Source organism: Acromyrmex echinatior, unplaced genomic scaffold, assembly GCF_024713525.1.
Source record: "Acromyrmex echinatior isolate Ae372 unplaced genomic scaffold, ASM2471352v2 Scaffold34, whole genome shotgun sequence".
NCBI classification, from domain to species: Eukaryota; Metazoa; Arthropoda; class Insecta; order Hymenoptera; family Formicidae; genus Acromyrmex; species Acromyrmex echinatior.
The window spans coordinates 42887-114975 of NW_028259067.1; the positions used below are offsets into that span (position 1 = coordinate 42887).

Sequence of the window (72089 nt, forward strand, 5' to 3'; positions counted from 1 at the left end):
ATCAAATCGCAATTAATCGCATTAACAAAAATATATAAATCATCAAATTCATCACCGGCTCTGTGAGGATGCCAGCAAACTGAACGATGGTTTCTACAGGTAAGGCGTCCGAAAAGAAGACCTCAGTTTTTGAGCGTTTACACGTAATTACCAATGCGTCCAGTGGAGAATCGCTATTCTTGCATTTTACACGTAAAATTGCAACCATTTTCAACGTGAAATGTAACGTCAAGTCACAATAATCCACATTAATCTATGCACAATGCAATTTAAAATAAAAACTAAATGTTCGTGATCTTCTCGGACTTGGGATTGCTTATGCTTTGCTTTAACCTAACCTTCGTTATAGTTTGAACACAATAGGCAATAGGCAATAGGCACAGGGAACAGGGAATAACGAGTTGTCCAATCAGAGCTCTGGGATGTTGAACTTAAGCTTTAAACGCAAGATACACTGGAATATACACTTTCTGATAGGTTGAAATCGTGTTATTCCTATTGCTATCGCTATTCTTTCGCATTGTGTTTAAGGCTTTACGCGTCAGAGCTCTGATTGACTGAACGGCTTGTTATTCCCTGTTACCTATGTCTATTGTGTTTAAGCCTTAAGCCTTGTCGCGTTTTGCTCGAATCCCCCAAAATTACACTTAAAAGGAAATAAATATACGTATGGATGTAGGAACAAAAGAAAGTGAAAATATTGAGTGCAAAAAATACAAATAGAAAAAAACTTGAAACATGCCATGCCAGCTTTTTTCGTGTTACTGTCGAAATCACCTAAAATCACTAGATTTATAAAATATCACAATTGATTTTTCAGAAATGTTGCGTCAAAATGATTGTAATGCACATGATACACTATTTCAAGCAAGATGTAGTTGGAGGTTTATCTTTTAAACTATACTTATATGTTCCTTTATGCACTTTCATGCACTAAACTTCCACAACAAAACTTCTACAACAAATAAACCCGTATTAAACTAAAGAATGCATAAATTATTTGTACATATTATTTGTTTATAAATAAACTAATTACAATTAAAAAAACATCGATTTACATACTTGACGGTTTCATTTTCTCAAATAAAAATATGTATATACGAATACATAAATTTGAAACGGCTGCGTTTCGCGTCAAAATAGATGAGATTTTGCGATATTTTATAAATTTAGTTAGACATTAAAATTGCCCGCACACTACTGCTAGTACATCCATTTTTGGTTTGAGAACTACTTATCTACATACATTTTCTGATCTGTCGATAAAATCATATCATCGAGTGATTCGTGTCTGTAATACATCCATAGAATAGAAGCATACCGACTATTCTTCATACGATTTCTGTGAGAGAAGATTCTCTCACAGAGAATAAATTTTTCTCGTTAACTATATCCGCAGAATGTCTTGTTGATCAAATATGTCTTTCTGTTAATTATTGCATAGATGCATTCTATTTACATGACTTTTAGTGACACGATTTTATCAGTTTCAACTTGAGTTGAAACTGATAAAATATTTTATATATTGAAATTATGTGCACAATAAATAATCTTTGTAAAGTGGAGATAAGTAGAGAGGCTTGTTAAGAGACAAATTGACATTGCGTTCTATTTATAAATTTATAAAAAAAGGAAACAATGGAAAAGTTACTGCAAAATATTTCTTTTATAACATAGATACTTCTTCCTAAGTTTCATTTAAATCAAATAAATATTACAATATATAAAGAACAAAATTCAAGAGCAAGCAAGAAAATTTTTAAGCATTTCGTAATTTCGTATTAATGTTCTTCATCATAAGAAAGAAATCTAATAAGCGATGTATTATTAGTTAAAAGAAAAGTTTGTTAGTAAACAATACGTTATTTTGAGTGACAATGGTAATTTGTTATAATAAGATGATCATGTGTGCAGGGATGAGATACGTTTTCTCATATCAAAAGAAAAGATTAGGATAACTTGCTGTACCACATGTAAACATTTTTCTCATATCAAAAGAAAAGATTAGGATAACTTGCTGTACCACATGTAAACATTCAGTTACAAATTAACTCTGACAAAACGCTTTATATTTAATATTTCTATATAAATACACTAAATAAATTTAAATCTATCTTTATAATATCACTTAGTCAAGACTTAAAACATCAAATAATAAATCCAGGTTATTGTCACCTAGTACGTTTTGCAACATATTGCAAACGATTACTTGTGAAGGAATTTGCCTAGTGAAGAGAATCCGAACCAAGGATTGAAACTTTTGTGAGTGATATAGATTAGTATCACATCATGATTAAAGTATATACTTACCAACTTTCTGTGTTAACTCATATTAGCATGTTTTAACATTAATTTTATCGCTTTCTTATCTTTATTAAATGTTTTCTTATTATAGTAATAATGCAAGCTAGTAAGAGAATTGTGTGTGTGTGTGTGTGTGTGTGTGTATGTGTGTGTGTGTGTGTGTGTGTCTGTTTTAATGACGCTAAAACTTTAATATTATATGAAAAATGAAGAGTAGAACTCCAAAATGCATTTTGTCAAAATTTCATTTTTTTAGTTATCACATAGTGTTCAGTGTCAAAAGACTCATAATAGCTGCTCTAAAATGTTCAAAAAGCGTTTTTTTCATCGTTAATTTATATGCTGAAAAAATATAGACATTTAAAAGTGCAAATTATGATTTTTAATTTATAGAGATGAACAAAATGCATTTGTCTAACATTTTTTCCATAAAGTGTGTATTTTTCTTGTGTGTGTAGTTTCTTTCTTTCTTATTTTTTGAAAACAAAACGCAATTTGAAAGTCTGCTCCTCAAATATAGATATAATGATTATTTGTTCAAAATTTGTTCGAAATTGTTAAATAAATAGATGTAAATTTTGTATAATTGACTTACCTTTTATAATTACTTTTACAAATATATATATATATACATATATATATATATGTGTATATATATATATATATGTATATATATATATATATGTATACATATATATATACTATATATACATATATATATATATATGTATTAGGTGTTGGAATTAATTCGTAGCGTTTTACAAGTGATGGGAAGTACTTTTATTAATGTATTTTTTAATGCTCATGTGAAATAAATAACATTCTTTCATTAAAAACGCTACGAATTAATTCCAACACCTAATATATATATACAATATACTCTTTTCTATAATAAAATATATGTATCAGGTGTATGCATAAGTTTTTTCCGGTTTAACTAAGAGATGGCGCCAGCGAAAAGTACGCAGCGTATTAATTTGACACATACGCCATTTTGTTCGTCTGACATTTAACTACAAACACACACAAGTTAAGTCCGCCAAAAACTAGCGTCTTTGTTTTATCATTTAGTGATCATATCGAGTTTTGTGCGTGAAAAAGAACATTTGCGGCACGCATTGCTTTTTTTATTTAATCAAAAGAAAAAGGCTGTTGAAAGTCATCGTTTGCTGGTAGAAACATATGGTGAACACGCTCCATCGATTAGAACATGTGAGACATGGTTTCGACAATTTAAAAATGGTGATTTCAATGTGAAAGACAGTGAGCGCTCTGGTAGACCACAAAAATGCGAAGACGAGCAATTGCAGGAGTTATTGGATGAAGACCCAACTCAAACTCAACGGCAATTAGTAGAAGCATTACATGTATCACAAGAAACAATCAGCAGACGTTTACGAGCAATGGGAAAGATCAATAAACTCGGTAAATGAGATCGATAAACTCCCACACAATTTGAATGAACGTCAAATGGAAAATCGCAAAGTCACTTGTGAAATGCTGCTTCAACGCTACGAAAGGAAATCATTTTTGCATCGAATTGTGACGGGTGATGAAAAATGGATTTATTTTGAAAACCCGAAGCGGAAAAAATCGTGGCTTTCACCTGGCGAACCGGTCCATCAACACCAAGGCCAAATCGCTTCGGCAAGAAGACCATGCTCTGTGTCTGGTGGGACCAGAGCGGTATTGTGTATTATGAATTCTTGAAGCTCGGCGAAACCGTTAATACACAACGCTATCGCCAACAAATGATTAATTTAAACCACGCATTAATTGAAAGACGACCGGAATGGGCCAGAAGACATGGCAAAGTGATTTTGTTACACGACAATGCGCCGTCTCACACAGCAAAACCAGTGAAAGACACCTTGAAATCGCTTGGATGGGACATCCTTCCGCACCCGCCGTACTCCCCAGACCTGGCGCCATCTGATTATCACCTCTTCGCATCATGGGGCACGCGCTCGCAGAGCAGCACTTCAGCAATTTCGAGGAAGTTGGAAAATGACTCGACGAATGGTTTGCCGCAAAAGACAAGCAGTTTTTCTGGCATGGTATTCATAAATTACCTGAAAGATGGGCGAAATGTGTAGAAGCCGATATTTTGAATAAAAAAAAATTAATTTCCCTTGAAAATTACGTGTTTTTTTTAACCAAAAAACCGGAAAAAACTTATGCATACACTTGGTATATATAAGATCGATTTAATAAATTTTGATTTTCGACTTAGATAATTTTCAAAATGCTTTATATTCTTTTAACAATGTTATCGCAAACACATGAATTTAATTAAAAATATGTGAATACAAAGATTCGTGGTAAGTCAAATAGGTATGTACAATATATATAGCGGAATTAATGATAAAATTTTTGAAAGAAACTGACAAATAGAAAATTGTTAAATTTTAAACATAAAAATAAATACAAATAAATTATCAAATATAAAAATAATTCTTTAAAACACCACTATTCTCGAGTTTGGATCATCTCGAGCGGTCGGTACCCGAGACACTTTTGTATCTATATATATAAAAAATTACAATAACGCATATATTTTATTATTATTAAATATAAGTATCCCTTCGTAACTCCTATTCCATAAGAAAATTATTTTATTCATTTATTTTTCATAAAAGATGATTTTTAGCAATGTGTTAAAATATATTTTCTTACACGTGAATTTTTTTTAATATTATATTAGGTGTACAAAAAAGTTCTGAGCTTTTTTTTGTAAAATTCAATCTTTATTCAAAAACAAACGAAAAAATATTAATCAGCGAAATATTCTCCGTTTGCATCAATGACCTTTTGCCATATTTCAGGGAGCTTGCGAATTCCTTGACGATAGAAACTCACCGGCTTCGAAGCGATAAAGTCATCAATGCATTTTCGTATCTCTTCTAATCTCACGAAATGTGTATCAGCCAAATGATGCTGCAGCGACCGGAATAGGTAGTAATCGGAAGGCGCCATGTCTGGGCTATACGCCGCGTGCGGAAGAAGTTCCCAGCCTAACGCAAAGATATGGTCCTGAGTCGCTTTCGCAACATGAGGTCGAGCATTGTCATGAAGCAAGATCACTTTACGACGTCCTTGGCCAGTAAATGGCCTCTTTTCTTCTAATGCATCGCTCAAATTGGTCAATTGTTGTTGGTAGCGGTCTGCCGTGACTGTTTCACCCGGTTGTAACAACTCGTAGTACAACACACCCTTCCAATCCCACCAGATACAGAGCAAAACCTTCTTGGCGTGGATATTGGGCTTTGGCGTCGAAGGTTGACCAGGATCAACCATGATTTTCTACGTTTAGGGTTATCATAAAGAATCCACTTTTCAACGCCTGTAATGATTTTGTGCAGAAAATCTTTTTTCCGGAACTTTGAAAGTAAAGTGAGTGCAGTGTTACGCCGTCGATTTTTGTTGTCTTCGGACAATTCATGCGGAACCCATCTGCCTTCCTTCTGAACCTTTCCCATCGTATGTAATCGTACGGAAATGGCTTGCTGCGTAACGCCAAGCTGTTCTGCAAGCTCCTTTTCAGTTTGCGCAGAGTTTATATCCAGCAGTGTTTGCAATTCGTCCGTTTCAATCTTTTCAGGGCGTCCAGCACGCGATTCATCTTTAAGACTGAAATCTCCTTGGCGAAACTTTTGATACCGTCTTTTACATGTAGCATTACAGCGTTCTCTCCATATGCAGCACAAATCATTGCAGTGGCTTCAGCAGCATTTTTCTTCAGATGAAACGCGAAGTGGATGGAAAATCGAATATGCTCTTTTGTTATTGCCATCGTGAACACTACTGATTTTTGAGATTATGTGCATCAAACGCCAAACCGTATGGCATTTTAGAAGGCCAAATGTTAACGCTTTAAAACCGCAAAAGAACGGGAAGATATATAAAATTTAAATTGTTATTTCGGTTGTATCAAATCTAAAGCTCAGAACTTTTTTGTACACCTAATATTAAAGATGTTATAAAAATGATAATCGTAATTAATATCTTGTCAACCACTATTATTAATAATAGGTCTAGAAGATTTGGAATTCACACCCTCCTGTAAACAGACTGTTGTAATTTGACGGATAATTTAACTTTTATTTGCGGATAGATCTTAAGAATTTTACGTGGAATCAGCATACATTAAATCCGCTTTCTATTATAAAAATTACTCTTCTTTGTATTGGATGCTAATCAGCGTATCACAAAGCAAATTTGTTAAATTTTATTATATAAATTTTAATAAATTTTATAATTGCAAGTTAACAATTAAAAGTAAATACAATTTATTTATTGTTAATATTTCATTTCATTTATCAATATTACAGTAATGATTGATTTAATAAAATTTGTGTTACCATACATATATTTTCATATAATCCCGCATTTTTAATTTTATGATTATGCAACTACGAAATATCATTTTTATTGTATTTTGAACGGCATTTATAATTGTATCTTGTTAAATATGTCAGAATTAGTCGTTAATTGTGGATAAATTTTTCGTGTTAACCACCTGTAGAATATCTTATCAATTAAACATGTCTTTTTGTTAATTATTGGGGCATTTCGTTTTATGCATAATGTATTATTTTTCCGTATTGTTCATCGAATGTAAACAAGAATAAATGATGGGTGATTTGGACGCATAATGCACTCATAATCTATAAGGTATTTACAAAGTAATATGTAGGTAATAGAAAAATTCAAATGTTATTGCTATAACTTTCAAATTTCTATGCATTTTTCTCAAAATTATATTGACGGCGAAAAGAGAAGACGTTTTTTGGTCAGTCATGATACATACCATTTTGTTTCACTTCACAAGAAACAACACGACGATATAAAACAATACAGCATATTTGTCCGATTTGTGCCGACTAACACAATAATTGCACTACTAGAGCACTGAGATTAAAATAACTAATTGTAATTATCAGTATTATATTAGCTCATACATACTTGCTAAATGAAACTGAAAAATATTAAACAAATCCTTATAATGTAATAAATAATATAATACTTATAATATAGTTCTACTTCTAGTTGTAAAATCTCGAATCTTGTCATAACAACCGGAAATTCTTTCTGATTGTTATGACGAGATTTTGACTTAAATAAAATGTATTTAATTATTATATATACGCGCAATTCTTGTTCATATCAAACCATAATTAAACAAAATTTTTGACATTACTGCGAGAATAGAAGGTCTGTTACATACCTGCGTCCTAAAAATTATTGTACTGGACAAAACTGTAGAATACATCTGAAAGAAAATACACTATCATTATACTTAATGAAAAAGTTTGTTAATGAATAGATTTGTTAACCCTTTCGCTCAGAAAGCAGTCCATCGGAATATCATCACTGATCGGGACCCCACACCAAAAGTATATACGTGGATAGTCTTGGATTATTTAAAATTACGTTTTACGCCTGAACAACGCCATCTTGATACGTTTTTTAAAAAAAAGAACTATTCCCAAAACAAAATGATTAATTTCTTCGCAAACCGTTTTTTAAATATCCCCTTCAGTGGCATTATAGACATCAATATACTACCATTACTAATTATGTTTAAAAATATATTATTTGACAAAATTACGTTTGGCTGTATATTACTGTACAAGATGATTTGGCGTAACTCTTATTATAAGGGATATTATAAAATAATTTGTTCGCGAATAGCCAGCATTCGTCTATACGGATCGTTTCGTAAATGCCAGACATAGTCGGTGTTAGGAGCGAAAAGGTTAAATTCAAAAGAATTAATTATAAAGAAAATCTAGAAAATGTTTTATTTTATATGTACGTATTTATTCTATTATACATGTATATATAAGGTGGAGCAGTAACTCTATTCACTTAGAATGTTTTCGCTGTTTTTAGAGATATGATATATTTATTGAAGTTGTATAGCATTAAGAGGGTATAATATACTACTAATGGTTTATCTATGCAGGCGCTTCGAAGATTTCAAGATCATTTTTTCTCCATTTTTTAAAATGGAATACAAAGCAACTTAATAAATATATTATATATTATTATATATTTAAAAATAGCGGAAATATTCTGAAAGGATAGATTAGATTACTGTCCTTCTCTATACACGCACGCACGCACGCACGCACGCACGCACGCACATGTATTATATATACGTTTATTACATACTTTTATTTATATATTTATATTATATTTTTATTTAAAATAGAACATATACCCAGCAGATAAAACAATATCCAAAGCAGAAATGTCCCAAGCCAAATTTTACCTCTGTCTGTTTTATTTGCAATATAAACTGCAAAACCTAATTGAAATAAATAATTTAATAAGTGTTAAATATGTACTACAATTCTTGACAGTTCGGACACTTGCATAAATTTTATCAAATAGATGAGTAAATTTTAAACATTATTTTAAAACATCAATTATGATACTCGCAGATATCAAATAGCAACTCTATTCCTTACATTTACTGACATTTTGTTATTTTTAACTTCAATATGTGTCAAAATCAACCCATTTATAAAGTTTCAAAATAAAATGTTCATATTAATGTATGTACTTTGTAAATAATAAATTAAATTTGAATCAAAATTTATTATCAAATTTAATACACTTTTAAGAGTTAAGTTATTTAACTACAACTATGTTTTAACAACCCACCGCGCGGGGTGTGTCTTTGTCGTGATGTAGGGACTCACCCTGGGCCGTCCCCGAGCCCGGGGCCGCCTTGGACACTTGGTGAAGGGAGGATCGGATGTCGATCTGGAATGACTGACCTGTGCGAGCTTCCCCCGGTAAACGGAACAGTGTACTCCTAGAAAGAGGGACTTTGTCTCCGTGGACTGGGGAGGAAGGACAGTGGAGGTTAGCTGCTATTTCCCCCTCCCCCAGTTTTACGGACATTAAGTTTGACGAAGGTCTTCAGGCACTGAAGACCCACATGACCGACTATCGGGGTAAGCTGCTGTTGGGGGACTTCAATGCCCGAAATCCAGCGTGAGATCCTGGAGCTCTAACAGGAGGGGAAACCTGCTGATGAACTGGACGGGCATACAAGATCTGTGCCTGCTCAACCGGGAGGGTGAGCCCACGTGTGTGCATTCACGTGGCAAATCCTGCGTGGACACTACATGGATGTCGCGGAGTATCGCCGGACGTGGAGTAGTGGGTGGCCGAGGGGATTGGATCCCTCTCGGACCATTGCTCGGACCATACTGATGGAGGTTAGGGGTCTCCAAAATGCAATTGGGAGGATGGATAGACGTGTTTCCCTAAGTGGAGACTCTACAAAATAAAGAACGATTTAATGGAGGCCTCCGTCAAATCATGTATGGACGTACAGGAAGCGACGACGAAGGCTCACGTGGAAGCAATGGGACTATGACAGAAATCTCAGATTTCGCGACGCAGGCAGGCTTTGCCGGTCGAAGATCTACTGCTGGAGTGATGAGATCGCGACACTGAGAGCATCTTGTAACCATATACGAAGAAGGCTGACGAGGAGAAAATGTAGCGACGTCTCCGGAGATAATCTGAGGGTTATGAAAACGAGACGCGTGATGAGGAATATATCCAGAGGAGTAAAATGTCCCTCTGGAGAAATTTCCTGGATACTCTGGAGGTGGATTCATGGGGGATGCTCTACAAAGTGATGATGGGCAGGTTGAGAGAAGGGGAACGGGCGGTTGTTGAGACCCTCCCATCGCAGATGGAAAGGGAGATAGTGGGAGTACTGTTTCCCCAGGAGGACCTCTGGGAGAGGGAACCCAGGCCCTGCGAGTAGGAAGAAAAGATGGCCGTCTCATCCTCGGACATTGCCGATGGAAGTCTTGAGTGTGATAGTCAGGATAGGGGAAGGCAAGGGGAAACTACGAAGTAGTCGGTGCCATCGTCCTCAAGGAAACTGGCGATCTTGTGCGGAATATTGTGAGACCGTAATGAGAAGAAAGGCGGAGGGGAAAAGAGAACGCCAACGTAGGGCAACTATGGCTGGAGTAGAGACCCCTCTCCTCTCCGCCCCTAACTACAAGATATACCGGTAATCCGGTAAAAGATATATTGTAAATAGGGCTAAATATCCCCGGATATGTGTGGTGTGTGTGTGTGTGTGTGTGTGTGTGTGTGTGAATATGGACGTGGCTGGAGTTAGTAGTAGTATTAAGTGTTGTAGATATATATAGGTACGTATAGATAAACATGTGGATGTTTTAACACACACATGGGAGTAGCATACTGATTTTCCTGGGAATGGAGAGCCTCGCTTCGTGGACTTGAGGGAAGTACTGATGTAATCGGCAATTCCCCTTTACATTCTGGCAGAAGGCGAGAACAGGGCAAACTTTAGCTTGATAGGCGATTGGCTCGGAGTATCCACGTCATAAGGCATGAGATCACGAGCGGACGGAGCGGGTTGAATCCAGCACATGTGGCGGTACTGGCCAGGAGTTTTCCCCTCCCTGGTTCTTATCCTCAGAAAAGGTTTTTTATTCTCTTGCATAAAAAAAAAGTTTTAACAACAAAATTATAATAAATTAACGACACATTGAATAGAAGCAAGGCCGACATAGAATTTTTTTAAAAATAACATTTTTATAATTCAAAATGGTTATAACACAACACTATAAATTTAACATATTGTATTCTTTATATGCATTTTTAGGATATTTGTAATTATCAACACCAATTACAAATTTTTTATAAATTACGAGGGCAAGTCAATAAGTATCCGTGTTTCAAGACAGGTGACATTGCTGATGCAAGTTGGCATTACAATCGTGTACTACATCTTTCAAATGACGCCATACAAAATTTCAGAGTGATTCATGCAATAATCTTGATTTGACAGCAATTCATAGTGAGCGCGTTTGATATTTTCCGATACAATGGAAAAAGAGCAATATCGATCCGTGATTCGTTTCTTATTTTTGGATGGAACAACGTGCGAAGAAATAAAAACAAAGTTGAATGCCGTCTATGGGAATCTATGAGACTCTTCACCATCTATGACAACCGTCAGATATTGGTTCGACGAATTCAAATGTGGTCGTTCGTTTGTTTTTGATGAGGAGCGCCCAGGCCGTCCGGCAGACGTTGTTACTGAGGAAATCGTTGAAAAAGTCCACGACATGATTCTCGCTGATCGCCGAACGAAAGTACATGAAGTAGCAGAGGCCATAGGCGTCGTAGGGAACGGCATTCAATATTTTGCGTGATAACTTGGGAATGAAAAAGCTATCGGCCCGATGAGTGCCGCGATCAGGACAATGTGCACCGGCTCACTCCTTCGCCACAGCCAAATTGAGCTACGAATTGCTGCCGCATCCACCGTACTCTTTGGATTTAACCCCCTGTGACTTCTTCTTGTTTCCAAACTTGAAAAAAATAGCTCGATGGAAAGAAATTCATGTGGAATGAGGAGGTCATCGCCGAAACAGAAACCTATTTTGCAGAGTTCGATAAATCGTATTTTTCTGAGGGATTAAAAAAATGACCACAGAAGCGTTGGGAAAAATGTATCCTCTTAAAAAGGGATTACGTTGAAAAAATTTTTGTGAAAAGCTTGCGTCTTCATTATTAACATGGGTACTTATTGATTTGCCCTTGTATTTTCAATTTTATATGCCAAAATGCATCGAGCTTATTGCAAAATATTTATAATATAATAGTAAAATATACATTCACACGTAAAAAAAACCTGGTCACTAAGTTTTTTTCACAAATTTTTAATATTTTTGAATAGCAACAACTCAATGAAAAATCGTCGTATCAAGATTTTTAAAAAAGTATTTTAAAATAAGTAAAAAGGAAAAAGGGCTACGAGCCTAAACATAAATTGACAAACTGTATAAATAGTTAAAAAAAATTGAAATAAAACTATATCATAAAATTAAAAACGTAAAATATAATTTGACAATCAGAAGGTGAACAAAACAAACGTTTCGATCCTTGTTGGATCATTTTCAATGTGACAAATAAATTAATGTGACAAATAAATTAACAATGGTAATTAACAATAGAGTTATAACGTAGATAAAAACATAAGAAATTAAGTAAAATTCGCATTCGGGCGAAAAATTAACTATAAAACTCGTTCCAAATTGAGAGGAAATCAAACAAATGATTATAGTTGACAAAAATGTGCTCCTCCGAATGTGTGTGTATAAGGACGAACATGTTTCTGTTAGCAAGTATAAATTATAATAATAAATTAACGATAGAAGTAAATAAAAATAATAAAAAAAGTACAAATCGAATCGCAAACAATAAAAAGAAAGATACAAAACAAGTCGTAAATAATAAGTCAAAATTAAAAGAAAGAGGCAAAAATTATCTTTGATATTAGATATTATTAAGACAAGCACATAAGAAATAAAAAGTAAATTGCCGACATTCATTGTATATGTATGATGAGTTTAAAACAAATAAATTTATAATAAATACCTTATGTGTGTGTCGAAATGATGTATTATCGATTAGGCAATGCAATTGGAATCGAAATTGATCATCTCTCTAAGAAGCTAAGATATAAAGTACGACATATAAAGACAAGAAGATTGAAATGGAAAACTAGAAAGGGAAGGGGGAAAAAATAATAAGAAGGCAAGAATAAAGTGGAAGGGAGAGAAAGTAGGGAGAGAAGAGAAGGATAGGGAAGGGAAAACAGTCAAAAAGGAGAAAGACATTGAATGATCTGTGAATAAGTATCGGGTAAAGATTCGGTATCATTTTGTCTATTAAGGCCTTGTTTCTGTCTTTTAATATGAATCATTTCAGACACCAATCTCTTATTGTAAGAAGATTCGCAGTCCAAAATTCTCACATCATTCCATTTGAAATTATGATCAAAATCGATGATCAATTATGACAGTAGGAGAACCTATATTCTTTTTGATGTCAGAGATATGTTCGTGTAGTCTCGTGCTCAATTTTCTCTTTGTCTGACCAACATAACTCGCCTCACAATCATCACATGAGATTTTGTAGACAACATTCTGATTGGATAGGAAATTAAGCTTGTCTTTTCCTCTCTTTATGAAGCTTTTTAAAGGGTTAGGAATAGAAAAGGCCAATTTACAATGAAATATACTAGAGATTGGAAGGAAACTTTCAGAAATAGATTTAACATAAGGAATCGTAAAATATTTGTCTTTATGTGAATAGTGTGTAGTATCTTTGTTATATTTATGAAACTTTAATCTGCGTTCTATTGTAGAGAAAATAAAGAGAAGAGAATAACAGTTATTTAAGAAAATATGAATAGCATCTATCAAATTTTTTTGTTGGAATTGTGGATGTGATAATAAGATAATTTTGTCAATAAAACTGGTGATGGTACCTTTTTTATGGCATAGAGGATGATTTGAATGGAAATTAAGAAACCTTCCAGAAAATGTCTTTTTATAGTAAATGTCAAATATAATTCTCTGGTTATCTATAATCAGTATTGTATCGAGAAAACTCAATCTACCATTTGTACTAACCTCCAATGTAAACTATAATCTCGTATGTAAGGAATTAAAAATGTTCAAAGTGTCATTGACAGTGTCAGATGGAAGCGCGAGCAAAATATCGTCCACATATCTAAAATACAAAGGTTGTGCTGACAATTTTTTTAGTGCTATTTCTTCTAGATCTTGCATTACAATGTCAGCGATTATTGGAGATAACAGTGAACCCATCGGAGTGCCGAACACCTGTTTGTAGGTTCTATTGTTAAAAGTAAAAAAGGTAGAGTTCAAAATGAATCTGACAGCAATAATGAACTCATTTTTTGATATGTTTGTCTTTGCCGAGATGTAAACCTATCTCCTGTCGATGCTATTTAATGCTAGCTCAACAGGAATGTTAGTAAAAAGGGATATTACATCCAACGAAGCCAAAACATAATTAGGATCAAACACAGAATCATTTAAATGCTCAACTAAATGGAAACTGTCTTTAATGTAGCTGGGAGCTTTTGGAATACTGTCACTAATTAAATTGTGTAAAAAGAGAGAAAAGTTATATAATGGACTGTTTATACAAGAAACAATCACTCTCAATGAGTAACCCTCCTTATGTATTTTAGTCAGACCGTAAGCTCTAGGTATAACACCATCAGATGTAAGCAGTCTACGGTATGTTAGCTCGTCAATAAATTGATCTCGCCTCCATCTCACCAAAAAAGCGTGTAAGTCTCGAGTTAATTTTTTACTAGGATCTTTATCAACTAAGGCGTAAGTACTCGTGTTTGAGAGAATCTCCTCCATTCTCGATACGTAGGCGTCTTTGTCCAGAGCAACAGTGACGTTACTCTTATCGGCGTTAGTAAGTAGTATATTAGGATGGTCATTAATAAATCTCTTGGTAGTGCGCAACCAGTCCAAAATTAGTTTGTCGGTGGATGTAGGAGAAGGAAAATTATTTTGGAATCTATTAAGAATTGGAAGGGAATTATGTCTGACAAAATTAATTATGTTATTGGGACGACTAGTGATATTATTTTCTATATATTTAATAAATTCGATTAAGGTACTGTCTTTATTGTATTTGTTAATAGGAAGCCCGAATTTTTCGCCAAGTTGCAAAAGGTAATGAACCTCTAAGGGAACGTCAATGTCGCTCAAATTGATAAACCATTTTTCCCGTAAAGAGTCTAAAGGAGGAACCCCATCAAAAACGTCGGGAGCAATATCAATTCTCTCGAAATTGGATTGGGTATTGTACGAGCACCTATCAACAACGAGTTGAATACTAGGAGGATAATTAGTGTCTTTGGAAACATTGTAAGAGATTGGTTTAATTTTTGAATTTGATAATTTTAATTTTTTTCTATCGTAACCAATTAATTTTTTTATTGATTCTAAACATTTGTTTAGAAAAATGGAAACTGTTAATTTGATCTAAATATTTGAAAAATTGACAAATTACGGGGAATAGTAAATTGTAAAAAATTATGTTGGAAAGTAAAAAGATATTATTTCTAGTTGAGTACAAATGGCAGTAAGCGTCCCTCAATTCCAATCGCATAATTGCTTTTATATTACTAAGTTGTATCTCTTTTCGAGTCTTTTATAAGAAGTATTGTTGTGTAACGAAATTCCATTGGATTTGGAAAACTTATATAGATGCGGCGGAATTAACTCTAATTTCAAGCATGAATTAATAAATTTAATACGAGTCCTAATATTCACACCCAATTTGACGAGATTGCATAATTGTTTTAGCAAGTTACAGATATAAAAACCAAATCGGTTTTTTATGAAAGCGAAGGTGAAAAATATTTATGTTGAGAACGCATAATTTCGCCCGCGTAAATTAAATTATAAAAATAATAAGGCTCAATAAATCAAAATAAGTAAAAAGGAAAAAGGGCTACGAGCCTAAAACATAAATTGACAAACTGTATAAATAGTTAAAAAAAATTGAAATAAAACTATATCATAAAATTAAAAACGTAAAATATAATTTGACAATCAGAAGGTGAACAAAACAAACGTTTCGATCCTTGTTGGATCATTTTCAATGTGACAAATAAATTAATGTGACAAATAAATTAACCAATGGTAATTAACAATAGAGTTATAACGTAGATAAAAACATAAGAAATTAAGTAAAATTCGCATTCGGACGCAAAATTAACTATAAAACTCGCTCCAAATTGAGAGGAAATCAAACAAATGATTATAGTTGACAAAAATGTGCTCCTCCGAATGTGTGTATATAAGGACGAACATGTTTCTGTTAGCAAGTATAAATTATTATATAATAATAAATTAACGATAGAAGTAAATAAAAATAATAAGATTAAAGCTTGAAATCTCTACTTTTCAGATCGAAATTCCATGGCGCCAAATTAAAAATTGCGCACAAATGGAGTTTACAGCTTTCGAAAAAGTGAATTTTTACCTTTAATTTGTTTTTTTATAGACCTGTGTATAATTTTTTTCACCGAGTTATTCAACATTGAAGCAAAAAGGATCGTTTTTGAATAAGTTATCACACAGTGAAAAAAAATTGTACAGAGGTCTATAAAAAAGCAAATTAAAGATTTATTCTTTCGAAAGCTGTAAACTCCATTTGTGTCCAATTTTTAATTGGCGTCGTGAAACTTGCAAATTACATAAAACATTTTTAGAGTTTATGCATCTTTATTTATGCTTGTGTAACTTTATAAAATATTAATAGTACCGTTTTGTGAAGTACCGATCTGAAAAGTAGAGATTTCAAGCTTTAAAACGCTTTTTTAAAAATCTCGATACAATGATTTTTTACTGAGTTATTGCTATTTGAAAATATTAAAAATTTATAAAAAAAACTTAATGGCCAGGTTTTTTTACGTGTGAGTGTATACAGTCGATAGTAAAATTGATAGTAAAACTAATAAAAGTATATATGATAATATAATAATAAAATACGTATGAAATAACTTTAAAAATTCGCTTTTGTTGAATATAAAATAAAAAATAATTGTTAAAACTTTTTTTAATTTATCCTTTGTGGCGTTAGAATGTGTGTGTGTGTGTGTGTGTGTGTGTGTACAAGTTTAAAATATATAAAAGAATAACACAATTATTATGTAATGTTCCAATTTTGTACATAATCATTCGATAAAATTTATATTGGTGTCCGAATTTTGAGTGCTAGTAAAATTACACATAAAACAGTTAAACAACTTCGTTGTAATTATTTACCTGTTCACATAAGTCCTCATCGAGATTATAATTGGACAATTTGTAAAGAATTGCTACTGTCTCATTTATCTGAAATTATATTAACGTAAAATGAAAATTTGTAGTAAAACTGTAAACTTTGCATTTATTTCGCCATTTCAAACAAAATTTTGACATGTGTAATTTCATTGTTGTTTGTGTTATTATTCTAATTATAAATAATTATTAATGCTTTTAATTTAACTATACCTTATAGTAAACAGTTTGACATATGTAGTTTAACATGAGAAATAAAATGCTACACAAAACGAAATCAAAATAGTTAAATAAATTCATGATAATAGAATTAAATGTCCATATATTATCACGCTGTTCAATCAATTGATACATTAATAGACAGAACAGTACAGCCTCATTAAAATACCATATCATTTGTATTAACATTTGTACTTTGAATAGTATGTTTAGTTTGCGTGATATATGGCATAATTGTAAATGGACGTGCCTGTAAATAAATTGTAATTGTTATAATTAATCAAACCGTGGGACATATACGAGAGACATATACGAGAAGTACTAAGCAAAATATATTTTTAACGTAGAATTCGATATAAGCTATAGTGTTATAACTTGCAGTTCACAATGTGTGATTATTTTATTATCATAACTGCTGCATCAAATTATTTAGAAACAATATGGAAAAATGTATTTCAGATAAAAGTAAAACGATTTCGAGGGGAACGTATTTTTTTAAATACTTTCGAACATATTTTTGTTACATTGTTTTTTTTTAGGTGAAGAAGCAACTAAAAGATGTTAGTGTACAATTTAAGAATGTATTAGATAATAGTTAAGTGTACAATTTAACAAGTATACAATTTAGGACAATTATTAATACATAAGGATGTATTAGACGCACAGTCCCTGCAAACAAAACTAAATTTGAAAGTATGTTTAATATTTCCATTTCAAATAAAATATATACATATGAAAGTTGTATACGATGTTGTATTGAATAAGATTATGTTTTTTAAATAGCACGTTTTTGTAGTTTATTTATTTTAACCGTTATTAGTTTTATTGTTAAAAATTAAAATTGTTTTAATGATAAAGGAATTTACATTTTATAGGTACTTATATATTTACATAAAATAATTTGTGCAAAGTTTCGTTGCGATTTACTAGTTACTTACTGATAGTTACTTACTAATAAAGTTATTGAATAAAAGTAACTTAGTTACAAAGATATAGAAATAAATATTTTGTTTATGTACTGGACAACCAGTCCATGCATCGTAATGTAACTCTACATAAACAATTATAAATACATAATGTACTTATATTAAAAAATTGAGTTTTTTATCATTCATTCTATACGTCTACATCCGTCATCTTTGTCGTATTATATTCAAACGTAACTTTTTTTTTGATGGAAGCATCACACAAAAAGATATTAACACGATATTAATTCTAATATTTCCTCAATTTATTACACTGTATAAATATCATTTATAAATATTAATTATTGTAATTTATTAGAATACATAATCAGCGAAATAATTGCTAATGTAATCTGTATGTTCAAATAATCTGTTCGCAAAAATGTATACGTTAGTGGAATTATTCATAACGAATATAAAATATATTTTATTAAACAAACAGAAAGACAAAGACGAGCCTAAGACAATTATCATAAAATAAAAGAATTTTTTGAACAGTTAATAAATAAAACATGTCATCAAGTTAAAATATAAACTTTAATTTGACCGGTAACAAGTAAAACAATGCGCGGCGGAGCTTCGATGTGGCTTGTCCTTAATAATTCGAAAAGAAACGTTACGAATGAATAGCGATAAAAGAACTGTATTGTTCGGGATCGGGAAGCGAACTCTCTCTTCTCACACGGAGCGTGTGCGCGATTAATGGTTTTTCTGGATTTGCGCAAAGGAGGTCGCGTGCCATTTGAGACAAACAGCGTAATCAGCACAGAATCGAGATATGCTCGATCGCTATATTTTGATCGCTTGGTGTCGACGAGCTGTTTGCTTGCTCCGAGAATATGAACAGATTCTAACGATAATTCCGGAACATATTCATTACATCAAAGTTAATTAGTAATTAATATAATACATTTCAAATAAATTAATATAAAATAATCAATTATTTAATATATAATATATTATAGGACTGTAAATGTGACAACACGAACTATAGAAATCAGTTAGCAATTTGTTAGCAATTTAACAAATTATTTATATTAGGTACAAATAAGTTTCCGCCGTTTGACAAAAGACGGTGCCACTAGCAAACTATGGTTAAAATTGTCTGATGTAAAACATTATATCCTAAGGTTGGACATCTGTCAACAACATAACCTTGAAATACTAACGATTTTGTATCAGCATCATATATTTTTTTTTGTGCGAAAATACCGAGTTTTGAGCCGAATAAGCGTCATTTGCGGGAACTTTTGATTTACTTCTTTAATTTGAAGAAATCTGCAGCTGAGGCTCATCGATTGCTTGTAGAAGCATATGGTGAGGCTGCCTTAAGTGAGAGAAGTGTCGTGAATGGTTTCAAAAATTTAAGAACGATGAATTTGACGTCGAAGACAAAGAAGGCCGAAAGTGTACGAAGACGCGGAATTGGAAGCATTATTGAATGAAGATTCGTGCCAAACGCAAAAAGTAGTGGCTAGCGATAACACTTTCAAAAACATTATGTATCGTTCTTTTACAATAAATGCTTAATTTTTTTATTAAAAACGGCGGAAACTTTATACACCTAATATAATAATATTGAATGACATATTAAAATCATTTCGAAGATGCAAATAAGCATAAAAAATTTGTTAAATTGCTAATCAATTTAACTCGTGATATTACTACGATAGCTTAGTAGAGTTAGCATTTCAAGACCGAAAAAACATTTTGACGCGTTTCTGGGGACTACATACGTAGTATATAAATTCACAAGAATCATACAAGCATTAAGATCCAGCTGTATCGTTTAAAGGCTTTGATTTCTATAGTTTGTGTTAGTCAATTATCATTTTAGATAATTTATTAATTTTTTCAATTGTCAGTAATAAGTTGGTTTTAGAATTAGTCGTGTTAATACCTTCATGTGTGATACATTCTTTCACCAAAAGTAATTCTTCTTTTAAATCACAGAAATCACGAATCATTTCCGTTACAAATTCCACAATTATCTTTCCAATAATCTCTGCTCTTTTAGAAAGCATGGATCTTTCCACTTTTTCAGGTAGTCGTATTTTATATAAAATTTGACTACAAATTTTTAATCCATCAGTTATATTTTGAGAGCGAGAAAGATATTGTTTTATTTTGCTCAGCATCAAAAATCGCAGTTTTCATTCTATTAACATTTGCGATTTTATCGAACATTTGTATTATTTTCCATGTTGATAAATTTTATTAAAATACTTCTTCAGTTGAGAAAATCACTGTGCGAGTGAGTCGAATGCTTACTGAAGTAAGCAATATTTCAATTGGCGCGCGGTCTACTACGCGCTGTGTTCAGAATCATCGTCAGAAATTCAGAATCATATATCCAAGTATAATTTTATCCTTAACATTCGGCGAAATAAAATGAAATTTATAAAGATGATATTTTCCTATACAATACGTTTCTCAAATTATTACAATATTTATTTCAAAAACGATTTTCTTCGAAATTATGGACCAATGATATAATACGGTCAGACACATACCGTTTTTTTTCTCCTTTGAGAACATAAAACGCGGATCAAAATTCCCGACACCGTTACCTGGTGTTCCATTGTAAGTACAATTTTAAGAAATCCACATTGCTTCTTTGTGCAAACTATTATTTGATCTATCGACTACTATTTCATAAATACAAATTGCACAGCTATTATATGAAGCAAACATTATTACGACGTAACAGCTGGAGTATCATATTAGACAAAGAAATGATAAAGAAAATCTCAGTTTCGAAACTTTTTGTTGTTCTCAGCATTAAGATTCTACTTCGCAGATACGTATTAATCCATATTCTTTAATCCTGGAAAAGGATTTTCGAAGGAGTAAGAGAGAAAAAAGTAATTGTTATACAAAAATTATATGTGTTTCGGTAATTCAAATAATTTTAGAATTTACTTTCTTTTTAAGGGACTCACTTTCCCTTTGTTTAAGTGCAAAATATCTTTCTACATTATGAACGCGTATTTATTGGTATACTCTGCAATATTTGTTGAATAATTTTTTGAATAATTTGAAATTATTTATTTTATTTTTTCTAATTTATCATATTCTAACTAAGCTTTTTTCTTATATTATTTTCATTTTGAAAGTAGATCATATGTGTCTTCAAGGTAGAGAATTTGTATTATAAAGCAAATAATATGTATTTTAAAGGAGAGAATTTGTGATTAAAAGCAGAGAATTTGTCTGCTTTACTCCACTTGGAAAAAAAACAAAAACTTAAACACACATACATATATATACACATATATGATAATAGCTTTTTAAAGAAGAACAAGCAATAATTAAAAAACCTGTAGAAAGTTACTTATAAGGTCATGACCTTGACAATACATCAAGGTTATCGAAATTGGCAAAAGTCGCCCATTTACTAAAGTTTTATCAAAAAAATACGTAGATACAATAAATAATTTTGTTAAACAAACAAGTATATGTTTTCTTTACACCTGATTTATCTCATTCTATTCATACAAGTATTAGGATATTACGATTATCAGAAAATTAACAGTTTATGAGATATTTAATGTGTTATGTTATTATATGTGCCAGAAAAATGTACCTATAATATATCGTAAATTATCAATTTTTTTAAATTTTTGACTTAAAACTTGTACATGTAGAATGATTATAAAGAAATCATATTACGTAAAAAATCATATAATTCTATTTTAAAAAGCGCAAATAAATGTTACATCTTTTTCATTGCGTCTAGTACCTCTATCTAGAAAAAAATAACGTGATTACAATAGGCCCCTCTCGAAACAGTTGCACTTTCATAGAAAATATTTTTTATACTTTTTAAAATATGTCGATGTGAAAGTTAGTTGAGACATTCTGTATACATATATACATTGGTGTGCACATGTGTGTATATATTAGGTGTTGGAATTAATTCGTAGCGTTTTTTAATGAAAGAATGTTATTTATTTCACATGAGCATTAAAAAATACATTAATGAAAGTACTTCCCATCACTTGTAAAACGCTACGAATTAATTCCAACACCTAATAGTAATTTTATTAAATAATTATTACATTATAATCCATATATATTGAATGTGATCCTTAGCTCCTGTTATCCGCTGATGCACAAAGATGGATCTATTTTGTCTTCTGTAATCTGCACTGTTTCCGGACAGATCAGAACAGAATACATGTAAGAGATCATTGACTCGATGAAATCTAGAGCTTATGTATCTAAAATGAGTGAAAAAGACTTAATCTTTCATTAATATTATGACATACGCATCATGTATAAGCATATTCTAATTGTGTTAATAAGTAATAAAAAGTCATAAAAAATTAATTTTTTTTTCATGTAATATTTTATATATATGGAGTAGACTTTCAAGATATGTGTTCGAGAGCGAGTTAGAGCGAGAACGACGGCGAGAAAATTTTGCGTGAGACGATGTTTTGGCTAAAGTTCGATTTACGCGAATTCTTGACCGCGAATTGAATGCGGCGATTTTTTGGCGGCGGAGAGTCTCTCAAGCGATTGCACTTGTAGCGAAGCGTTGACTCTGATCGAGAACAGCGAAGAGAACTGTTCGACTTTGCCTTTTATCCTCTTTGAAGGACAAAGGTTTTCTTTTGCAATCGCCTATGAGATTCTCGCAAAATTGAAAAATTTGAGGTAACTCCCTGTTTCGGGCAGCGATTGGCAATTTTCGAGAGCGATGGCCAAGCGGTGATTATTGCCATGCGCGCCCGCTAAATCAGGAATCCTGATTGGGGTGTACGCATGTACGCGTTTCGCATCACGCGAGCGCGCGTGCGCTGCGACCGATCTAGTTAGCTTGCCGTTACAGCGGTTGAAATTTATGTACGTACGACATGAGATTTAGCTTATGTTTTTCGACTTTATTGACGATGTGATGGCCAATTTTGTGTTTTGAAAACCTCTAAGACGCTTGGAATTCTTCTAGAAGCTTCCGATCCGCATGTCACACGTACATTAAATCTGTAAAAAACCGTCTGTTTCGGCTGTATCTCGAACAATATGTTTTCTCCAAAATTTATAATTTAGTTTCAGTTATTTTAATTTATAACTTGTTTCCAGAAAATGAAAACAAAAGCCACCAGAAAAATACGCGCCTTACAGAAAATAATTTGTTAATCAGTAAACTAAGAAATGTTAAACAAAATTGCCAAACAATCGATAAACACATTAAACAAATTTATTCTGTTAAAATGGTCTTTAGGACTAAAAAAAATCGATTCTTTTTGCTTTCTTTGAATGCTTATAGTAGTTTTAAAAATATCCCACAAAAATGTTTTTTTGGAAGAAACAAAAATTGTCCAGGATATCTGAAATAAAATGACGTCGTGTTTGGGGTCGCTTGGTCGATTCAAATAGCCCGTATTAATAAATAGCCAATTGCTAATCATAATAATAGTTAATAATATTAATGGTAATGGCATTGTTAATAATTAAAGGTCTACATTAATTTTTTCTATTTTTTTGAAGGTAAAATAAAAGGGAAAAAATTAGAAAAATTCAAATTATTTTTTTAAACTGTTACCATTTTAAAAGTATGCATATGACATTAGTTATTTTAGTTCGAACGAGAATTACAAGTCTACTCATTAAAAAAAGTTTATTTTTTGCTTTCAGATCAACGATATAACCTGTTCCTTGATCATCGTTTGATCGTATTAGCTAATTTCAGTACCATCTTATTAGTATCCTGTAAAAAGTTAACTTTATAAAAAATATTTGTTTACACATATATTATGCACTTTCTAGACCTGTATTAATTTTTATTTATACTTAAATTTCTATTCATTAAAAAAATTCTGAAAGAATGCCTTCAAAATCGACTCTCAGATTAACGTAAAGACTTTCTTAAAAAACCTTAAAGCATCTTTAGTTAAAGAACCATGTCATTTTTTTTTCTTTGAAAACCTTTTTCCAGATATCCAGAAGGATATCCGGAAATTCGTTATTCGATCGGATAATTGGATATCCAAAAAGAATTTGACGACAGATATCCAATATTCGGTAGCCCTTAATTTACTATTCGGAGTATCCCTAATATATATATATATAATAATATATAATAATATATAATAATATAAATTAATAACAATATATAATAATATAAATTAATTATGTGTTAATATCTGGACGTACAATATACGTCCGATATATTACTGGAATGTACGTCACTGGAATGTTTATCTTAACATTTATTTTTATAGGAAAAGTGTAAATTTCGAATTCCAATCACTTTTTGCAAAGACTCTATACCTAATATTTCCTTAACCGAGAGATGCGCAAAGATCGCTGAAAATCTTTAATAGTGAATTCCAAACATCATATTACGTCATTTTGTCATAATTCAATTTGAAACTTTGAAGTTACATCGTTCATGCTTATCCTATCGTAAGCGTTAATGCATCAAAAAAGAATCGCGGGAATATTTAGGAAGTTCATAAAAATTTCATAGCAGAAATGAGTTTTAAACAGTTCCAAATAATTGCATGCACACTGTGAACACAAAGATAAAACTTTTATACGGAACTTTTATAACTTTATTTTTTGAAACGCATTTACGTTTTTTGACGCGAAGTGCCTTGGATATGGAAGTCTGTTCTATTGCTGAGTCATCTTGAGCGTCTGATTCAATTGTATCGTAACTACATGTTGACATGCGGTGCAGCTTTCTCTTATAGCCAAGAACGGAAAGTTACTTTTGCCATTAGTTTTGTCGTTACTTTTTTATGACGATTTTATCGTTATTTTTTATGTTATTAGGTGTTGGAATTAATTCGTAGCGTTTTTTTAATGAAAGAATGTTATTTATTTCACATGAGCATTAAAAAATACATTAATGAAAGTACTTCCCATCACTTTCTACTACTTTTGACCATCTTTCAGGCAGTGAATGAATACCGCGTCGGAAGAACTGTTCATCTTTAGATGAAATCCAGGAATCGAACCATTTTGTACAATCTTCGTAAGATGTGAACTTCTGCTCGCACAAGCTATGAGTTAATGATCGAAACAAGTGGTAGTCGCTAGGTGCAATATCAGGCGAGAATACGGCGGGTGCGGTAGCACTTCCCATTTAAGTGTTTCCAGGTATGTTTTTACCGGTTTTGCAACGTGTGGGCGAGCATTGTCGTGCAGCAAGATGACTTTATCGTGTCTTTCGAAGTATTCCGACCGTTTTTGCTTCAATGCACGGCTCAAGCGCATCAGTTGCCGTCGGTAGAGATCTCCAGTAACGGTTTCATGCGGTTTTAGCAGTTCGTAGTATATGACACCCTTCTGATCCCACCAAATACAGAGCAGGAGCTTTGAGCCATGGATATTGGGCCACTGATGTTGATGGTTCGCCGGGCTTAACCCATGACTTTCTGCGCTTTGGATTGTCATAATGGATCCACTTTTCGTCACCGGTAACAATCCGATGCAAAAAACCTTTTCTTTTCTGCCGTTGAAGCAGCAGTTCGCACGTGAGAAAACGTCTCTCAATATCCCTTGGTTTCAATTCATATGGGACCCAATGTCCTTCCTTCTGGATCATGCCCAAACTTTTAAGACGTTTTCCTATTGTTGAGAAGTCAACTTCCAATGACGTAGATAATTCTTTAAGTGTTTGACATGAGTTTTCATTGAGCAGTGCCTGCAAATCGTTATCTTCAAATTTTTTCGGCTGACCAGGTCGCTCCTTGTCATCCAAGTCGAAATCACCAGCTTTAAAACGTGCAAACCACTTCCTACACGTTTGCTCAGCCAGAGCATGTTCACTATACACATCCACTAAAATACGATGAGCTTCAGCTGCACTTTTGTTCATATTAAAGTAATGAAGCAAAACTCCCCGCAAAAACACTTTATCTGGCACAAATTTTGACATATTCAATGAATTATACAGTATTGTTATTTATGATTTCAAGAAAGGTTATGTACGGCAAATGACGTCCTATGATAGATGTTTACAATGTATACAGAACTATAGGTAACAACGAAATAGTGTACTGCTTGTGCCATCTCTTGTAAAACGCTACGAATTAATTCCAACACCTAATACAATTTTACCGTTATTTTTGTTGTTACTTTTTTATGACGACATATGTCAAGATCAAATTCATTGAAGATAAAAATTTTGATAGTATGTTTATTCGATTATATTACTCAACATTACTTCCTTCACACACACAACGTTTTTTAAAGATACCCATCTTTTACAAATATTTAATAATGAAAAGTAGTAATTAATTATTTATGTTAAGTAATTGTTGTTTAGTATATTTTTAAGACTCAAAATAAGTATTATATAATATATACTGTGACGTGACGTTTTCCGTCCGGCACAAGGGCCACATGGCCTGACCGAACAGTGCAGTATAGCGTCCTGGGTTCTCTCACATTTTGGGAGCGGACGCACCTGCGCTTTTCCCGCGTCGTCGTTTGCGTACCTTACGCGTTCCGCGCTATCGTTTCGTTTTTCCGTTTCGATGTATTCCCGTACCGAGGGTTACAAAGGCCAGCGACTCCCGCGACCTTGGTGGAATGACGCCACCTCACCGGAGAGAAGAGGAGGAAGAATGACCAGGATTGGGGGTCGAGAGACGATCGCTGATGACGGACCCGCCGAGGGCGCACGACACCTGACCCCGGGTTGCACGCAGGTGATATCCTCCTGGCATTGTTACGCCCTTTTGATTATCGCAAAGCATTTTTTATCGCATCCTCTTCCAGGCGCAAAGCGGATCGAGAGCCGGTACGGCATGACGGGGAAGGCCACTCTACGCCCCAAAGACGGCGAGAGCCCTGGATAGGCGTCTCGAGGCCACGAGGCGGCCTGAAAAGGTGATCTCTCAAATTTCGCGCGCCAGGATATGCGAAGCGGTTTCCGTGATTAGCGGAGCCGCGGGGCTACGCGCCAATCAGGCGCGATAAGGCCCCCTCGCGGGGATAATGAGCCCTGCGTGCGCCCGGGAGGATTAGCGCCCGGCACTTGAGCTGTGGCCCGCTTGGAGACAGTACGCGAGGACGCAGGACGACAGGATTACGAGCCTTCCAAGGTCGATTAGGACGAGCATCTGCCAGAGAGTCACGGTGAGACAAGCGTCACCCCTGTAAAGTCGCCGATTTCCGCGTCCGGGAGGCGTAACTTATCGGATTTCTATCGGGAGTGTAATGGTGAGTGCACGTGGCATTACCATGCACCAGAGTTTCGCGGGATTCGCGTACGCGTGTCGCCTCCCGGAACGGCCCTTGTCGTCGGGATAACTTTAAGGCGTCCGCCAAGGCCACAGCCTCGTCACTCGTTGTCGGTTTCTTTTTATCGCGGATCATATGTTGCGTCGAAGTTCCGTGCCGTAGTATTGTCGCGTATCGTGTCATCTCGAGCGTTTGTAACGTAAGATTTGCATGTTTATTCGGTCCTCTGTGTCATAGTCATTAAAGTCAATTTATAATAGTAATTGATAATTGTGCGTATTCTGTCGTATCGAGACTGCGTAGTATTGAGTTTGCACGTATTCGAGCCTTCTCGGTATCTCAACTGAGCGGCGCGAGGTTCCGTGAGCGCGCACGAGGTCACGCCGTGTCCACGCTACAAGCTGCCAAATTCCTTAGCATTTGCGAGGCGATGAAGTATGATTCATATAATTCGCGAGAGTACAGAGTTGGCCATATTCGACGGAAAGATGTTTTTTTTTTCAATCATGGGAAACGTCGTTACTCGATCTAACTCTGTCAAAAGTTACAGTGGTTGCCAGATCTTTCCGTCGAATATGGCCAACCCTGTATTTCCGTGTGGCGTGAGCTCGTGTCGCGAGAATGTAACGAAATTGATACGCCTAGCGTAAAACCTCAGGGCTTATGTAAATCAGTTATTGCGTTCAAGTAGAGTTTATCGTCTCGATTGTATCGCCAAATGTGAATGAGAGTCGAAGACTCATTTAATATATTTGTTACTTTTGTTATTGTTAATTCATGTGTACTTTATTCTTGCCCCTATTCGCTCCTCCAAACGATCTGCTATCCTCGACCGCGAACCGCCCCCTCTGCCATTTCCGAGGCTGAGCTACCGGTTGAGAGCCTGTCGACATTCGCAGCTCATTAAAGATGGCATAAAGAAAATCGCGTAATTTCTGAAAAGAGTGGCACGCTCGCTCGTGCCTGGCGCCCAACTATTGTCTTGTGATTATGTGCCGCCCTTGAGAGCGGTCACGGGAAAGCGCATTTCGGTCACGTTTCGTTTAACGCCACCCGTCATCCGATCGCCTACGAGAACCTTAGCTGAATGTGCGACGAAGTTGCGTCACGCTCGTGAGTGCGGTTGCATGTTGTGTATAGACAATACAGACAACATACAATACAAATGTCAAGGTCATGGTCAATAATGGAGATAGCTTCCTTTTTTATATGTTACCGAAAGGTCTTTAAGTGTTTCATAATGTAAACATTTTGATGCACAATGTCAATAAAAAATAGCTTACAAAATAAATACACATGTGTACACATGTATAATACTAACCCAAAGATAGTTGCAGAAATCAGAGCATTTAATATAATTATGTATCCCGGGTAATTATCCAGAAATACTTCTAATATCAGCCAAAATATAGGTATGAAGTCGTCATGAAGTACACAAAAAAAAAAATAATAAGCACGTGCTAATCTATTAAAAACGTGTATAATCAATCCGATTATCATACGAATTATCCAGTTACGTAGTCTTTGGTATTCCTTTGGCGCTCCAAGAACTTCTAACGTGTCATTTACTATGGCAAGTTTATGTAAGCACATTTTCAAATCCTTTAAAAAAAATTATATTAATTGATTATGCGACATAGAATAAAATTATTGTAATTTTATATTTGAGTAAAAATTGTTGTTGCAATGTACAGGAAATGTGAAAGATAAAGAATTATAATAATGTTATAATAATGTAAAGCATAAAATTGATTATTAAAAAAATTAATTGTTAAAAAAAAATTTTTTTTTAAATTTAATTTAATTCATTGTAAAACTCTATGAAAAAGATTACATATTAACAAAGTAATAGACATAAAATATGATACAATATAATAGCTTGCAAATAGTTAGACGTCAGCAAAACTGCTGTTACATAGCCTGCCAACAACAAAAAACTAGGACTAAGACAACGATGCAATGAGTGATGAAGCAATAGTTAAAATTATATACATACGCACGTACACATACAGGCGTAAGCACCTACACATATACCAGTTACAGTCTCTCTTAAATATTGTGCCGCAATAAAACGAGGCAGCAGAACGAAAGCAGGGGGACAAAGAGGGAGAGGTTTTTATATATGAACAGAATTAAAATATTTGACTGAGGTGTAAAAGAAAATGGTACGTAGTGAAATGATAAGTAATCTTGGTATCTTGGTGACAAGGAAGTTAAAAGTAAATAGAATGATGTTCAGAGTTTAACTGAAAGAGGCGTTGAATAGAGGATATAGAGGAGATATAGAGGAGTATTGAACAAAAAAAAAGAAAAAAACGAAATACAATACATATGTAGAATAAAACATTGCCACATCTTAAGCCAACCAGATCTCTGGTAATACACAGATATATGGTCGTATTTACGAAAAGAAGTGGAGGCAAGAATTTTGGATACGCTGTACACGATGTAGAAGTTATTGATTAAGAACCGAAACGTACATCGCGTAATCGTAAAATAATGAAATAACGAAATTGAGAAGAGAGAAGTTTTTAAAAGCAGAAAAGGATGAAGGGCGAAGAGAATAAAGAAGATGTAGACAGGCGTAAACAGCCCGATACTTGACAGGCACGTATGACTCGAATATCCATAAAGAATCAGCATGGACATCAAGAATCTTAATAAAAGAGGAGCGTGGAATTGGAACGGAATTAAGAGAAATATCGAAGAATTGAATACGAGATAATAATGTTGAAGAACCAACGATTAGCAAGGATGATTTAGAGAGATTTAGATGCAGTGAATTATTAGTAGACCATTCGCGGCAATAAATTTTAGATTTTTATTTAAAGCAGAACAGATTGCAAAAGCATCGAATGTGTGAAAGAATTTGAAAAGAATTACGTCGTCTGCATATATGAAGGGTTCAGAGGACATTATTTAGAGAAACACTAGACAAATAACTAGACAGATAAAAATATTAAAAAGTAAAATTCCATGAATGGAATCCTGAGGTACTCCAGAAAAAACGGCACGAGAAGAAGAAAAAAGAAGAAAAGAATTATATTTGAGGACTTTTTTGCTGCGTGCGATTTGTAAGAAACGAATTAGTGATTAAGTGTGATTAAAGATTAGTGAGAGAACTGAATGAGAGAGACTGCATAGCTTGAATTTAATTAAAAGTAGGTCATAGTTAATGGTATTGAAAGCCTTTTATAAAAACGTTTTATCATTTTGTATTTGCCTGCAATTGTGAATTTAAGACTCCTTTAAATGCTCTCAATTAAATATCTTATTAAACAAAAAAAGTAATACTAAAAGATCAAGTATTATTATATTGAGACCAGAAGTACATTTTAAAATTTGTACCTTAAAACGACTGAAGCAAATGAGAATTAATGTAATGCTAAACAACAGATAGAAATCGCTCGTGAATATGATGTTTTTTTGCAAACTGCTGACGTATGATGGATAGTAGAAGAAGTATATAAGAGAGCCCCATTTGATCAAAGCATATAGGTAAGAAAGATATGTCCTAGGTTGTCCACGAAGATATTCGAACATGTACAAATTGCAGAACGATCCAATGATCAATAATGGCGCCAGCGCTCTTTCTAGCGACTTTGCCATAATTTCCGAGTCGGCTAGTATTTTAACTGAATTAGTTCTTGCTGCACAAGGCACAAACACGTTTTAATATTTTTTACAAGATTTTCAGAAATAATTTTCGCAGTTCCTCTAGGAACTTTGTGAAACTATACTATAAGATATATACACTGAGGGATAACGTATGTAAATGCCGTTTAATCGACAAGTGTTGAATAAGAATATTAGACACACAGATAATCTAGATCTAGATTAAATTAGATTGATTAGATTAGATCTAATCTAGATCTAGATTGCCTTTTTTTTTACGGAATTTTTATTTACACATACGTAGATTGAGGCCACTAGATGTGGATCACTCTTGAAAGAATAATTCATATTTCATATTTTATATTTTTATAAAGATTATGGATTTTATTTCATTTCATTACTGTTTTATGCGTTTTAATGTTGATTAAATTACGTAATAATTACATAATTATTCGCAATTAGATTCCATGTACTTATTGCGAATTAATTTACCAAATGTTTTATCTTTTTGGGATTTAATTTCATCTAAACATATCAACTTTTTTCGTTAAATCTATTGCTCCTGTAAAAGCCATAAGGCAATTCTTATAATATTACACTTTCTATGAATTTTGTACATATCCTAGTTTATGTCTCACGTTTTGTTCGTTAACGATATTAATAAAATGTGCAGCGTTATTGCTAATAAATAAAAAAAAATTGAAAAAGACAAAGCAAATGCTAAAGAATCTTGTAATATTCATTATTTGATATATAAAAAATATTATACTATAATTATTTAAATATAATGTGTGATCCCGAACTAGTGCCTGATCCGCATTTAATGCTTTTATTCTATTATTACAAGGTATGAATGATTGTAACATTTGGTCTTATACTAAGTATAAACGTGCTTAATGGATGCTTTTTATTTACCTGGCTTCTAACGATACATAGCGATTTAAATTGAAGCTGACAACTTTAATAAAATATTTAATGATTGAAGATATGTGAAATTATAATGCTCTTTGTAATGTAAAGGTAAATACAATTATTCTTATAATTTATTAATGTAAACATAAAAAGGATTGGTGTTAATTTTACTATTATTTTTTATTTTTATTTTCAAAATATTTATATATATATATATATATATATATATATGCACACAATTTTATGTACTTACATGTATATATATATATATACCTATATATATATACACACACTATTATAAATATAGTATTTATTTTCGTAAAGTAAAAGGTTTAAACTAAATATGCTGTAAATAAAATTTGATTTCGGCTAATTGTTTTGCCTTCTCTCTCTTTTTTTTAATTCACTGTAAATTTCGTGGCTTTGTCATTTGATTTGTCGTGTAACAGCTTATATGAACAACCAAATTCCTATTAACATACAATTTTAATTATCAAATTCGTATGAAAACTTTCCTCCAGGATATTACAAAATTTTCCAAAAAAAGCTTGATTATTCTTTGTATACGTAACATTGAATTTTCAGGAAAAAAATATATTAAATAAAAAACTCTCTGAATAATTTGAAGTAAATTTTCTTTAAAGAGTGAAAATTAGGTTGGTCTTGAATAAGAACATCCCAATATTCAATCTTAAAGAATGAAATTTCACTTTTTAGAATGAATTTTATTCTAAACATCTTTCAGAAATTGAACTGATCATGCTATTAATCAAAATTATAAATAATCTTTTTAGACAGTTATATAGAAAATTATCTCTTAATTTTGTCTTACAAAATCAATATTCTTCTTAACCTATTCACGCTTTAATTATTAAAACGGAAAAACTTACTACGATAGAACTGTTCCCCATCACGATGATCTGATTGCTATCTATAATCGTATTCAAACGATGTACAATCGTGATAACGGTGCATTCTTTAAAACTGCTCCTTATTGTATCCTGAAAATCATCCGTGCTAGAAATATAGTTTCAAATTGAAGGATGCAAATTTATAAACATGTTAAATTTATAAATCTCTCTCTCTCTCTCTCTCTCTCTCTCTCTTTCTCTCTCTCTCTCTCTTTCTCTTATGCGTTGCAAATTATAGATACAAAATATATACTATTTTGATGGAAATGTTTACCAATTCGATTTGAAAAGATTTGATTTTTATCAATTTTGAATTTATTATAAAATAAATAAAACGTTTATCGTACCCGACCGTAACTTGATGTACCCTTGTAACATATTGTAAAAATACTTTATGTTATTCACAATCATTCGCAAAAGTAGCAACTTAATTATAGAAAGTTTGAATTATTTATATATGGTAATTTATTGCTATACCTCATAGCAAAAATGTCACGTTCATAGTATAATAAATTCTCAATAGTCATCATAATTTGTGTGATGACTGAAAAATCATCAAAGGCTACACCACATTATTATCTTGATCTGTATGTGTCATAACACAATAAATAACTGTTAATTCATCTGTATAATGTCACACTTGTAAGCGATATTCCTACAGTACAATGATTTTACTATCATACCCGTGACAAGGTAAATATTTGCATGTCATCATGACTTTGTTGCGATTTCATTTTTTGCTATGGAGAATTTATTATAGATATGTAATTAATCAATCAAAATTTATTGTCTTCACCAAATGATATTTAAATATAATCCTAAAGAATTGTAAAGACTCATTGCGAATCAATATTGGCCATAGCTTCATCGAGAAAGAACAAGCGATTGTTTCTCAAGATGGCTCTGACTAGGCATATAAGTTGCCTCTGACTAACGTTGAAGTTATGACCGCCAGAGAAGATATCCAGTGGTCCAGTGTAACATCATTCAGCTCGACTTGCCGCAACACCTCCCACAGTTTCAAGTCATCGTACTGATTAGATGGATCTAGAGTGTAATGTAGATTCTCGGAAAAGAGCACAGGTTCCTGTGGTATAATGGAGATTTTGCAGCGCAATTCACTGAAGCCCGTGCTTGTGTTCCGACTGATCTTGAGCTTGCCTTTTAGACCTTCATTGAACAAGCGGAAAAGCGCCGAGATCAAGGAGGACTTACCGGCGCCAATTCGTCCAACCACCTCAACTTTACAGGCTCGATGGATACGTTCAGATTCTGTAAAGCCCGATTACATGATAAAATACAAATAATATGTGTAAAAATGAACAGTCGGTTTATTTTATACCTTCAAAACTGGTGGATTATCTATATGATATTTCATATTGACATCCTTTAAAGTCAATTGTCCTTGGGATGGTCATGTAGGTGGCGATGGATTGTCCGAGGCAATAGGTTCCTCCTTAGGAAGATTTGTGTACTGAAGAATCCTTTCCATTAATGACACCGACTCGCTAAATTGTTTTATGGTGTATTGTAGACAAACGATCAGGATCAATGACTGCGATATTGCTAGACCTGTTTTGCTGCCAGCTACATTGCCTGTAATATAAAGAACAAAGAGAACTTTCAATAGTCTGATGATTGAAAAAGGATCACACGCTGAAATAAGGATTAAAACATAAAGTTTATTTAATTCTACTAATTAATTTTTCTAAGTTGTAGCCTTTTGCATCTTTATGAAATCTTTAGAAAAAAAGTAAAAAATGTAAAAAATGAATGTGGTTATAATTTCAAAATATATGAGAAGAAAGAGCACAAAGAACCACAGCACAAGATGCAGTCAGTGACACTCAATCATTCTTGCATATACGAATTACAATAAAAACACTAAACGTTTCGGCCACAATCTGGCCATCTTCAGTAAAATTAATAATATTCTTAAGATGCAGAGTTACATCAAGTTGGAATCAAATTCAATCCTCGTGTGTTATAATTGTAAAGATCATGTTTGCATCAAAGCGACGCTGCTTCATGCAACAATGTTAGAACGTTAGAAGTCATGTAGTAAAAAGTGTAGAACGAGAATTTCCAGATTCTAATTTACAATAATTTATTTAATTATTAATATCTTTTAAAACGGAGAATAAAACAAAGGAAACATTACCTGTTTTACAGCAAAATAATCGATGAATTATAAGTATACTCATTTCACAAATAGAAATTTGTCGTGCCACTCTTTCTCGAAATTACGCGATATTTTCTTTATGCAATATTCTAACGAGCTGTGAATGTCGACGGGCTTTCAACTGGTAGCTCAGCCTCGGAAATGGCAGAGAGGACAGTTCGAGGATAGTGGATCGTTTGGAGAAGCGAACAGGGACGGCAAGCACACCAGAATTAACAATAACAAAATTAACAAGTATATTGAATAAGTCGAAGACTTCGACTTGCATTTACATCTGCCAACAAAATGATCGTGACGATAAGCTCTAATCGAGCGCGATAACGGATTCAGGTCCCGGAATGCTTTACGCTAGGCGTATCAATTTCGTTAGATCCTCGCGACACACAGGGATACGCTCGCGAATTATACAAACAAGACTTCGCCGCCTCAAAAATACGATGGAATTCGGCAACGATTGTAGCGTGAACACGGCGTGACATCGTGCGCGTTCGCGGGGCTTCGCGCCACTCAACTGAAGTTCAGAGAAAGACAGAATATACGCAAACTCGACGCTACACAATCTCGATACTATAGAATACGCGCAATTATTAATGGCTACAATAAATTATCATTAATCACTATCATACAGAGTGCCGATACTCTAATAGACATGCAGATCTTACGCTGCAAGTTTCCGAAACGACAGGATACGTGTCAATAGTGTAGTGCTGGACTTCGATACGGTACGATACAAAAGAAACAGGACACGCGACAAACGCTTACAAGAAATGACGAGGCTGTGGCCTTGGCGGACGCAGTAGAATTTTCCGACTATGATGGACCATCCCGGGAGGCGACTCGAGTACTCGAGTTCCCCGGAAATCAAATGTACGGTAATGCCACGTGCGCTCACTATAATATGCCCGATAGGATTACGATAATTGTGTCTCCCGGATTCGGAAACCGGCGACTTTGTAGCCCGTGATGCTTGTCTCACCGTGACCTCCCGCTGGTGCTCACCTTGGTCGTTTCCTTGCTCACTCAGTTCTTGCCTGTCCGCGTGGTCCTGAGTCCTTCCAGGTACGCTCGCTTAACTGGCCACAGCACAATTGCCCGGCGCTGATCCTCCCGGGGGCACGCAGGGCTCGTTATCCCCGCCAGGGGGCCTTATCATGCCTTATTGACACGTGGCTCCACGGCTCCGCTAATCGCGGGAACCGCGTCATGCCCATGTCGCATGTCCTGGCGCGCGAAATTCGAGAAGCCGCAGGATCTTTTCGGGCCGCCTCGTTGCTTGCTCGAGGCTCTCGCCGTTCTTGGAGCGTAGAGTGGCCACTCCCGTTCTGCCATTTCAATCCTCGTTCCGCCTTGGGCCTGGAAGATGATGCGATAGAAGGTATCTTGCGAGCAAAAGGGCGTAATAATGAATGATATCACTTGCATGTGATCTGGGGGACAGGGTATCGTGCGCCCCGTTGGCAGCGGTCGTTACTCGACTTCCATTCCTAGCCGTCCTTCTTCTTCTCTCTTCACGGTTCGGTGAGGCGGCGTCAATCTGCCAAGATCGCGGGAGTTACCAGCCTCTATAACTTTCGGTACGGAAATTCACAAAAAAAAGAAACGAAAATGGTAACGCGTGAGACACGCAAATAATGTCGCAGAAAAAGCGCAGATGCGTCCGTCTCCTAAAATGTGGAAGAACTCAGGACGCGAGACTGCACTGTTTCGTCGGTCCTTGTGACGGACGGAAAACGTCACGTCACAACTCCTCCTTCTCCGGGGAGGACCAAGGAGGTCTTGGCTACAACGAACATCGATAGTCATCAGTTTCTTCCCAATCGTTACTCAGCTGTACGTCACGGACGAGCATCCGGGCCTTTTTCTTAAATAAGATACGATACTGACGGTTTTCCTCCTCCGGGCCCTAACGCAAGGGTTCTTCTGAATCCATGGAAGGGATACGCAAAACTGTACTAACTCCAAACAATGAAGGGGCAGTCGCTGGCGGCCTCGCGAATACGTTTCGCGACCCCGAGAATATGTTCTATCGCGGCCTGCTCTCAAGCTCCTCTCTCCGCTACGCTAACATACGCCAAAATCATTCTTCGAGTCTCCCGACTCTTAGAATACGAGAACACAAAAAGAAAGTAAGAACAGGGGAGGAAAAAAATTTTTTTTATTTACAACATCCTGCTCGCTAAACGGTACGCAATTTGACTTCCAGTTGCAGCTCGCCCGATAGTCTCCCCCCCTTCCCCAAAATTTTCTAAGGGGGAAATGGCACCGCTGCATCGTGACTACACAAACGAAAGTGAACTTCGCGTCAAACGCCTCACCAACAGCCATGTCGTACTTCCAAACTGCATCACCAACGAAAATAAAACCAGGAAACCTTAGTACAAAGAGCCGAAAAACAAAAAAAACAGCAAAGAAATTCTGTGAAAATTCCGATACTGATAACTGCAAAGGTGAAGCCAGGAATTAGCAAGATTAAGGAATGAAGTATGAGATCCTTCACATGCAACTTTCCCACCCGAACGCCTTCGAGGCTCTCCAACTCATATATTACTGGAGAAAGAATTCATTAACCTTAAATGGTCCTTGAAATTTCGGCGATAACTTGGCGGCGACATTGTGAACCGCCGACGACAGCGTGTGTTGTCGTTTCAGAACGATCTTCCACTTTAAAGGTGCGACTTTATCGCGCCTACGTAAATTATAGTGTCGGGCCTGCTACTGATGGGCCTGATCGAGGTTATCGCTAACCCAACAGTGCATCGATTGCAACCTCCGCATGCGCTCCTCCCAGTCTCGCGGTCCCACACCGGTCGCCCCTCGGCCTTTTCGTCGCAACGACCGTGCCGGCTCTAATTCGCGACCTAGATTTAGAAAAGCGGATGAAGTGCCAACCGATGAGAGGTGAGCGGTATTATATGCGAAACGGAAATCCTCCAAATGAGCGTCCCATTCGTGGTGATCACAGCTAAGAAAAGCCACAATCATGGTTGAGTACACTATTTACCATTTCGATGGGATTAGCCTGCGAGTGATACGGGACGGTAGTAAAAATGATGTCGCGTTCATCGGCGAATGCTTATAACGTTCTGTTAACGAACTTTGTACCGTTATCCGTGAGCAAAAATCTAGGTGTACCCAGCGCGAGACGATGAGGTCTTCTAGAGCTTCGCTTATTAATTTTCCGTTCGCGGCTTTCAGGGTATGACACTCGATCCACTTGGTAAACAGGTCTTGGATTATGAGAATATACGCGAAACCCGATTTACTACACGGAAAAGGTCTCATAAAATTAGCGGCAGTCCACGGGGCGATTCGTCGATCTATGAGTCTCACAGGACTAGCCTGTTTTACCTTCGTACGCTGACAAATATCATACACGCGAATATACCTCGCTACATCCTTAAACATATTCGGCCAATAATACGCAACAAATGATATGATTTATCGATCCTTAAATGACTCGCTTGAGGGTCATCGTGAGACTCACTCAGAGCCTCCAACCTCCTCTCACGTTGCAACACTAACTTCCAACGATCGAGATCCTCTACCACGTCCGACGTTGTGGCTCGCGGTCTCAAATAATAAAGTTGGCCATCGACCATCTTCCAATCAGTAAACAACTTAGGTTTCTTCGAAACTTCGCGAAAACGTTCACCAAAAGTCTCCCGTATCCATAATCTCGCCATCCGCGACAGTCACTAACAAAACATTAACATTCTCGTCATCTCTGGTGTCACTCTCAAATGCATGCGATAAGACATCCGGTACGTGGTGCAAAGCACCTTTGCGATGTACTATCTCGTAATCATACTCTAACTACTCTAATGCCCAACGCGCCAACCGGTCCGTCGGATTTTTCAAATGGTAAAGCCAACGCAAACTACTATGATCGGTTATTACCGTGAATCTATAACCCTCTAAACTTTTGTATCGCCCATATAATCGCTAAACACTCCTGTTCAGTAACTGAGTATTTCTTTTCAGGGTCCACCAGCGCGCGATTCGCGAACACGATAATATTTTCCATGCCATTGATGGTTTGTGTTAAGACGGCACCAATACCAACGGAACTAGCGTCGGTTTGTAGAACGAACGAAACACTAAAATCGGGACACGATAATGTCGGAGCGGACTAATTTGGCACGAATCTGCTCGAAAGCACGGCGTTGTTCACCTTCCCACTCCCAGCGCTGGCTTTTCCGTAACAAGCGCGTGAGCGATTCGCTGACAGTAACAAATCGGAATGAAGCGACGATAATCAGGATGACATGCCCAAAAATCTGCGTAACTACTTGAGATTGCGTGGAGCGGGATATTCTACAATTGGCCTTGCCTTTTCTGGATCGACGGTTAAGCCGTCTCTCTGCACTATAAATCCCAAATAACGAACTTATGAACGACAAAATTCACACTTCTCGGGATTCACAGTCAGATCGGCGGCAAAGATCTTATTTAAAACTCGCTCAATTCTAAATGTTCTTCAAAAGTAGGCGTTACGATAACAATGCCGTTCAAGTATGCGAACGCATGTGATTCCATCTCCGGCCCGATTAATTTGTCTAAAAGTCGCTGAAAAGTTGCGGGCGCTCCCATCAACCCGTACAGCATTCGTGTGAAATGATAAAGTCCTTTATCCGGAACATTGAACGCAGTAATTTCGCGACTATCTTTTGCCAGTGGTATTTGAAAGCACGCCTGGCTAAGATCTATCTTCGAAATATATCGCGCAGACCGCAATTTATCTAAGATACCGTTCATATTAGATAGTGGGTATGCATCCTTCTTCGATACACTATTTACTTTACGGAAATCCAAACAAAACCGATACTTTCCGCTAGGCTTCTTAACCATCACGATCGGGTTCGACCATTCACTAAACGACGGTTCTATTATTCCGGCCGCTAACATTTTGTCTACCTCTTCGCGGATAGCCTTCTGGACTTTCGGTGAAACCAAATAGCAACGCTGCTTAATAGGCGCGCTTTGCCCTACATCTATTTTTTTTGTTCCGTGAGGGAAGTGATACCAGGATTCTCGATAGTTTCCGGCATTTTACCTTCAAGAAATCTTGCTAAGCGTTGTTCTTGGTTGAGGCTCAATTTCGGAAGTCCACAATAAACGCTTAAGTCTTCCCTAATATCCTCGAAAGTATATCGCTCTCGTTGTTTCCCTAAACTGCTCCATGGTACGTGTATTTACCGTGATGAGGTACGGATTCGCTTTGTCAGGAGTATTTTTGTAATGAGGGACAGATCTCCCTTGACTGAGCTTCACACACCGCTTCAAGGGCATTGGCTCTGTCTTGGTGGGCAGTTCCTGAATCTAGTCCTTTCTTTAAGGTTGCTTTATCCATAGAGTTTTTTTAGAGAAGTCGATGAGTATTTGAAATGCTTCAGCGTTTGATACTAGGAATCGTATTGCCTCAGGCAGTTTCTACTCGTTATGAGGAACTACATCTCGTAAGACAATTCTTTGCGCCTCAAATTCTGGACACTCTAGGATGAAGTCCCAAACTGTGTCCTCTTTTGCTTATATTTGCACGAGCTACTTCCAGTAAGCCCTAATTGAGAGAGTTTCGCGTAGAAGTTACCATGCCCAGTTAGAGTCTGTGTGGACCAATAGTTGGGCTGAACCCATTCAGACTGAAGCTTTTCTTGTATGCTGTTGAAGAAGATGAATGTTACTCGACCCTTTGTCGAGGCTTCCCATCTAGTTTGCCACATCTTTATTATCTCTCGCCATATTATTTTCTTGACGTCTTCCGTATCCTTTCCGATTACAGTTCCGTTTATCTCTACGTCCTTGCCCTTTCTTACCTCATATAGGGCTCTACGCTCATCTAGGAGTAGATCAATGGGAGTTTGTCCTGCTACCACGCAGAGTGATTCCCATGATACTGTGCGGTATGCGCTTGTATGTGCTATAAGCACTTCGCGCTGCACAGCCCTAAGAACTTTCTTGTCTTTTATAGTACATAGGTCAGCCCATCCTGAAGCCGCATATGTGACTACTGGGATGAACACTCCCCAGTAAATTGTGGAAAGCGTTTTATATTTGAGACCCCATTGGGGTCTTGCCAGCTTGTTGAAGAGTGATCCTACTTTACTCTTTAGATACTTGCAATGTTATTCGACTCGCATACCCCTATCGAAATGAACACCAAGGTACTTAATCGAGTTTTTGAATCTGATTTTTGACTCATCTATCCTAACAGCGGGTAGTCTACTTTTAAAGTTTATTCTTCTTTTTCTATTCTTTGGCTTTCTATCCTGTCGTACTCCTTCCTGTCTGTCGACTTGGGCCCTCCTTAACTCCTCGCTTCTAAGCAAGATTGCTTCAATCTTCCGCTCGGAGATTTGGAGTTTGGCCGATTTGCATTATCCAACAATCTGGTCTACTTCCTGGTTTTTAGCTTCTATCTCCCTTCGGGAGTTATCGCTTATTAATATAATAAGATCGTCTGTATATGCTATGAAGCGATCCTTAGCCTGTATCTCTAGCATCCTTAGCAATTCATCAAACATTAAGTTCCAGCAGGTCGGTCCAAGCACTGAGGGACTCCCAGAAGTATGCTGCACGCGTTCCTGGGAGTCCCTCATGCAAGGCTAGGTAAGGACACTCGGAGGGGTTTTAGTGAGTGCAAGCCCCACATAACCCCAGGCTCTCCCCCGAGGCTCGGGGTATGTGTCAGGCATTTCCCCTCCGTTATCAAAAAAAAAAAAAAAAGGTCGGTCCAAGCACCGAACCCTGCGGGCATCCTCTTGTTGCTCACTTCGATACTTTTGTATCGCCTATTGAGATGCTCACGCTCTTTTGTCGAAAAACTTCGAAAGACATTTTTAGGACACTCTCTTGATTTTAGTTCTTGCAACACTAAGGGCCACCAGATATTACCAAAAGTATTGGAAATGTCAAAGAGCAATGCCACAGCATACCTCTCTTCGGAGGCAGAGACCGTTCGGCGAAGCTCCACGACCGCGTCTTTCGTTGACTTGCCCAGCATAAAACCGAACTGCCGATCAGAGACCCTTCCCGCCAGTGCCGTGTCCGTTAAGCGCATTTTGAGAAGCTTCTCGAAGAGTTTCCCTATTACAGGGAAGAGACATATAGGTCTATAGAATTTTGGGTCCTTCACGTCCTTGTCCTCACTCTTTAGAAGGACTCGTAATGAGCCCTTCTTCCAGATTATATGAAAGACGCCACTGAAGGCACCCATTAAACAACCTCAGGAATTGTTCAGGGATTTCTCTTACCGATATTTTTAGTACTTTGATCTCTATCAAGTCTATACCTGGAGCTTTGTCGTTCTTGAATGTGACCGCTATGGCCATTTCCTCCCCTGTGAAGAATGGGGCATTCGTTGTATTTGCTAGATTTCTTATTTCGCCTTGTTCTTGCGTGTCTTCGTGGCATAGATCATTTGGTATATGTGTATCCAACAACCATTGTGCCGTCTCTTCTACGGTCTTTGTTAGATGCTCAGTTCTTCTGAGTGTGCTTATGACTTTTCTATTTTTAGTTTGTTCGCTTGCTGTTTATATACAAAGCCCCATGGCTTTTCATTGCCACATTCTGTGACAAACTTTTGCCAGTTTTCATACTTCGTCCTCCTTATCACCTTGTTGTATTGGTATTGGTACTTTTGATATTCTTGTTTTAAAGTACTGATTGCTTTAACTTCGGATTCAGTCCTTCGATTTCTTGATCCTCTTAATGCTTGGATCATTTTCCTTTTCCGGCTCACCTCTTTTTTCATCTTTGTCAATTCTTTCATCCACTACGGATTCGACTTTCTGAAAACTTTTCCTCGGCATCGATTTCTCGCATGCTTCCAAAATAACCTCCTATAACTCTCCGGCCATTCCTTCTACTTCCTCTGCAGATTTCGGGCCGAGGGTCCCAAGCCTTGGGATCCAGATAGATCTTTCAGGCTCTCACTGAATCGTTCCCAATCAGTCCGTCGTATGTCGAATCTACTGTTCGCAGTTCTGCTTGGTCATTTACCTTGATGTCCTCAGATCGATCTCCACGGGACTGTGGTCACTAGTTGCCCATTTTTGCCTCACCTTCCATGTGCCGATGAATTGGCTTATTTGAGGAGACACCAAAGTCACATCTATGAAAGATGATCCCCTCCTCGTTTCGAAGGTGGATCCTTGATGGGCTTCGTTTATTATCTCAAGGCTAAACGCGCGGATGAGGATCTCAAACTTCCTTTCTCTTTCGTCAGTCTCAGGGCGACGATCGCACGTTGGCATCTACCGCCACTATAAGTCTCTCGTCCCTCAGAGAATGAAACACCTTCTCGAGAGGTGCCTGAGGTGGTCCTCGATTTCGTCGCTGTATTGAAAGTAACATGACATGACGTATATTGATAGGCCAAAAGCCTGCACTACCGCACACACACAGTGAGTTGTGCTGTGAGTAAGCTGTGAGACAAACATCTAGTCGGAGGTTGCTGATCGCTATCATCGCCCATGGACATTCCAAGCGCACTGCAGCAACTTTCATCCCCGTTCCCATAAAAGGTGTGACTCTCGCCTTGTTTCTTGACATATGATTCCTGTAATAACAGGCTTTTTGGCGACGAGCTGACGCACCTCACTTGTTACCGCAGCTGACCGCCCCATATTCAATTGCAGTATTCTAACTCTTACTGACTTGGAGCTGGATGATGCCGCCTGAATGCCATGTCTTTGCGGTTTCATATTCTTGCGTATCGCATCTTTGTAGGACTATGCTGACTTCACGATGGTACCTTTTGTCTATTTTCGCCACTTGCCTTTTTTTTTGTTGGTGTGCGTATTGCTTTATCAGATTATCACATCGTTCCAGGGCTATTTTGACAGCGCGAAATTTGCTAACTGTCTTTATTAACCCTTTTCGAGCGTCACACCTCTCCAGGACTATCTTGACACTTTGACCCTTGCTAATCTTGGCTATTTTCCCAGCCTTGGTGTTCAGACTTTGCCTTACTTTACTGTTATTGTTATTATTATTATTATTTTTTTGCATATGATTATTGCTTTTACTGGTAGAAGGAAGAAGTCGAATGGCGCACCCACCTATACGCCACTAAGTCTGACTTCAGGAGGGCGACAGTTACCTTAGAGGTGTCGTCCAAGACTGCTCGATTTACGTTCCGCAGCCATGCAGACCCTAAGCACGACTTCCTACACTTTGGCCTTTGAACGAGCGCCATTATTTGGAAACGCTTACCATTAAGCATTCATCCATCGGTGTTTGATGTGAGCTGAAAAAGTATAATATGTAAATATATACATATATATAATTCATCCGCTCGTTAGACATCCTGGTTCCGCCAGGGCCCGAGTCTAGCTCGAACCGTGTCGGTCCCAAAGGGATTTCTCACTCACCGCCATCGCCTTCCTTTCCTGACAAGAGGGAGGCAGCGACGACAGGGTTTAAACGCGCGGCTCCGCCACAATTGTTGTGGTTGCCACATAAGAACAATTCGGCCTTTACGGTACCGACTGGTGGCTATGCTGTGTCGAATAAGTTCCTTGATAGAGCCGTGTGAAGATTATTTAAGCTCCGAAGAGCTTCAATGTGGTGTTTCACACGTCTATCGCTAAGATCATTTTCTCCCGAGATAGGCGGATTGTAACCGCCTCGACCCTGATGCTAGATCGACGATTGCGATTCTGGGACGTCCAGGAATACGTTCGTGGAACATGTTCGTAGACCGGCATGCCCTTTCGGACACTCGTTCGAATTGTCTTTCGCTAAGGATTACAAATATACACGGAAAGGATCTCTCCTTCCGTCACTCGTGTCCGTGGAGTTGATGTTCAGTAAGCGCGACCATACATCCGATCACGTTCGTCTACGAACGAGGGAAGATCACGCGGCCAACACTATGTGCGCGCCATATAAGAGCCATTCGGTCTTTCGATACCGACTCGTGACAATGCTGTGTGGAAAGATACAGGGAACAGCTAACTTCGGAAGCAAGCAAACCGAAATCTCTTAGGATTCGCTTCTCAATTGCAACGGCAACCTAATCTTCTCTCTAATTCTCGCCATTTGCTCGTTCGCGGTACGGATATAGAAATTTTCAGGGAGGTCAGTCGGTATGCCCAATTGTCGTACTATTTCGATACCTTCGTCCCCAAAAAGAGTTCGACTTGATCCAGAGTCCATCAAAGCCAGCAAAGAATGCTTCCCGATAAAAATATGAAAGTACCGTAGTGGGGTTAACTCGGATACGTGGAACGTCGTCGCGAGATACTCAAAGGTCTCCCTGCCGGCTTCCACGCGGGTCTCGCCTGATTTCGCGGGAGCCGTTTCAACCCGAATTAGCGGCTCTCCTTTCCCGAACAGGTGGGACACGTCCTCACGATCACGTTCGGCGCACCGCAGCGAAAACAATACGTATGGCGCGTCTCCCCATTTTCGCGCGATATGGTCAGTTTTCTTCAATTCCAGCACTTAATTATCCGCACGGGCGTCGCCGAGGTCGCGGGCGCTCCCATCCCCCTGGCGGTCGCTTCAGTCCGATTGTGGTTCGGGGCTCTCCTACTTCCGGCAATCGCCGGGGCCGAAAATTCGGTCGCATCTGCCCGACTGTTACACGGGGGTTTATGCGGGCGATAAGCTAATTCCGGGAATAAAGATTTCTCCGGGAGGGGCTTGACGCGTGAAATTAGCCTTGTGGCTTACTTCTAGTTGCGAAGCTAATAACTCGAGAGTCACGAAATTCGAAAACTCGAAACACTACGGAGATTCATTTGCAAACGTGGTAGCATATTACAACGCATAATCCAATTGCTCCGCCAAGCTCCACGGCGGACTCAAATGACCGAAAAGGGCTTGCATGCACATTAAATAATCAGCGACCGGCTCATCATCCTCCTGCGTGCGATGCAAAATCTCGTCCCGCAACGCGTACTGAAAATCTGGATCGCCGAAGCGTCTTCACCACGCAATCACAAATTGATCCCAGATCTGCCAGTCCGAATGCTAGCAGAGAACGATACCAGAACAGTGCGGTACCCGATAAGAAAAATGGCAAATATCGGAAAAGATCGGCATCGCTAACGGAAAATAACTCACGCTCCTCTTCGATTCGAATTAGAAAGGCTTCCGCCTCACTACCTCGTGTGCCCGAGCATTTTAAATTCCATTTACGCAGCGCGTTAATAATGTTCGAGATCGAAGCCTGTCGCGCGCCCGAAGTGTCGGCGGGACGCAAAGGCGAGGACGCTACCGGTGGAGGAGTACTGTGCGCGTCCACGCGATCCCCCGAATAACCATGCAGGAGAAGTCCCAGACTGTCCGGTCGCACAGGTATCGCGGCGGTCGCAAACTTATGGGGGCGTCCTCTCCCGCACGCTGGGATGGCTCCGCGTGCACCAGCGCATTTAATTCGTAGCGCAACAAACGGTCGTGCAGAACGGCAGTATCCACCTCAATCGCCTGCCCTCTACGACAATTCCTCCCTTAGCTGCTCGACGGACAGCCGGTAAATCCACGAAAATCGCGAACGTCCCTCAGACATCTCGGCGCGACTCGGAAGTAAGTGACAACAAGCGGAAACGCGGAAACAATAGGCACCGACAAATTTCCAATAGAAAAACTTTCTGTGAAATGTCGCACGGGAAAGAGAGAGAGAAAAAAAATAACCTTACTACAGGTTCCCTGGCATTTGCGCCCTTACTCGCACGCGATAACAAAAGAAAACTTAACAATATTAGGCGACCTTCAATCCCAATTTTAAACCGGTACACTCAGACGCGACTGTCAGAAACGACCGCTACACAACAATAATATTTGAGAAGCAAATCCTCAGAAAGGGCAATGCACAGTGGCCTTGAGCCCGCGAGAATAATAATCCGCGTGCCAATAGCTCGGTACAAACAGCACGGTGCGGAACCGACAACGATAGAAAAACCTCGCTACCCCGAATCACGACAACAACTGCTTGAGACGACAAAGCGAAACTCATAAAAATCAAGGACGTGTGATACAGCATGAAATTCCAGAACTCATTTTATAACGCGCACACATGGCAACTAATGCTGTGGAAGAAAAAAATCACATTCAAATAAAAATTCAAACATTTCATCAAAAGAATAGCAGGCACAAGAATAGGAAAGGCATACAAAAATTACACATAGCAAAAGCAGAATATTATAAAGCACAATATTCGCCGAATTCGCTCTCCAAATTCCTCGTTCTTATTTACTGAGCGAAAAAAAATTCTGTTTCTATACTCGGGCCCCACACGTTGGGTGCCAAATTTGCAACCGCATTCATGAACATGGCGCAACTTCGTCGCGTATTCATAGCTTAGATTTTCTTATGCAATCGGATGACAGGTGACGTTAAACAAAACGCGACAGAAATGCATCTTCGCGCGGCCGCTCTTAAGGGCAACACACAATCGCAAGACAATAGTTGGGCGCCAGGCATGAGTAAGCGTATCATTCTTTCTCGAAATTACGCGATATTTTCTTTATGCAATATTCTAACGAGCTGTGAATGTCGACGGGCTCTCAACCGATAGCTCAGCCTGGCAGAGGGGACGATTCGTGGTCGAGGATAGCGGATCGTTTGGAGAAGCGAACAGGGACGGCAAGCCATACCAGAATTAACAATAACAAAATTAACAGTAAGTATATTGAATAAGTCTTCAACTTGCATCTGCCAACAAAATCATGACGATAAATCGAGTGCGATAACGGATTCACACAGGCCCCAAAATGCTTTACGCTAGACGTATCAATTTCGTTAGATCCCCGTGAGCTCACGCCACAGAGGGATACCCTCGCGAATTATAGAACAAGACTTCGCCGCTTCAAAAATACGATGGAATTCGGCAACAATTGTAGCGTGAACACGGCGCGTTCGCGGGGCTTTCGCGTCGCTCAACCGAAGTTCAGAGAAAGACAGAATATACGCAAACTCGACGCTACACAATCTCGATACGATAGAATATGCGCAATTATTAATGGCTAATAAATTATCATTAATCACTATCACACAGAGTGCCGATACTCGAATAGACGTGCAGATCTTATGCTGCAAGCTTCCGAAACGACAAGATACGCATCAATAGTGCAGTGCGGGACTTCGACACGGTTCGATACAAAAGAAACAGGACACGCGACAAACGCTTACAAGAAATGACGAGGCTGTGGCCTTGGCGGACGCAGTAGAATTTCCCCCGACTATGATGGACCGTCCCGGGAGGCGACACGCGTACTCGAACTCCCCGGAAATCTAAGGCACGGCAGTGCCACGTGCGCTCGCTATAATACACCCGATAGGATTATAATGAAATTGTGCCTCCCGGATTCGGAAACCTGCGACTTTACAGCCTGTGACGCTTGTCTCACCGTGACCTCCCGCTGATGCTCGCCCTGGTCGTCTTTTTGCTCGCTCATCAATTCTTGCCTCTCCGCGAGGTCCTGCATTCTTCCATGTACGCTCGCTTAAATGGCCACAGCACAAATGCCGGGCGCTGATCCTGGAGGCACGCAAGGCTCGTATCCCCGCCAGGGAGCCTTATCGTGCCTTATTTGCACGTGGCTCCACGGCTCCGCTAATCGCGGGAACCGCGTCATGCCCGTGTCGCATATCCTGGCGCGCGAAGTTCGAGAGGCCGCAGGATCTTTTCGAGCCACCTCGTGGCCTCGGGGCTCTCGCTGTTCTTGGAGCGTAGAGTGGCCACCTCCGTTCTGCCATTCCAATCCTCGTTCCGCTTGGGCCTGAAAGATGATGTAATAGAAGGTGTCTTGCGAGCAAAAGGACATAATAATGAATGATATCACCTGCGTGTGACCCGGGGGACAGGGTGTCGTGCGTCCCGGCGAATCCGTCGGCAGCGGTCGTTACTCTACTTCCATTCCTGGCCGTCCTTCTTCTCTCTTCACGGTTCGGTGAGGCGGCGTCAATCTGCTAAAATCGCGGGAGTCGCCAGCCTCTATAACTCTCGGTACGGAAATTCACAAAAAAAGGAAACGAAAACAGTAACGTGTGAGACACGCAAATAATGTCGCAGAAAAAGCGCAGATGCGTCCGCCCCCTAAAATGTGGAAGAACTCAGGACGCGAGACTGCACTGTTTGGTCGGACTGTGCGGCCCTTGTGACGGACGAAAAACGTCACGTCACAACATCTATCTATAAAGAAATTTAGAAAAGTTACAAACTTTCTCAACACTTCTAAAAAGTCTCAATTCATTTAAAAATTAAAAAAATCTTTTTAAAAAATTTTAAGATTATATAAAAATTATGAAATATTCTAAAAATTACATGAAAAAAATTTTTAAAAATTGTCATAAAATAATTTTTATGAAGTCTCTGTAGAGCAGTTAAGACGACTATCGGATCATAACTATTACTCACCGGAAGTATTGTTGTGGAAGAAGGACATATGCGCCGACCTGCAGCAGTTTGAAGAACATGATGTTATGAAGATTACTCGAGTTCATAGAGACCTTCATGTGAAGAAAGCTGCGAAACACCATGGTAGCGATGCAGGCGATGATGCAGAATGTGTATACATATATGGCATCCATAGTGTTCAGCAGGTTGTCCGGGTTCAACGTGAACTCGGCCCAAGGAAACTATCGTTGTACATGTTTGCAAATTGTTTGACATCACTAGTATTTTCAATACGCCTCTCATCCTCCAAAGTAGTCCAGTATGATAGCCAGTAATCATTCCCGGTATTGGCCTGACTGATAATAAAGATCATCAGCAGTACAAATAGCGTGAAATTATTGCCACCGTTATGCAGATATTCCTTGTGCACTCTGTCGGCTATTGGATCGTGTGCCGCTATCTCGGTTTCTTTTCTCCACATAATCCGAATCATCAATGTTCGAGTGCTGCACGATGGCAAAATAATAATCTTATTACTTGAATTTATCTCTCATAATAAATGTAATCTGTTGAAGTTAATTTCGTTTAAATTATTTAAAAACGAAGAAAATAATGCTAAAAAAATTTGTAGATATTTAAAAACTTAACTTTTTTGAATCTTAATTTAAAAACTTCTTTCGCGCTTTATTAATTGATAATAATTAGTGAAGGTATATTAGAAATCTTTAATGCGCGAAAATACTGATATTTTTAAAAATTATTTTGTATTATTATTTTTATTTATGTTCATTTTTTCTATTTTTATTTTACATTTTAAAAAAATCTATTTTTATTAAATAAAAATAATGTAAAATATTTTGTTTTCAGTTTCTATATTTTTTTATTATAAATAACAAGTAATCTTCTAACGAGTGATGGAACTTGTAGTCGATAATCTTGAAATCCGTCTCGTTATTGTAATTCTCTTAGACATTTCTCTTCTCATATCCTCCTCTTTTCTCTGAGGTTCAAATTGTCCCAATGAAATCTTTATTTGATTGTACTAATTCGTTATAATTTCCTTGCAGTTTCACGAAATCCTTAGGAAACAAAATCAGGATATTTAATTTAAAAGATATTTAAATAATATTTTCATCTTTTAATTAATTATACGTAAATTACACATAAATTAAATGCAAAACTTAAAAGTTTCTTGTCATTTTTTATTTAAAAAATCTTATTATTGATTAATTTTAATTATAAAATTATCTAATTTGTATATGTTATTAATAAAATAATGTCTATCTTCATAACAATAAGAAAAAAAATTAAAAATTATTCATTCAGCAATAAATTAAATTTGCTTTTGTTATTATTATATCTAAATTTTTTACTTTTAAAACAAATTAAAAAATCAAACTTTTAAAATTAAAAATTTTTTAATTTAATAAAGATAACTAAAGAATATTCTATGTTACTCGATCTAGTACGACGATGTGGTCCGCCCTTTTGGGGCCTAAGGAATTGCAGTTGACTTGTGACAAGTATCCTCGTTTTGCCGTGGAGATATTCGGTGATGCACTTCCTATAGAGATGCCTAGCAACACGAGTATCCACTGCGCTCAAAGGATCGTCGAGCAAGATATCCGCTTGTCTATAAACTGCCCTCACAAAATTGACTCACGCTCTTTGGCCACCGGATAGAGATACACTTCTATCGGCGACCGTTGTCATGTCTCTCTGCGGAAATCCTTTGTCAAGGCGCACACATTTGCTATCTGAAACATTTGCCAATTGATCAAAAAGAAACTTTAAAGAATGTTAAAAATTTCAAAATTAGGAAATATTAGACATTTTTCTTTTATCTGAATGGAATCATATATAGATTAAAGATTCAGAAAAATTCATAACACTTGCTAAAATATATCTTTATATTCAGTCACAAAGACATAATTCATGTTTAATAATTGATGCGTAAGATGTAAAGGATCTAATTGTAAGAATTGTTACTAGTTACACATAAAAATTCTTGATATTAACGTGCAGGAATATATAAACACTGTAATATCCGCAACAATTATTTTGGACCATAAAAATTACCTGCATGTATCTAGCCTTGTTGTAGGACCGGCCAAACAGTATATCGTCCCTTACAGTACCACCGAAAAGCCAGAGTTCTTGACTGGCATAGGAGATACGCAAGTTCGGATTGTTCGTGAAGTATCCAGTGGATAAATTGCCCGGAAAATTATACTTCGAGCAGCCCTGAGTAAGGATTATGGAATCTATGCCGGGATTTAATTCCTTCAGTAGTAGATGCAATATAGACAATTTGCCGGAGCCTACTGCACTAATTACAGCACACAATTGACCAGGCTTGATAGTTAAGTTGATATTGCATAAAGTCGGCGGCAATTGGTCACTGATTCAATTGGCAGAAACTCGCTGAAGCTTTACGTATACCGGAAAGTCAGATAATCTTTGATGTTCGGATTGAACGATACTCCCATTTCTCGAGATGTACTGTCTATTTGATTCTCTGCATTAGATTCTTCCTTTGGTTTCTGAGATTTAAACTGCAACTGCGGCGTGTTTTCCGAGAAGCGTCTCGTGTTCACTTCGTCCATCAGCAAAAAATCCTGTAAAAATTAAGCTTACTTCAATAAGTACATGATAATAGAGATATAAGAATGATTGTAGATTTAATTTCACCGTAAATTAAAAAATATGATATTAGGTATATAAATAAGTTTCTGCCGTTTTTAATCAAAAATTAAGCATTTATTGTGAAAGAACGATACATGATGTTTTATTGGTGTAAGTCAAAATGTAAGTGCAAGTTCTTTTTGCGTTTGGCACGAATTTTCATTCAATAATGCTTCCAATTCCGCGTCTTCGTATACTTTCGGCCTTCCGCTACGTTCTTTGTCTTCGACGTCAAATTCAACGTTCTTAAATTTTTGAAACCATTCACGACAACTTCTCTCACTTAAGGCAGCCTCACCATATGCTTCTACAATCAATCGATGAGCCTCAGCTGTAGATTTCTTCAAATTAAAGAAGTAAATCAAAAGTTCCCGCAAATGATGCTTATTCGGCTCAAAACTCGGCATTTTCGCACAAAAAAAAATATATGATGCTGATACAAAACCGCTAGTATTTCAAGATTATGTTGTTGATAGATGTCCAACCTTACGATATAATGTTTTACATTAGACAATTTTAACTATAGCTTGCTAGTGGTGCCGTCTTTTGTCAAACGGCCGAAATTTATTTGTATACCTAATAATATTTACCTCCAAATTCGTCTCCAAATCGATTGAATGACACTATTGATTCACTCAGCAGTATTAGCCCTTGCGGAAAGTACAACGCGACTAGTTGAAGTATATTAAAATATGTCGACATTTCATAGATCACATAGGCAATAGTCAAATTATTTCCCATTAAGACGAACGTTATCAGGATGAAGTAGACAGTCAATCGTTCAGTGAAGACTATGATGGCCAAATATGCGGCGCGCACATACGACAAGAATTTGATTTGCTTGATCTTCAACTTTCTTACTTACTTACACATTCTGACACAATCTGGCTGAATGATTTCTCCCAGGCGTACATCTTCATCACCTGAACCAGAGAATTACTATTTCATAAATTTGTTCCATAAAATTTTTTTATAAATGATACTTGGATGTTAATATTATATCTTTATTCAGCCTCTATATCGTTCAAAAATAAAATAACTAAATCATTTCTTGAGGATACCTGTATCCCAGCTATGAGTTCGCTCATCAGATGCACTCTTCAGTCGGTCAGTGGCGCAATCATGGTTCTGAGATTCAAGAAGCTCAAAGTCCCTTGCCTTGGGAGGACGATGATTAACAATGTCCCGATGCCGACAAAACTCGAAATACCGACTTTTTGCCACATTATTGTTCCTATGATCGCAAATAAAAATAAAGTCCGGTCAGCTTGAACAGACAATTATTTAAGAGCAAGTTCGAAACAAATGAAAAGAAGAGGTCCTACGTTTTTATAGTCTAAACTAATTCGTGAAGTTGTAAAATGTATACAAATAGCTTATATAATCGATAATAGGTTTTCTACAAATTATACTACAATTATTAAAATTTATACTTATCAAGAATCTACAAAAGAGATTAATAAAATTTAAGACTTTTTTCAAGAGTATGATCAATGTGCTGTTTAATTACCACGGTACACGAATACTTTCACAAAATAAAGGATAAAGGCATGATCCATATGTAATTCAGATACATTGTTAATTGATCGAAGCGAATGATATCATTGCTGAGAAGATTCATGATCTGTATCGGTACCAGTTTGGTTCATGGCTGCTGTGTTCAACCATATAACTACAACAGTGTTGAAAATAATTATAAATTGAGTAATAGATCTTTTCATTTTCTTTCGCTCCGTCCATACGTTCATCGATATATACAAGCACAACATGAATTTTTCTTTGATTGATTTTTACAAAAAAAGATACACAAAACTATCTATGAAAATTATAAAAAAACTGAATAAAACAGCTTAATATACCATATATTAAAATTATTCATTTTGTAATCAACCATTTATAATATCTCTGATTTGTGAGATACACACGCGCGCGCGTTTTCTATACACACTCATATTGTCACACGCATATTCCTATACATGCTTATTCTCTTTTTGTATGTTATTATTAATAGTGGTATTTACATAAATACGTTTCTGATTTTGTAATGTTTAAGAATATAAAGTTTTTAATTATTAAATTATAAAAAAATGATTTAATTATAAAATTATAAAAAATTATAAAAAAAAGTTTTTTCTACTTGTCATTGTAATAAGTAAATATTGCAAAATTTTTTACTTAAGATATTAGATTTTTGTCTATAGTCTCCAGTAAAAAATTTTTTGAACTATACAAAATTATGTAAAAATTTACATAATTATGTATAATTCATTATAAAATTAAATGTGGACATATTCCGTATATAAATCTTCGGAATATGTGCTATAATATTTCAAAAAATATTTGATTGCTGAACAAAGTTATTGTTCTAGAATTTCTTGCAGAATGATTCTTGCAAAATCTAACGCGTTCAAAATATAAAATAACAAGTCAATAAAACTAACTTAATTTTTTTCGTTTTTGTAGTCACTTGAAGCTTTCAGAGCAAATTTGTAATATATAATATATTTTTTTAATATTTAATTTTTCATTTAAAAATTATAATGATTAATCTACAAATTGATATTATTATACTTTTTATCAGGCATAATAGTGCTGTGCTTTTTGTAAATGTATAATTGCAGGTAAAATGTTGTGTGGTCAATTATTCATAAATAATTTCCTGTCTTTAAAGTTTGGAGATCTGTTCTAATTTAAAATCTTTTAAGATTCAATTTTTGTAATATAATCAAAATATTTGTTTTTGTAATTTATGTTGTATTTATTATGTATTTATGTTGTAATATGCAATATTGTTTGTATTTGTAATATTAATTTCAAAAATATATGACAAATGAATATTTGGCTATCTTTCTTAATATAGGTATGATCTTCAATGTCTACCAATAATACATTTGCTGGTATAATATTTATCGTGGAATGACGTGTCTTTTGTCGTATCTTTTTTAAAATATAGCAGCCTGATAAAAAATTTTTTATGCACAATTATGCATAAACGGTTGTACACAATTTATAACCGTTACAAATAATTCCATATAATTACATAAATTAGTCATGTATAACTGTTTAAGTATAATTATGTATAAACATTTTTTTAGCTATATTTTTGCTATATTTTTAAAGAGATAAGATCACTCGAAAGACACGTCATTCCGCGATGGATATTATACCAGCAAACGTTATTGATAGTCGTTGAAGGTCGTACCTATAATGAGAAAGATATTAGGATAAAGTAATGATACATTCATTTGTCATTTTGAAATTAATATTACAATTACAAACAATATTGGATATTACAATATAAATATTATAAAAACAAATGTCTGGAAATTGTTATAAAAATTAAAACTTTAAAAGTTTTAGATTAGAACAGTTTGAAGTTTAAAGACGAGAAATTACTTGCGAATAATTGATCTGTTCACATTTTACCTTGCAATTTACATTTAAAACGAATAAAAAAAACAGTGCTATTATGTATTATAAAAAACATAATATGAATTTGTAGATCATTAATAATATTTGAATATAAAAATTAAATATTTAATATATATATGTATGTATATATACATTACAAATTTTGCTCCGAATGCTCCAAGTGATTATAGAAATAAAAAAATTCTAGTTATTTTTATGATAACTTGTTATTTTATATTTTGAATGTGTTAGATTCCATATTATTCTATATGAAATTCTAGAACAAACTTTGTTCAGCATTAAAATACTTTCTGAAATATATTATAATACACATTCTAAAGATCATTTGCGCTGTTTGCAGTAACACACTGTTGTTGATAGAATTTGCATAGTTTGTCAAGATTTTGTGTAATTGTGTAAATAACATTTTTTTGTCATTTTAACATTTTTTTATAGTAAACAATATTAAGTGAAATGAGCTGATAAGTGTTTTAACACAAACATTTATAAAGGAGAAGCAAATTATTTTTAATCAAAGTGAGTCTTGGTGTTCAATAATATTCATATATACAAATGACTATACAAATACAATTATACAAATACAATTTTTTACAATAAAATAAAAAGTTGTTTTGATATTATGTCTACGGAAACAATTACTGCATGGGCTGAAAAGTCCCGGGATTTTTCAATAGGTGGTGCCACTAGAAAATGAACATGATTCATTTCGAGAGATTCATCTGTCACTAGTTTATATATGAAGTTTCATGACATTTCGTTCATTCGTTTACAAGCTACAGTCGTTTAAGTGACGTTACTTTCGCCTTCGTAAAAAAAATGGAAAAACAGGAATATCGCATCTTGATCAAACATTGTTTTTTAATGGGAAAAACTTCTGAACAATCATTGAAATGGTTGCAGAAATGTTATCCCACATCTACTCCTTCGAGAACAACAGTTTATCGGTGATTTAGTGAATTTAAAATGGGTCGTACAAGCACCGAAGACGCACCTCGCTCTGGAAGGCCAAAAGAGGCTACGAATGCGGAAATCGCAAAGCAAGTGCATCGAATCGTTTTGAGTGATCGTAAAGTGAAGTTGCGCGAGTTAACTGAGGCCGTGGGCATCTCAAAAAAACGAGCGGGATACATTTTACACGATGTTTTGGAGATGAAAAAGCTATCGGCACGATGGGTGCCGCGTTTGCTGACCATCGACCAAAAATAGCAGCGCGTTGATGATTCAACGGTCGGTTTGGCGTTGTTGCAGCGTAACAGTCGAGCGGACTTTTTTCGATGTTTTGTGACGATGGATGAAATGTGGGTCCATTACCATACGCCTGAGTCCAATAGGCAGTCTGCAGAGTGACTGAAAAGCCACGAAAGCCAACCAAAGCAGCCAAAAGACCAACGCTCGGCCGGGAAGGTTATGGTTTCCGTTTTTTGGGATGCGCATGGCATAATCTTCATCGATTACCTGCAGAAGGGAAGAACAATTACGGGAGAGTATTATGCAGCGTTATTGGACAAACTGAACGACGAAATAAAGAAAAAAACGGCCCCATATGGCGAAGAAAAAAGTTCTGTACCATCACGATAACGCACTGTCACACACGTCCTTGAAAGTGATGGTCAAATTGGACCAATTACGATTCGAATTGGTTGCTCACCCACCGTATTCTCCAGACTTGGCCTCCAGCAACTATTATCTGTTCCCAAAGCTCAAGCGGTGGCTCCAGGGAAAGAGATTCACATCGAATGAGGAAGTCATCGCGGAAACCGAGGCGTATTTCGAAGGCTTGGACGTTTCGTACTACAGAAAGGGCATCGAAATGTTGGAAAATCGCTATACCAAGTGTATCGCCCTCGAAGGCAACTATATTGAGGAATAAATATAATTTTGCACAAAAAACGCTTGTTTTCATTAAAAATCCCGGGATTTTTCAGCCATGTAGTATAACCTAATAAAAATAAATGATACGATCATATCCTAAAATTTATTTGAAAACTCTTGAATTGTACTTTTAGACCCGATAAACTTTATTTAGAAATAAGATTTTGTTTTGCTGTAAAAGATAAACAGTAAAACAGTAAAAAATGTTATTTTTTGCCCATTTCATCACAATTTACTCAAAATTCTGATTACACAAATTTTACCAATGGCATTGTGTTTACCAAGAAAAAATTTTCGGGATATATACATTGTACTTCGGAGAAAAAGAAAAGTGACTTTTTATCGAACAGTGTAATAAGCATTTGCAAACAACTGACAAACAATAAACGTGCAAGATAACAAACTCAATACGACTATTTCTTTAAGCATTAAATAAATTTTTTGCACTAAAGGAAACTTTTTAAATAATTACTTAATTAATTATAATTAAAATCGGACATTAAAATTGATCACTTCGCCAAATAATTTTAAAATTGAATCCTTTATTACACATCGATGTGAGTCCAATGTTATCCTAAATATAAAACATTGCATATTGATTTAACAATTCCGTAAAAGGAATGTATAATTATTACTTAATAAGTTAATACAAAGTAAACTTTTTCCAACTAGAAAGGAACTGTTTTCTCTTTCTAGGAAGGGTTTAATTAGACAAGTGCATGGATTTACAAACAGAGTTGGGAAGTAATGCATTATTTATAACGTTGTTACTTTTTCGTTACGTTTTTTGGTAACAGTCATTACTTTTTTCTGTCTGTAACGCTAATGATAAGATTATTTTTGCAGTAATGATAATGATTTAACCGTTACTTTTATCGTTACTTTAATTTTTATTGGATGAGTTGGATTAGATTATATTTCGATTGCTGGCGCTGAAAGATGTTTTATATCTCTAGAAGTGTATTTTCTAACCACCCAAGTTGTGTCGTTGTTATAACAAACAAATGAAATACTTAAAATTTTTTTTATTGCTCGTAAGTATACAAATATATATTTACAATTTAACATTATATTATCTGTAATAAGAGGTTATTAGTTGCAAAAAATACAATTACAAAATGTTTACTTTCTCATTTTTATTTCTTAAAAAATATTTTATATTTTATGTTTTAGATTGCATTCCAATAATCTTTATCAGTATTAAAAATCTGTAATTCACATTACATGTATACTATTTTTCAGTGCTGGAAGTGAATCTTAAAATACATTTTTAATAATGACATTAATGTTTAAAAGCCATATTTAATTTAAATTCGGTAATTGTTGAGTTTAGCTCTCAACGATTGTTTTTGCCAGATTCGGTCGATGTGTAAAAACGCGCCGAATAAAATTAATTTTATCAATATCGTACGAGGGAATTATAATAAAATCAACAATTTCTCGAAAAGTAACTATTCGTTACTTTTTCAAGTAATACGTTACTTTTTATAATGAATAATTAGTGACGGTAACAAGTTATTTTTTTTTTAACAAAAAGTAATTACTGTAACGGTAATGCTTTATTTTTTTAACATTCCCACTCTGTTCACTAGTTAATTCGCATTATTACCTTCCGATAGAGAACTGCAGGCGATACGTATTCTCATGTCAACATGTAACGATTGCATGACTGAGTGATGTAACAACATAATGGTGATGACATTGGTAATGATCAGGAAGGTGATGTAGATCATCACTTCGTTTGTTGAGGTTTTATATTTCGCGTTAGGATCACTAATGAAGTATTTAATGATCCAGCTTTGCAAGATCGGTACCATTACGCGTACTACGCTACATTAAAAGAGAAAAGTTGAAATTTAATTCTCCTCTCTCTTTCCAAATAAATTTTTATTAAATTTATAAATTTAATAAATCTGAGAAGAGCGAGCAAAAAGGAGAGAAAAAAGGAAAGAGAGAGAGAGAGAAATCTCAGATTAATTCAGATCAATTTTTTTCTTCTTCATTAAGTATTAACTAAATCTAATTATATATTGGAATGCACTAGAAAAAGATTGCTGAATATCTGATTTCTGGCAATTCTTTCCGATTTCTGATGCATCTCTAAATCTAATAAAGGATTAATGTCTAACACAATAAATTTTTCTATTATTATTTCTTTCTCTTAGTGGGAATATTTTACAACACTTCTTTCCATATAAATACATTTAATTTAAATTTCGTAAATATTAATATCATGGTAAGTATCTCTTTTTAAAGGTATCAATATACTTGGATAAATGAGCAGATTCCGATTATGAAATATGGCAACCAAAAGGTTTTATAGACCTTGTACAATTTTGGACGAGACTCCTTTTTCAGCGACACCTTCTGCCCATTTTTTCCCACGACATATTCCAAGTTCTTTAGTATATCCAGCTCGTGATTACAGTATCTGGACGAAAAAAATGCATTAGGAGTTTAAAAAAGCGAGTATTAAGTTATTAATTTTACTTTTTAATTTTTCTTTTTTTGTATTTTGCTGCATTTCTCATTTTAAAGGGTTCAAAGAGTATATCTAATATAAAAATAATGGTGTCGCAAAATAGAATAAGTATCAAAATTATACGATATATGCATATAATATAAATTGCACTTGTGTTTTTAAAACAATTGTTAAGATTCGTTTATTATTCCATTATAGCGAAAGTGAGCTTTAATTATTACGAGCATCACTATAATATGCATTTACTTATGTATGTTGACATCAACATGAACAATACTCACTTCTCAAGATGATCAATTTTCGGTCAATTTTTCAGATCGTCTGTCTTGATTGGTCGATAAATGTCAGATTCCTCCAAATCACGCTTAAAGCTTATCATAAATAGTTTTCGCATCTATCTGCATCAAAAACAATCTATATAGATTTTACACTGTATACTTCTTTATACTACGGTACAAAGACTATCCTGAAGTTATCTTTTTTCTTTTCTTTTTATCAATAATGAGAAATATACGCAAATTCGAAGATTGTAGATATACGAGGTGTGGCTATTAAATAACGAGACTGACGCTGCTACAGAAGAAGTATGCATGCTCCAAACGCCAGCGACCGACAGCTGTTTAGCGTGAAGCCTTCTCTTTCGAATGCAGTACCTTTCGCTTCTGTAAACAAATCCGTATAGCCGTAACTTTCTTTCGCATTAGAGTTGTTTTTTTGTTTCGCCGGAAAAATGATAAGTGTAACAATAGAGCAACGAATTGTTGTGAAATTTCACGTGAAACTTGGAAAAACCGTTACTGAAACTTATAATTTATTGAAAGAAGTGTATGGCTATGAATGTTTATCGCGTGCACGTGTTTTTGAGTGGTTTAAGCGTTTCCAAGACGGCCGAGAAGACGTTGAAGATGATTCACGCCCGGGTCGCCCTTCCACGTCAAAAACGGATGACAATATCGAAACAATCGGTAATCTGGTTCGATCCGACCGTCGGTTAAGTATTCGTGCGATTGATGAAACTGTAGGAATTGACAAAGAATGTGTATGGCAAATTTTACAAAACAATTTTAACATGAAAAAAGTGTGTGCCAAAATGGTACCTAAAATTCTCACGTTTGAACAACAAGAAGCTCGCAAAAATCTTTGTACTGACACTTTGAATGCCTTATTCGCCGGATCTTGCACCGTGCGACTTCTATCTGTTTCCTAAGGTGAAATCTGCATTAAAAGAAACAAGATTTGAGTCTGTTGAAGCTGTGAAAGAGAAAGCGGCACGCGTCCTGAAGGAGCTGACAGAAGAAGACTTTCAGCACTATTTCAAACAATAGAAGATTCGCATAGAGTGTTGTAGGGATAGAGGAGGGTTGTATATTGAAGGTGATAATAAGTAAATATGTATGAAATCAAAATAAAATGTTTTACAGCGTCAGTCTCGTTATTTAATAGCCACACCTCGTATATTTAAATATAATTTTGTATAAATTATACATAAATTTTTATTCTAAATTTAGAATTGTGCATTAAAATATCCCGAAATAATTATTTCTTTTCTTAGCATCAACATAATTATATATAATTCAGAGAATTAAGGTTAAGTAAATACTTTACGAACACTTTATAAATGTATTTCCCATTGTAAATTTATTTTAACGGTAAATGATTAGAAAAATCATGATTGTTTTTGTAGTCTAAGAAAAAATTAATAAATTTTCTCTTATATTCGAGGAATATATGTGCACGTACATATTTGTTAATAATAAATAATAACTTAATATAGTTCAGTTATACAAAGACATAGTTAATTTTTTATTTACTGCAAATGGCAACTAACATATAAAAAAAAATAGATAAGAGGATGACTCGATGTAAGTTACACGTCGTTCTTTTGAATAGCAGAAAAATTTGCGAAATGCTTTTTCATTTTCTTAAAGTAAACTGTAAAATGTATTGTACATTGAGATTAAAAGTAGTTAACATAATACAAGCAAAAGTCTTTTTCATTTATCATTTTTGGAGAAATATAATTTTGCTTATAAATTTTTTTTTTTTAAACAAATCTCGCTTTCTAAGAAAAAAAATTTCTAATTTTTCGGAATCTCTTCTTTTTTACAAAAATTTAGATTTTTTATAAGAAACAATGTCTTGCATATTTTGTTCTTTTTTTTCCTTTCTTTTATTCAATATATTGAATCTTGACGAACCAGAAGAACACTGAAGACATTTGCGGTCTCTTTGGGGTTTGGCTTCATGTCGCTCGTGTCTTTATCCATATTGTCGCACTATCTCACAAAAACTGATACTTCTAGCTAACAGAAAAAACAAAAACGATCAACATTCTTATTTTCTTTCCTCTTTCTCTTTTTCTTTACTGTTTGTTCTCCTTCTCTTGTCTGCAATTTCTCGAGACAAACTTTCCAATAGTAAATCCTTTGAAATCATGAGTATTGCTGCTTTTATATTGACCTTAAATACTTAATGACCTTAATTACTGGTGATATACGAGAAACATTAACTGTGCTGTACGTTGTTCGTATAAATACAACTACCAGGTGTAGAAGTATGAAACCGGAATTTTCCTATATATGGCACTAGCTATCAGTTTAAGGACCACAAGACCGCATCTGCAGCGCCATCATCTCTCTCTAACAGCTGACGAAAATTTCCAACATACAACAACCCAAGTTCCATACACCGGTATATTTTTTTCTAACCTTAAACATGTCGAGTTTTGTGCCTATGAACTACGATTTGCGGCATTGGTTTTCTGTTATCATTTGAAGAAAACTGCTGCAGAATCGCATCGAATGCTTGTCGAAGCTTACGGTGAACATGCTCTTGGTAAAACACAGTGTTTCGAGTGTTCACAAAATTCAAAAGTGGTGATTTTGACGTGAGAAACGAAGAGCCTGGGAAACCACCGAAAAAGTTCACAGACAACGAATTGCAAGCCTTATTGGATGAAGATGATATTCAAACTCAACAAGAACTCGCGGATCAATTGAATGTAACGCAGAAAGCCATCTCCATTCGTTTGAAAGCTATGGGCAAGATTCAGAAAGTGGGAAAATGGGTTCCGCATGAACTGAATGAAAGACAGCAAGAAAATCGATAAACCACTTGTAAAATGCTGCTCGACAGATACAAAAGAAAGTCATTTCTCCATCGAATCGTCACAGATGATGAAAAATGGATATATTTTGAGAATCCTAAGCGTCGTAAATCATGGGTGAATCCAGGCGAACCATCGACATCCACTGCAAGACCAAATCGCTTTTGAAGAAGACAATGCTCTGTGTTTGGTGGGATCAGAAGGGTGTAATCTATTATGAGCTGCTAAAATCTGGTGAACCGTTAACACTAATCGCTACCGACAGCAAATGATCGATTTAAATAGAGCATTACGTGAAAAACGACCGGAATATGGAAAAAGGCAACACAAAGTCATTTTGCTTCATGATAATGCTCCATCACACACAGCAAAACGGGTCAGGGAAACGATCGAGGCGTTCAGTTGGGAGATATTAGCGCATGCGGCTTATTCTCTAGACTTGGCTCCGTCCGATTATCATCTATTCGCATCACTGGGACATGCTCTCGCTGAACAACACTTCAATTCGTATGAAAATGTACGAAAATGGCTCGATAACTGGTTCGCTTCAAAAGAAGAACTGTTTTTTTGGCGTGGCATTCATACATTGCCGGAGAGGTGGGAAAAATGTATAAATAGTAATGGAGATTATTTTGAATAAAAAATTTTTTATCATTTTCAAACAACAAACGTGTAATTTTTACAAAAAAATTCCGGTTTCATACTTCTACACCTGGTACGTAATGCGTTTGTTGTTTTTCTTCTCAAGCACGTGTTACATTTCATGCTATTTTTCCACATAGTTTATTTCTTTTTTCTCTTTTTTCCTATTTGTATAGTAAAATTTTACTTGTTCTTAAACTTAGCCATTTAATAGCTACAGGGTGGGCCATCTATTGGTACGTTTTTGAATTTCGTCGTATGGCAACACCGAACGAGCTACAGACCCGAAATTTTGACAGTTTATTAGTCATACCGTCCGCGGCACGAAACAACATGTTTTCTCTTGAAGAGCGTTTTGAAATTTTAAAAACTTATTTTCAAAGTCAGTGCTGTGTCGCCGAAACTGTACGAATTTTGAAAAGAAATATGGGTCGTGATAGAGCACCCACCGAAGGAGCTATACGCAAATTGGTGAGGAAAGTTCGTGAGAAAGGGATGTTAGTGGATGACATTATATTACGACTGTTTTGAGTGAAATTGGCGCCGAGGTAGTCCAAAATGTCATTAATAATTGGGGTGACCGAATGGCATACTGTAAGGCCAGTAGAGGGAGCCACATGAACGAAATCGTTTTTCATTCTTGACGCGGATACTTTTAGCTTCACAACAAAAAAAAAATTAATAAAAAATATCAATGTATGCTCATTTGATCGCATTTTTAAAAACGTACCAATAGATGGCCCACCCTGTATAATTAGATAGATAACGTTTTATTAGTAACATTATTATTTTAAACAATATTTAAAAATACAAACTTGACGACACATAACAGATAAATAAATTAACTGTATAATAGTTATTAACATTTTATATTATAGTCAACTAAAAATTTTTTGGCGAGACAGATTAATTCTTTGACGATAATTTAATTTAATTTAATTTAAAAAGATATAATTTTATTAAACTATAAAAGTAATAAGGCTCAATAAATTAAAACAAACAGAAAGACAAAAGCCTAAAATCATAAAATAACAAAATTATATTGAATAGTTAAAAAAGAAAATAAAACATGTCATGAATTTAAAATATGAAATTTAATTTGATCGTTAACAAGTAAACAACACAAACGTTTCGGTTTCTGTTAGATCATTTTCAATGTGACGCAAAAATAACAATGGAAATATTACATGGGTAAGATATATAAAAATTAATTAAAATTCGCTCTCAATCGCAGTATCAAATATAAATCTCGCTCCAAAATAAAATGAAAGTTATACGAAAGTTGTAATCGGCAACAATGTATTCCTCCGGATTGTGTATGTAGAATAAGGACTAACATGTTTCTGTTAGAAAGTACAAAATGTAATTATAAATTACCACAGGAATAAAAAATAAAAATAATAAGAGAAGTACAAATCGAGTAATAAAAAACGATCGCAAATAAAAAAAAAGAAAGGTACAAAACGAGTCGCAAGTAATAAAAATAAAAATAAAAAAGCAAAAAAAAACAATATAATATTATAAGACATGTACATTAGAGTCATTAATGCCGATAGAAAAAGTGTGAAGTACTGTCATACATTATATACATATTAAATTTAGTCACAGATAAATTGAGAATAAATACCTTTTTTCTGTGTCAAAATGATATATTATCTATTAGACAATGCGATGAGAATTGAATGTGATCATCTCTCTAAGATGCTAAGAGATAAAGTAAAGTACACATATAAAGACGAGAAGGTTGAAATGATAAATTAAAAAGGAAGGGGAACATAAGAAGGAGAAAATAAATTAGAAGGAAGAGAAAGTGGGGAGAGAAGAAATGAATAGGATGCAGTTAAGAAGGAGAAAGAGATTGAATGATCTGTGAATAAGTTTCAGGTAAAGATTCGGTATCATTTTGTTTATTGAGATCTTGTTTCTGTCTTTTAATGTGAATCATTTCAGATATCAATCTCTTAATATACGAAGATTCGCAGTCTAAAATTTTCACCTCGTTCCATTTAAAATTATGATCAAAATTAATTCGATGATCAATTATGACAGTAGGAGAACCAGTATTCTTCCTAATATCAGAGATATTCGTGTAATCTCATACTCAATTTTCTTTCTGACCAACATAACTCGCCTCACAGTCGTCACAGGAGATCTTATAAACTACATTCTGATTGGATAGGAAATCAAGCTTATCTTTTCCTCTTTTTATAAAACTTTTTAATGTATTAGGAATAGAAAAGGCTAGTTTACAATTGAACGTACCCCTTGCTTTTTAATTTATCATTTTAACCTTCTCGTCTTTATATGTGTACTTTACTTTATCTCTTAGCATCTTAGAGAGATGATCATATTCAATTCTCATCGCATTATCTAATAGATAACATATCATTTTGACACAAAAAAGAGGTATTTATTCTCAATTTATCTATGACTAAATTTAATATATATATATACTACTGTGGGCAAAAAGTATCGATAATTTCAAATTTAAATTTCCCGGGGTTTCCGATAGGGACAACCGAATTTATTTTGAAGTTGGCAATTCTGTCAGTGACAGCTGCGCCAAGGTACACGTCAAAATAGTCATTAGTGTTTGAGATAAGCGTCTGTTTGTAAGCACGTAAAAAGTGATTTGTCGTTTTTTGAAATGTCTGAAATTATGGAACAACGAAGTGCGATAAAATTTTGTGTCCGGAATGGAATTTCTGCAGCCGAAACGTTGAGAATGTGTCAGAAGGCGTACGGTGATGGCGCTTTGTCACAAGCAAGAGTTTTTGCATGGCACAGAATGTTTAAAGAGGGCCGAGAGAGCGTTCAAGACGAGCCACGTGCCGGACGGCCATCCACATCAACTGATGTGATTCACGTCCAAAAAATCCGAGATTTGGTGCTCGAAAATCGTCGATTGACTGTCCGAGACCTTACTGATCTTGTTGGCATATCGGAAGGATCAGTCAAAACCATTTTGAGCGACCATTTGGGCCTCCGAAAAGTGAAAGCGCGATTGGTGCCAAAATGGCGCACACATCACTCGTACATAGTTCGTGACCATTTCGCCAAAAACTCAACTCATATCATTCCACAACCACCGTATTCGCCTGACTTAGCACCATCTGACTTCTGGCTGTTCTCAAAACTCAAAAGGCCACTCCGTGGACACCGTTTCGAGACAATTGAAGAGATAAAAGAAAAAACGACGAGTGAGCTGCGGGCCATACCTACAGACGATTATGCGGCATGTTTCGAAAATTGGAAAAAGCGTTGGCACAGTTGCATTGCAACCGGGGGGGACTACTTTGAGGGGGATGATACGAATGTGGATGAATAAATAAAGAATTTTTGAAAAACAAACAAATTATCGATACTTTTTGCCCACAGTAGTATGATCTATGACGGTACTTCACACTTTCTCTATCTACATTAATGACTCTAATGTACATGTCTTACAATATTATATTGTTTTTTTTTGCCTTTTTATTTTTATTTTTATTACTTGCAACTCATTTTGTACCTTTATTTGAGATCGTTAATTCGTAAAAAAAGTTATAATTCTTTCGTTTAACTAACATTAATTGTTGTTGGACGTGTGCAACGAGTGTGTGAAATGAGTCTGTAAATTCATCTCTAGCACGATCTTAATTCTCGCTAAAGCTACCAATTTGTCGTTTTTTTTCAAATTAATTTGTTATACACACACACAGGCAACGGACCATCGAAGGTTCGAGAACAATTCAACGCGCGCGCGAGCGCAGCGCTCCGACGACACGTCACGCGCGACCATCAATCCCATGCGCGGATTTTCTGTCGCACATTACTGTTACGTCGAAAGTCGTTAGAAAAGAATCCGAGGCGCCAATCAATCTTATACAACGAATGCCACGCAAAAATTACAATTGTGGCAAAATTCTATTGGATTTTATCAAGAGGAGACCCCAGGCCACGAAGGCAATATATGCGCCGATCGTCGCCGATCTCTCTCTCTTAGTGTTCAGAGTCTCGCTGTTATATCGTGTAGAAAACCGTCGTGAAAAACCGCCAAGTAAAACCGCCAAGTAAACACGCTAAGGAAGATGCCTTCGAGAACCGCCGAGAAAATCTCCTTACTACTGAGTAAGATAATTCGGAAAAAGTGATTGTATCGAATATTTTGCGATAATTTTTAATATTTATGTGTACTTAATTTGTGGTTGTAAAAATTGAAGTAAATCTTTAGTCAAACTACAAAGAAACGGACTTTTCACTTTCGTGCGTTATATCAGCCATGTCCTCTCACTTTAATCTTTACGCGCGGTGCAGTCCTGCACAACCTTTCTTTTTTTTATTTGCGACTCGATTTGTATTCTCTTATTATTTTTATTTTTTATTCCTGTGGTAATTTATAATTACATTTTGTACTTTTTAACAGAAACATGTTCGTCCTTATTCTACATACACAATCCGGAGGAATACATTGTTGTCGATTACAACTTTCGTATAACTTTCATTTTATTTTGAAGCGAGATTTATATTTGATACTGTGATCGAGAGCGAATTTTAATTAATTTTTATATATCTTATACATGTAATATTTCCATTGTTATTTTTGCGTCACATTGAAAATGATCCAACAGGGATCGAAATGTTTGTGTTGTTTACTTGTTAACGGCTAAATTAAATTTTATATTTTAAATTCATGACATGTTTTATTTTATTTTTTAACTGTTCAATATAATTTTGTTTTATGCTCGTAGCCCTTTGTCTTTCTGTTTGTTATAATTTTATTAGATTTCATTGTAAACATTAATTTCATTTGTTGTATATCATAATATTTATTAAACATGTATATCTAGTGAATGTTTACATAAATGTTTATTGCACATATACATAGAAATTTCATATTGCGTAGTTCGAGTAACTTTATCTACTACTTGAATTGTCATAGCATTATCCCTTTAGCGGATAAAGTTATAGGATCACTTAAATGATGTAAATATTGAAATAACACGCGAATATCTATAGTAGATATTTTTGACGTTTATCTACTTTGTGAGATTTGCATGGATAACATTCAATAAATATCTATGCCGATTAAATATTCGACAGATTTTTATCCGCAGATTGATGCTCAGCAGTCAATGAAATAATTCGTAGAGCATCTGAAGGTAAATTTAAGGAAGCCTTAAATATAAGGTCTGACTATGAATACGGGCAATAGATACTCTATACATACTATATATCTAGATATGTCTATCCATGGACATCATATATCATATATATCCCTGAGTATCGTAAAATAGGGTAATTTCGGCCCAAATTTGGGTTAATTTTGACTCAAAGAATCTCTTAAAGAACTAATTACCTTGAAAAATTGGATCTCGTATGAAATAAATTAGGTTTTTTTATAATGTAGCTTATAATGTGACAAATAAAAGAGATCCGGTTCAAGTCTTGGCCGAGGTAATTTTTGCAATAAATTTATTAGCAGTTTCAACATATTAACATCTTTATAATATGATGCTTGATGGTAACATCAAATTATTAAAATTGTTTGTCAATTTAATTCGCGATTATTAGAGTGATTTTAATTGCATTTATAGTCCGGAAAAACAATTTAGCGCGTAGTTCGAAAAGACTACAACATGGTATATATGCAAGTACATATACAGGGTGTCCGAAAAGTATGGAAACGGTCTAATATCTCGAGAAATACTCATCGAATCAAAAAAGTAAAAATATACGTATTCAATGGTTACAAAAGAGCTATCTTGTGACACCTAACACAACCCCCCACCCCCACCCGCTGGGGATGATAGAAGGGGTAACTTAAAAATTTTAAATGGGAACCCCTATTTTTTATTGCAGATTTATTCTTCAGAAAAAGTTACGTAAAGTTTACCTATCATTATAATTATTTTTGTGGACAGATGGCGCTGTAATCAGCAAAAGGTTGTGCCTATTAACTTCTCCACTCAACTGAAACGTAGCTTCATCAGAGAAGCATATCCAGAAAGGAAATAACTCATTTTCGTCACAACGTCTCATCATTTTCTCACAAAATTCTAATCTCCGATCGAAGTCATCTTCCGAAAGTTCTTATACATATTTTATCTTATATGGATGGAACTTATTTGCTTTTAATATTTGATGGACAGACGATTTGCCGATACCAATTTGTTGCGCAATCTTTTTCACTGAAGTATGGACGTCCTCAACGACACTTGCACATACCTCTAAACTGTTGTCTTCGTTCGTGGCCGTTTTTGGTCTTCCCGATTTTGGTCGATCATTAACAGAGCCAGTATCTTGAAACCGAAAAACAGTCTTACAAACAGTTGATTTGCAAATGGGTAGACGATCAGGATGGGTATTATTAAATTGGCGGACGACTTGTTCGTATGTTCTTTTTTTATCGCCGCATCTTCGCAGAATAAGGATTTCGATCCTTTCTTTTTGTGTCAAAAACTTTGTATGCACAATTACAACGGGGGAGCGAATACAGAATTTTAAAAATTGGAAGAAATGTTAAGCAAATAGTGAAAAACATAAAAATTATTACAAAATTAGAAGAAATATAAATACAAAGTATGTGTTAAATGTAAAAAAGATTATTGTCATAAGATAAACGCAGTATGATAGCATTCTGCTTGATCTTCCGCTTATACATATGTATGTATAGTATATAATGTTCGTTACATACACTTCAATAGGTAAAATTCAATAGGTAACTTTTTCTGAAGAAGAGAAATCTACAATAAAAATTGGAGGTTCTCATTTAAAATTTTTAAGTTACCCCCTCTATCATCCCCAGCGGGTGGGGGTGGGGGGTTATGTTAGGTGTCACAAGATAGCTCTTTTGGAACCATTGAATACGTGTATTTTTACTTTTTTGATTCGTTGAGTTTTTCGCGAGATTTTTAAAATTTTTTAGAGTAATTTTTTAATTTCGCTGATTACAGCGCCATCTGTCCACAAAAATAATTATAATGATAGGTAAACTTTACGTAACTTTTTCTGAAGAACATAAATCTACAATAAAAAATGGGGGTTCCCATTTAAAATTTTTAAGTTACTTCCTCTATCGCCCCCAGCGGGTGGGGGTGGGGGGTTGTGTTAGGTGTCACAAGATAGCTCTTTTGGAACCATTGAATACGTGTATTTTTACTTTTTTGATTCGATGAGTATTTCTCGAGATATTAGACCGTTTCCATACTTTTCGGACACCCTGTATAGTGTATATTAGTAATTCAAGATTTAATTATTTAAAGCAGTGAAGATCCAGCTTTGACCGTAATAGGCATTTTAAATTTTTAATATTGATTGTGTTTCTCACATATGCGGTCTAAAATAAAGATTCTTAATACAAATAAAAGATTCAATATTGGATAATTGTTGAGTGGATTATGTTGTATTAAAAGTATAAATCTTGTGCTCACAGAATATATTGATTCTTTGGTCTAAGCATCTTTTTGTTCATTATATTATAAGCTACATTATATGTAACTAACTTATTTTACTGGAACCTAGTTTTCCATATATTAGGTGTACCAATAAGTTTTAAAGCATTTTTTGTGTAACGTATAATTTAAACTTAGAATTCAAATATTTTCGCGCTCTTTTGATATGTTGTGGCGCTTAATGTGTACTATTAAAAAACATAATTGACTTCACAAAATTGGAAACTTAATCTCAAAATTAAATGGTTTTAAAATGGCGAACGACAAGCAATTTATTCGACACTGCATTCGATACTAATTTCATCAAGGAAAAAGCGCTGCTAAAGCATGTGAATCAATTTGTTCTGTTCTTGGAGTCAATGTTGTATCTAAAAGTACGTGTGAGTTTTGGTTTAGGCGATATAAAGAGGATGATTTTGATGTTAGCGATAGAGAACGTAGTGGTGCTCCTCAGAAGGTTACAAATAATGAATTGCAAGCATTACTCGATCAAAACTTATATCAAACACAAAACGAACTTGCACAGCAACTTGGAGTAACTCAACAAGATATTTCAATTCGTTTACGGCAGATGGGAAAGATTCTGAAGGAAGGAAAGTGGGTACCGCATGCATTAAATGAAAAAAACAAAAATGATCGTATTGAGAAGTGTTTGAATCTGTACAATAAACAACATAGAAAATCTTTCTTGTGGAAAATCGTGACTGGTGATAAAAAGTGGACTTTTTACGATAATCCTAAAAAGAGAAAACATTATGTGGATCCAGGATAACCCACTACATCAACGCCAAAACGTAACATTCACAGCAGCAAAGTTATGCTATGCATCTGGTGAGACATGAAGGTGTGCTATATTATGAACTGCTCCATCCGAATGAAACGGTTAACAGTGATCGCAGTCAACAATTGATCCATTTAAATCAAGAAATCGAACGAAATCGTCCATTTATTGGCAAGTGAAATTGCTTCATGACAACGCTAGGCCTCATGTTGGTAAACTTGTAAAGGAAACGTTGCTAGCTCTTGGGAAGTTCTGCCGCACCCGGCGTATAGCCCAGACATAGCCCCTTCTGATTATC

General features: G+C 35.6%; 1 protein-coding gene, 1 long non-coding RNA gene and 2 pseudogenes across 3 annotated transcripts; all 4 read right to left on the reverse strand.

The window, feature by feature from the left end:
- Positions 1-5029: 5029 nt before the first annotated feature.
- On the reverse strand, positions 5030-31866 carry LOC147906435 (uncharacterized). The gene is made up of 7 exons (XM_087416554.1): positions 30740-31866; positions 28713-28993; positions 22249-22410; positions 17217-17472; positions 16989-17057; positions 8531-8617; positions 5030-7576 (listed from the first exon to the last, which is right to left on the reverse strand). Exons 1-7 carry the CDS (start codon positions 30998-31000, stop codon positions 7466-7468), a joined length of 1227 nt encoding a protein of 408 aa, XP_087272680.1. The 5' UTR covers positions 31001-31866; the 3' UTR covers positions 5030-7465.
- A 952-nt stretch (positions 31867-32818) lies between these two features.
- LOC147906436 (ATP-binding cassette sub-family C member 4-like) lies at positions 32819-38694 on the reverse strand (annotated as a pseudogene). The gene is made up of 5 exons (XR_015548405.1): positions 38473-38694; positions 38013-38407; positions 37327-37382; positions 34172-34425; positions 32819-34101 (listed from the first exon to the last, which is right to left on the reverse strand). The product of XR_015548405.1 is annotated as an ATP-binding cassette sub-family C member 4-like (transcript).
- A 6534-nt stretch (positions 38695-45228) lies between these two features.
- Positions 45229-48447, reverse strand: LOC147906437 (uncharacterized; annotated as a pseudogene).
- A 1668-nt stretch (positions 48448-50115) lies between these two features.
- Positions 50116-53281, reverse strand: LOC105154231 (uncharacterized). Its single transcript, XR_015548406.1, has 5 exons — positions 53105-53281; positions 52913-52966; positions 51438-51976; positions 50816-51115; positions 50116-50437 (listed from the first exon to the last, which is right to left on the reverse strand). It is a non-coding gene; the product is annotated as an uncharacterized LOC105154231 (long non-coding RNA).
- Between the last annotated feature and the right edge of the window lie 18808 nt (positions 53282-72089).

Coding starts and splice junctions, on each gene's coding strand:
- LOC147906435 (XM_087416554.1), bottom strand. CDS start 31,000: ATGGCAAAGTCGCTAGAAAGAGCGCTGGCGCCATTATTGATCATTGGA. Junction 22,411..28,712: donor ATTTCTGCAACTATCTTTGG/GTTAGTATTATA, acceptor CACTCATTTTAG/ATACATAAGCTCTAGATTTC. Junction 17,058..17,216: donor GTCAAACTGTTTACTATAAG/GTATAGTTAAAT, acceptor ATATAATTTCAG/ATAAATGAGACAGTAGCAAT.